This window comes from Musa acuminata, chromosome BXJ2-1 (genome assembly GCF_036884655.1).
Source record: "Musa acuminata AAA Group cultivar baxijiao chromosome BXJ2-1, Cavendish_Baxijiao_AAA, whole genome shotgun sequence".
NCBI lineage: Eukaryota > Viridiplantae > Streptophyta > Magnoliopsida > Zingiberales > Musaceae > Musa > Musa acuminata.
The window spans coordinates 17,589,209-17,660,044 of NC_088338.1; the positions used below are offsets into that span (position 1 = coordinate 17,589,209).

The following is a 70,836-nucleotide window of genomic DNA, read 5'->3' on the forward strand; positions in this document are numbered from 1 at the left end:
TAAAAAATCTCATTCAACACTTTAGAACTAAGCATATTAATATTAGGCATCATTTTATTAAAGATCATGTTAATAACCATGATATATCTTTAGAATTTATTGATACAAAATATCAATTAGTTGATATTTTCATAAAACCATTAAACGAGGAACAATTTGATTTTATAAGAAGAGAATTAGACATGTTAAATCTTCCTAATGCATGAATTACTATTGTTCATTTTTCAGATTTCTCGTTTTTATAACTTGAATTTTCCTTTTAAATCAAGATCGTTTCCTATCATTCATTCTTCTTACTATTTACAAAAGAAGAGATTTGATTCATGAATCCTTTCCTTTTCATGGACTTTCAAATTCATAACTTAATCTCTCTTTCATTCATGTGATGATTGTAATATTTGCACCATTGAATGTTTGTTCATCTAAAAGAAGAAGTAAGACTACTCGTTTACTAGCATCACAAGAGAGAAACAAAAATGCTAGAAAAAGAGAAAGTCTAGCATGCACAATTCATAAAACAAATTGTACTGGCTTAATGTTTAAATATAGGATAAAGTGAACGTTGGGTGATTGTTGCAATAAGGTGAAAATAGTGCACCAATAGTGGCATCGTTGAAGCGGTAGCACCACTAGAAAGCACTGTTTACAGGCGGTAGCGTCGCCTAGTTGACGATAGCACCGCCCAGTTGGCGATACCACCACCCAGTTTGTGGTACCACCGCCCATAACCCTCCACTGTAAAACCCTTAGTTAGGGCCGATAATAGAACCACCCCCAACCTTCTCTACTCCCCTCTAAACTACTCTTCACCCCTCATTCCTCTTGCTCTATCTCTAGAAACTCAAGAAAACTCCTCTCTTTTACAAAGCTAAGGATCAATCTCAATGGTGATCACAAGAAGATTAACTACAAGAGTAACCCTTAAACCTTTCTCTCATTCTCAATTTATTGTTTGATCTTACCTTTTATTATTGGTAATATATATAGTTCTCATGATACCTAGAAGATCTTAAAGGGATAAAGGAAAGAGGAGATTAGATGAAACCTTTGACTCCACATTGTTTGACTCATATGATCATGCCCTAAAATTCCTAACTTTTGAGTCAGAAATATGCATGAGGGAAAATACGTAGATCTAGAAGAGTTGAGTGGTTTAGAAATAATTCAATAGTTTGCTAACTTAGATGTTTTTCAAATTCTTCAAATTAGTGAACCTATCTATCCTAGACTTGTTCGATTGTTTTACAATAACTTACATGTATATAAGCATGATAATTTATCCATATATCTTTTGAGGCATCATATACCTATTATAGATAGCACAATTTATAATCTTATAGGAATTCCTGAAAAAAGAAGAGGTTGTTACTTTAGAGGACAATGGAACACTGAATCAGTTAGGGTTATATATTCTGGGGCCTTAGGAACTATCTTTGAAATTCCTAATCTGTATATTGTTCTGAAAAGTTATGAGCATATGCTACCATTCAACACAAAATTGCTTCATCATATCATGATTCTTATTCTACTTCCTAAACAATACCATCATGATGAAGTTTCTTATTCTACTTCCTAAACAATACCATCATGATGAAGTTAATCAAATGGAATTAGGTACAATGTATTGGATTATGAAAGGTCATGACAACTACTTTGGATATTTGATATGTCAAAACATGATTGAGTTGTTAATGAAAGACATGATGCTTCCATATGGTGGCTTAATTACTCAACTGATACATGCATATGATATAGTCATTTCACAAGATGAAAAAACTATGGAACCGGACATATTCAACATTATTAATAGAAACATATTAAGAAGATTAAGATGTATAGTAATAAACTTTGTTTGGCCCAAATTACTTAGGAGAACTAATCCTCGCCCACCTGAGCCAAAACTAGAAACACCTATATATAGGAGAAGTCAATCTCCTTCTACTAGTCCTTTGAGGCAACACCTCCAACAGCTCCAACACCTTCCTCGTTTGCTGATTTTATAGCAACTCAACTAGATCGAATTAAACTTTGTTAGGATCAAATTTTAACTGAGATACAACACATTCATGCTCAGTTTGATACTCTATTTATGCATTTTGGATTACCACCGCCTGAGTAGCTTGTATATTTCTCTTTTTTTCCTGATGACAAAGGGGGAGAAGTCAATAACTTTCTTGATGTGTTCCTTACACACTTTGGTATTACAATGTACTTTTTAATGTTTTGGTACTTTTTTTGTGCATATTATGAGGCACTTTCTGATGATATTATGTTGATGTAAATGAAGTATGAAACGATGAATACGTTAATATCATCTATGTTATGCCCAAAGTGATGTTGATTTATTTTTGGTATCATGCATGATGAATTGTAATGTTTTGAAATTGTGCATGTTACATTTTAATAATTTGAAACGATAATAATGCATAATGTATGAAATTTTGATATGATATATTACATTTAATCACTATGATCGAAATTATTTTACTTGAATTCAAAGGTTATGATTCCTTTTGAATTCAAGTTTGTCTTATCTCAATATGACATATAGATAGGGGGGGAGTTAAGGTTAACTCCGTCATCAATTGGTTATCATCATCAAAAGGGAGAGATTATTAAATCTTGAATTTTGATGATGAAATCAATTGGTAAATTAATGATCTAATACATATGTTGAGATAAGTGATACAGGACTAACTACTATCGTTAAAAAGGTAAAACAATTAAAGAAGAATCGAATGTTGGGTCGGAGTCAATGATCGAGCATCGAGCCGGATGAATTGGGAGATACGCTGAAGGTTCGGATGATGCATCATAAGCTCACCGAGAGTTCGCCAGAAGATCGCTGGGAGTGCCGGAAGTTTCGTTGGGAGTTCGGATGAACAATTAACGTGCCAGACAACTAGGATTACTTATATTATAATTGTTTATCCTTAACTATCGTAGTTAGAACTTTAGTTTGAGTTAGTTTTGGGAGAAATCCTACTAACTCAATTAGGGGTCAATTGAATCCAAAACGAGACTGAATTGGGTCGGTTACATGGTCCATTCAGCTACTTAGAGTCACGTCAAACGGTGGCACTACTTAGACTAGGCGATGGAATAGCTTGAGGCTCAACCTCCCAAGTGGTTTGGGTGGTGGTACCCCTAGAGCCCATTCTCCGAGGCTCTGTTAAACGATCCTACCACCTAGATTGGGCAGTGGTACCGCTAGTGTCAGTCTGCAGGCGGTGGTACCGCTAGTACCTAAAAAATAAATGATGAGACACTTTTTAACTTTATTTTTGAAAACATTGGGGCCTATAAATATCCTACTTTTTTCTACATAAAAGAGCATGAAAATGTGAACAAAAGTCTTGAGATTTTGGATTGTAAAAGTATTGAAAAAGTGATAAGTGTCCTCCTCCTTCTTTAGCTTTGTGATCATTTTAAGAGAGGTGTTAGGCTTATAAAAGTTATCTTCTAAACCTATGAAAAGAAGAAATAGTTGTAAGAGGATAGTTGGTCTTCGCTCATTGAAGGAAGACCATTAGTAGATATTGGTGATCTCAACGAAGAAGGAATCAAAAGTGGATGTAGGTTACAACGACCGAACCACTATAAATCTTGTTTGCACTTTTTTCTACATTTCATTGCTATTACATTCTGAGTTAATTACTTAGTTTACTTACTCTAAGTCAATCATACTTTCACTATCATTTTCATCAAACGAAAATTTTTTAAAATCAATATTTTTATCGAAAGCACCAATTCACCCCCTTTCTTGCTATCGATTTTGGTCCAAACAAAATATTCTTTCAGATAAGTTTGAGCCAACAATCACTATTAATGAAGATTAACTTTATATTTTTAATATTTTTATTATCATAAAAATATTTTACGTCACAAATAATCAAATAATAATCTGATAAATTTTAATTATAAGCACGTGTATACAAATAATATATGTACGCGAGATTAGGGGCTTTCTCATTCGTGTGGGTATGCAAATGCGGGTACATGAGGAAAATAAAAAGCCGAGGAACCAATATGCCACTCGTACGGGTTGCGTCCTCCGAAAGCGGTCGCTCTTTTGGAAGAACAAAAAGCCCTCTCCAGACAGTTTTAGGTGCCTTCTCTCGACTCCATCTCCTCCTCCATTCGTCGCCCCCGGTAGTTCTTCGTCTCCTCTTCCCTCTCCGCCTTCGTTCGATCGAGAATCGGCTGGGATGGCCAACAGCAATCTCCCTCGTAGGATCATCAAGGTAACCAATTCTTCCCTCTCAATCTTCTCCGATCTCTACCTGCTCTCCCATCCCTTATTTAGATCTCGAGGAGAGCGGGACTCTTTTGGTGGATCTATTACCAGATCTTTAGGGTTTCGATGCTTATGATCCCTCGAAATGTTCTTTTGCTGATCCTGGCTTGCTGATTCCGTCGTTCCAACAGGAGACGCAGCGGCTTCTTAGCGAACCAGGTCCGATCTGACCTTATGCTGGTCTCTGCTGATGATAGATTAGGGTGATGCCTTCTAGCGTGTAGGGTTTTGGTTTACGTATGTCATCGTGTGTTGCAGCTCCGGGGATAAGCGCGTCTCCCTCCGAAGACAACATGCGCTACTTCAACGTAATGATTCTTGGGCCGTCCCAATCTCCATATGAAGGTGAGGCTCGTGACTCTGTGATGATTAATAGTTCTTGCTACCAAACTCGTCTATAGCATATGCTTGGAGCTGCAAATAGGCTTCTTCCATTATGAATAGTTGGAACTTGGTTCGTAACAGTATGACCGACCATTTATGCATCATTTGGTGCTATGGATTTCACAAACATTTTTCAAGACGATTAAGATTTACATTTGTCTTAGCTCTTTGTGGTTTGATTTGTAATTGCTTTTATCAGCCTAGTTCAGGTATTGTTCCCTGGATACAAGAATCATCACCTCTGAGGCTAGTTTTTTCTGTAGTCTCCTTCCCTTAGTTGCATGGAAGCCATGACCTGTGCATAAGGTTTCTTCCAGTGTGGGGTTCGGGGAGGGCCAACATATGGAGGCTTAGTTTTTGACTGATTGTGTATCCATATTTCTACTTTTCAGTTGACTTTCTTATTTTTGCCATTTGAACTTGCTGAGTGACTAGCCACAACAACAACAAACCGTAAGATCTGAATTATTGGGATCAACCACATAAATATCTTCTGGCCAACGAGCATTGTGGAGTGCAATTATACACTCAAAGAAAGAATGGTTAAATATTATTGTTTCTAATGAAGTTCTTCTATGTGTTCCTGTACATTTTTTAGCAGTGGCAGTCATCATCGACTCACCTTGTATTACAAGTCAAATCGGTGCATTTATAGATCTCTCTTCATTATGTCCATACCACTTTAAGTTTTTTTTTCTCATTTAACTACCCTAACTGTACAAATGTGACTTTCTTTTTCTTCCCTAATGATTTTACATATTCATATCAACATTATCATTTTAATAAAATTAACTATTGTATATGTTTCATAATTTCCTACATTTTGATCTATAAATCATAATTGAAAATACAATTGTTCAATAAAATTTTGGACCAAGGGGCACATATTGATGACGTACATTATTGAGCCCCTTCTCTAGTGCTGTCTAATTTCAATCTTATAAATTTGTCTTCATCAATCTCACTTATTGCTGAAGACTAGATTGAATTTATTTGAGTTTTTTAGTTTTGGAATTTTCTTGTCCATTGTATGATTAAAGTTGCACTTCGTCTATTCAGTCTTATCCCACTTAGTTAAGAAATGTCATCTCCATAGATAAATTTTACAATTAGTCCCTCAGGATCCCATCATTCAAACTAATATCACAATATTATTAACAAACAATATGCACCATGAAAGTTTATCATATAACTGTCTGGTGAGCTTGTTTATTATTAATGTGAAAGGGCAAGAACTTGAATCTGATCCTTTGTGTACACTAGTAAGAAACTCCTTAATGGGTTCATGGGGAACTAGCAAGAGGCTCCTGATGGTCTTGATGCTAGTGAGCACTCCGCCATAGATATCTTTTAATAGGATGACATAAAACCTAAAAATTAATGTCTGGCTTTGTTGAAACATTGGTGATTATAAAGATATGGATTACCTCTATTATGTTCCATTTGTGTGTTGAGGCAAAGCATACTGAATCTTTTTCATTTACATAGTAATTTAGCTGGATAGGTTCATACTGGTCATCTAATTGTGATTTTAATGAGTGGACTAATATAGTTAACCAGTTTTAGCACATCCAAATGCCAATAAATTATGATTTACCATACCTGCTGAATCTAAATATACTAGAATGAAATAGAAATCATAGTTAGAACCAAAACTGCTCGACTAATTGAGCAAAAAACATGCATATTCTTGACCTATGTGGGTTCCCCAAATCTTATGGAAACCCTGTTCCCTTGTGTTGAAGCAATGCCAGTATCCGAAAAACACAATCATATAAGGATTAGAATTATCTAGTTGTTATCTTGATTTTTGAAAGAAGATCTCAAGCACTACTTATGATGGAGATGTCAATCTTTAAAGTTTCATGAAAATCTGAAGTCAATTTGAGCCATAGGTAACTAAAATCAGTGTAAGAAATGTGTTGTGATAAAACATGTAGCTCTAAATTTACCTTCAGGCATGATCAAATTATCTAATTGCAGTTCATATCTTGCATGTTTCCAGTCCAAATTTGTATCTGGTTATGTAGTTCTTGAGCGGATGATAGAATTCACTAGAAAAATTATTGTCACTTAAACAATATTTCTGACAAGGAATCTTGCAGAACTAGCTAAACAGAGAAGAGGAATCCATTGAAGTTCATGATCGTTTGACCATCCAATAAGAACTAAATGCAAATTTTTGATTCCTGCTTTTGCCTGCAAGAGATGAAGCCCAAACAGAAGAATCATGATCATCTTAATTTTACTGAGCCTTATCTAGAATGTTCCTGCATTTGGTAAGATGTATCTGTTTGTTGGCATATCGAAGTATTTGATGCATATAATTCAGCGTCTTCTCTAAGTTCTGTATCTCTTGGATTTTAGTTTCAGGTTCTATAAATGATTTTTATCATATGTTTTATTTATTGTCTTTAGTAGCACCTTTAAAGTAATCTTTATAGTATGTGTCTTTATTTGAAACTTGGATTGAATTATAACAAAAGGTTGGTATCTGAAGTATAATAGAATATTAGTTATGTCTCAAGATCTGTTGCAGGAGATTATTGTATGTATGATAATTCATTTTATTTTAAGGATGGTCTATGTTTTAGAAAGATATTTGTCGAAACAGTGTAAACAGTCAAAAGCTTCTGGAATGTTGTGGTCTTTCAAAATATACTTGAAGTATCCTTATCTGTTTCCCTCTTGTTGGACCTCTTATATTAGGAGGAGTATTCAAGCTTGAGCTGTTTCTACCTGAAGAATATCCAATGGCTGCTCCAAAGGTATGATGACTCCTAGTCATATGTTTTGTTTGCATCTACAGTAAGATGTTTTTAAGCAGACTGAAACAGCTGGCATTAGGTCATCACAGTGCAATAACAAGATTTCCTTTTTTCCTTTAAACTTTTTGTACATTGATAGTTATCTTCTCACATCATATCTGATCAGTTGGGAATTAATAATCATCTTTAAGATGAAATGCAGGTCAATTGTCTTCTCCTTAGGTTAGTTAATCCTCAAAAATTGAAAACATTACTAGGGATCTTCCAAGTTCTGCACATGTCATGTCTGTGATATCTTGTTGTCATAACACCTTGCAGGAGAAGGCTTAGGTTCCGAGTCTCAACTCTGTATTTTGATGTACTGATCTTAACTTCACTATATGTAATTCACCAGTCATGCTTTTTCTATTTTGACATACATAGCTTTTGGTAACCTCAGCATGCTTGTCATGCTTCTTCTTATTCATTGAGCTTTTATAACCTAATGATATTCAATTTATTATATCATCTGGGCCATAATTTATACTTGATGTCTCTGTACTGTTTTAGTTGTGATATTTTAAATCAAAGCCTACACATCATTCTCACAAGATGTTCGATTTTTTGTTTACTCTTGCTTGTACTGTGGAGATATAGGGCACTGATGTATAGTATTTCTTTTTTGGAGCTTGCACTTCTTTTTCTTTTTCTTTTTTTAATTTCTTTGTGGCTCTTCATCTTAAACTGCAAGCATATGTTACCTTTTGATATCTAAGCCTTCAGTTTCTCCCTCCCACTGCAAGTTAGAACAGGAATATCACTGATTGTATTTGTTTTTAATCTTCTGCTGCCCTTGGAGTTTGTCTTCTTTGAATCATGCCCAGTCTTACTGCATCTTGAGTTAGCTACCAATTCTGTTTTAATTGTCCCTGAAACAGGTCCGCTTTCTGACCAAAATCTATCATCCAAACATTGACAAGGTAAGCAAATTGTCTCTCGTTGTCTTTATGCAGGCAGTGTAATTTCATCAATAGTTTGATTTTTGCAGCTTGGAAGAATATGCCTAGACATTCTGAAAGACAAATGGAGTCCAGCTCTCCAAATTAGAACTGTGCTCCTCAGGTGACATGATCATTTTCTTGGCTATTCTGTTTGCATTGTGGAACAATGCACTCCTGTGCATGTGCTACTCAGTTCTACTCAGTTCAGGTTCTTGCATATGCATTCCTGTGAATAATGTGTTTGCTTTGATACTTCTAACTTGCTTTCTATCCGATGGTGTGCTCCTTTTTTTTTTTGATCTTTTTGCATTCTTGCTGCTCAGATAATTTATTTTAAATAAAAAATATCTTATTAAAGGCAAATAATTTAAATGGTTACTTTAGCCATTGTTTTCTTATTAAAGGACTAACTTTGGTTCACAAATTGTCAATGGCAAGAATTGCCTTTGCTGTTAATGACCCTAAGAAATAACAAAGCATGTCATTTTCCTTATTGTTCAAACTATTTATTAAACATGTACCACTCATTTAAGCATGACAATACAGTTGCATGATAATTACTTGTATATATATGTATACATAATATGCCTTTTTTTTAATGTTCATTTTAAGGATCATTATGATAATTACTTGTACCTTCATCCATAGTCACAAATGCAGTTACTTGAAATTTGGGAAGTAGTAATAAAATTTGAAATGAGTACTGGATAATGAATACTAAAAAAGAATAGATATTTGGTACATTAACATACCGAAATAATAATTTTTCTCATGACAAACATCAGATATCAATATAGTCTAGTTAATTCAAGAATGAATACTATGTGAACATGCTAGTAAATCTCAGATCTATTTAGCTGGGGGAAAAAAGCATGTTTGGTTATGCAAGTCTTTAACAGATTTGATGAATGTTACGACCATGCTTTCATTGACTGAACTTTTATGAGCTCATTCTAAATCAGCTGTTGGATAATAGCTTCTTGAGTTTGTAAGAGTTTCATTTCTTGAGCCTGACATTTGATCTTTGATCCTTCACATACTCTTCTATAGTATTCAAGCTCTTCTCAGTGCCCCAAACCCAGACGACCCACTATCGGACAACATTGCAAGGCACTGGAAGACAAATGAAGCAGAAGCTGTGGAAACAGGTAATAGGCCCAGTCATGCTTGTTTCAGCTCTGCCTTTGCTTTCTGCACGAATCAACAACTTTTGAAGATGGTACCAATTTTTTCTTGAGTTCATGATCGTTTTGTTGAAATTTCTGATTGTATTTCTTTCAATTTCAATTTCCTGCAGCCAAAGAATGGACCCGTCTATATGCTACTGGGGCATGAAAGCGAAGGTGGCGTTCTGCATGTAATAACATCTCTACTACTGAACTTCAATTGTTCCAAGCTTTAATTAGTTCAAGCTCCTGCTGTTATACTATATGGTGTACATTGGTTGAAACCCCCTCTTTTTTATACAATCTCATCCCTCTGAGCAAGTTTCATTGTCTGCAAGAGAATAAAGAAAAAAATTATGTAGCAAACATGCTTGGAGTGAATTTTCTTCTATGTCACAACACTTCTCCAATGAAAAAGCTTAGGAACATATTTGGAGGACAAAATAATCCTTTTATCAGTCTTTAGGGCCTATTGGTATTTAGATTAATTGTTCTGTATGTTATTTAAATTCATTAATTTTGTATTTATTATACAGGTTTTGGATGCATAAATAAAAAAAAATCATCAGTTTAACCGTAGGTTGACTTGCACCTTTTGCGATATTGACTTTGATTTCTGGTCCCTCCAAACATTGGATATATTCATCCATAGGGAGCATGATCTTATCGCATTACCTGAAACACGCTATAATCTTTTTATGTTTTTTTGTTCTTTATATGCATGTGCATTTGTGTGTGATGCATTATTAAAATAAGCCTTGGTTAAGTGACTCCAGAGCTCCCAACTGCCTGAGATAAGGTAGGGTGTTTACAAATATACACACGCGTTGCTTACATATTATACAATCATATTCAAGGGGTGAAAGTTAAATTTCTTCTATCTTAAACTGGCCTTAGGCTTTAATTTTTTATTCACTTTTATGTTTTCTGTACCATTCATCTATTGCATTGTCTTCATCTGCGCTTGGGTGTATTATGAAGATCCTTTACAATTTTTTGTTAATATATAACTATCTAAAATCCTCATGTTAATCACTTGTACGATAGCTAGTTTAAGTTACTACCCACCGTCGTTAGATTTGCTCAGAGATGGACGTCCACGGTGATCTCTTATTTGTGTTGGCAATGCAATGGATAATACGGCTGCAATAACCGCGCCGCTGCAATTGTACTTGTTCTTTTTACCTGAGACCACTGAGTTATCCCGGACAAAACATGGATCCATGGCAGTCCCTTGGTGATGTACTCCTGGACCATCAACTCTTGTCCATATCTGAACTGGATGTAAGCGAGAGAAGAAAAGATCAAGCCAGTGTTGGATGGATGGATGGATTTATGCGAGTCATATGACAACAACAATGCATGGGGACCTCCATTTGTTTTTCTGAACACATTAGAAAGTGTTAAGAAGAAGAAGAAGAAATCTAATGACAGTAGTTCATAAAATGCACAACCAGACACTGCATTCTGAGCAGATTCAACACCCAACACCACCTGCTGATGAGATCTTTTTGCAATGACAGTGATGGTGGTCTCCCACCAGTTGGTGATAGTTGTCGCTGCGTTATTGGTTTGGGTGGGAGGTTTGTGGGATTATAGAGACAGTGAGGTCACATGTAATGTTTGTCCACAACCAAAATGATCTCTCGGGCTTTCACATGCCATGGCTGCGCCTCATCCCCCTTCCTTTAATTAAGAGCATCATTGCGTGGCTGCTTGAACACCATTTGATTTTGTCAGTGGACATTTCTGTGAGGCAAGGAATCTTCTGTTGCAGAATGGTCTTGATTGATTACCTTCAGCTTCCAGGTAATTAACCCTGTCCATCTGCATTGATCTTGGCTTGTGTTGCTGTAGAATTTCATAACTTGAGCAGACTTGAACTGCTCAGAAATTGTTGCACGAGGACAGCATCTTCAAACATGGTTATCTTGTCTAGCTATGGAACTACAGCATGTGCAAATTCTGTGTGTTGCACAAGGGGCCACGCTGAAGTTTCATAGTGTTGTTTTTTTTTGTTCCAAGGCAAAACTTAATTGTATTCCTCTAAAAAAACGTCATTTTACCATCTCCTCTTCTACCAGAAGAGATCAAAGTTTCTAAAATTAAAACACATAGAAAAATAAAAGAATGTTAACAATGGTTCAAAGTCTTTAGTATTCGATAGATGGATCAAAGCAGCAACATCACTTCCAATATGAATATTTTATATGTCCATACTCCAAGCTTCAAAAAAGCCATTCCGTATAGTCATAGCTTCATTACGTATGCTAGATCTGTCCACACAACCTGCAAAAACAACAGCACCATGATTCTCATATCCATCTGACATTCGTATCAAATTCACTCGAATGATTAACATTTATAATAAGACTAACAGATTTAACAAATATTTTAAATTCATCTTTCCCTATAGCTACATCACCCTGAGTAAAGTCATGATGAGAAATTAACCACAGATTGCTGTTAGAAATTTTGACTTGCAATCTCTCTGTGTTTTTCTATTATTAAAAAATAAAATATTTTCAATTGTTACAGAATTGTTGTTGTTTTGAATAATACATGTGCATGAGCCTTTAAATTTGATTGTTTGATTAAATTGCTTCTAAAATTAATCTTTTTTCGAATATATATATATATATATATATATATATATATATATATATATATATATATATATATCTTTTTCTTATATCTTGAATGTCTAATAGTAAATTTTTCTTCTTCTAAAATGTTCTTGCAACAATCTTGGATTAATGAGAATTTTTACTATATTCAAAACTAAATCTTGGCTTATTTTTTACTCTCCAACATTAAAATACATAATATGTAAGTGGCAAGTAGTTGTGTCTCAAGATAGAGCTTAGAATTATGCTTTATCTAGCACCCAATCTTTTATTAGCACAAAATGACATAAAAGTTTGGCTTCCTAGTAATTTTATTTAAGTTAAAAAATATTTTCTTTGTCTATAAAATAAGACTGTATAATAATAATAATAATAATATTAATAATATTATTATTATTTATACAGGGGACAAACTCATAATAAAGGTGAATGGGTATTGGACCTGTGCATGCACCTCAGAAGAAACAGCTCACTTCACTTGTGCCAAGTACTTAACTACATATCTCAACCTTCTGTTCCATGGTTTGTTCTCCTCAGGACCACCATTTCCGTATCCGCGAGAGGAAGAAAGGCTGAGGCGAGCCATTTCGACTCCCTCGTGAACGAGACCGGCCGCCTCCATTTATTGGTCACACGGATTCTCCATCTCTTTCACCTCTTGACTTCATGCGCAGACACCACCAGGATCCGTCCTCCCTCTTTCTCCCCCATGGCGGCATTCATCGTCGTCACTCTGATAGCAACCACTGCGTCACGGGGACTCGTAATGTGCGCTCACAGGTGATGCTTGTTTCAATCCCATCCATCGGCTTGGATTTTGCTGGCAGCATAGCGTATCAATCATTTTCCCCTTCGGTTTAGGTTTGCCATTCGTTGTCCTCTATTTAGGGCAGAGTAATGGAATCTCTCTGCCGCAACGTATTCAAGAATCCCTGACACCGGCAAACGCGTAAGGTATGCTATGCTATTTATTACTTCTCTAGTCTTTTCTTAGCTTTTTTCCTCCATCGCTTCACCTCCCTACGTCAGTCTTTTGGTTATAGAGGTTCGTTCATAATACAGTGTGTGACGACAATCATAACCGATGCACAAACTAAGCATCGCATAGTTTGATTCGATCATTTAAAGTTGATACAACTAATTGTGTTTAGCTGGTAATTTCAATGGAAAGCTTTGGGAGCAAATCAAACAACCTAATATATCTAGTAGGATATGGATTCACAATAATACTATCAACTCCAAGTATAGTATTTAATCTCTTAATCATGCAAAACTAATCGGTCTTAGGTTGTAATAGATTATTTGATGATGTTATAAAGTATGTAGCTTTGTTCCAACATTGTTATAATTCTTTTAACCAACCAAGTATTTTTGTTTCATATTGTTCATAATCATGGTAAAAGTATTTATAATAATGTTACAGGCTTATAAGGGTTTGTAAAGGATAGTCGTCGACTTGGACTTAATTATTTTGTATCAATAATTCGCTCTAAGGACTTAGCATATCAAAAAAATTATGAATGAATGATTTAGGGAAGAACTATTTGTTGACATTCTAAAAAGCATATACACAATGACATCTCAAGGCTAATCTTCCATCACACTAAGGTAAAACTTCAATCAAAGAAAATGGCATCAGCAGCAATAAATAATAAAAGAAAAAACAGAATTAAACCTCCAGGGATTTTGAGAGGAGATTTGCAGATGTTATAGTATTTTTCAATTAAACAGGATAGATATGTCATCCTTAGGTCATAACAAGATATTGGGTTCAGTCATCCAAAGCTCATGCAACCACAAAAATCTATAAAGCCATCCACAAAACATGCATGTAAGAGGGAGTAATACAATGTAGAATATTAATATTACACACCTTCTTACACATGAGGAGGCCTGTGAGAGTCAGCCTTCCCAAGATGAAAAGGACAACTGTTGCAGTGGTAATGATAACAAGATAACACCACCCCCCAAAGCCTAAAGAAACATGGGAGAAGGTGCCAGTCTTTGCAGATGGATCCTTTTGTCCTCTTGCAATCCTTCCTAAGCTGTAGCTTCTTTTTACAAAGCACTAAATTAAACCACTTTATCTCACTGTATTTCAAATGCAGCTACCATCTTTATCCTAATGATGAGATATATATTGTCTTGGCAACAAGGAAGCATTTCCCTTAGCTTTTCGTTTGGAGCTTCCAACCCCATTCTAGAGTAATAACATGCATACCTTCCCTCCTATCCCTTCTTTCCCAATTTTCTACTCTATTTTATCCCTTCTCTCCCTCTGCGAAGGGGACTGAGGAGTTCCCAGAGCGTGGTGGCTGTGGAGGAACTCTCGGATAAACAAATAAGTTGAGGCCTATGAGCATAGATACTGTTACAGAGGTGAGATTCCACTCTTTTTATCTCCTCAGTTGGATCTCTGTGTTTCTTTGACAAATCCAGTCTCTGCTATCTTCTTCTTTGCATGTTAGGCAACAGTAAAAGCACATTGCTGTAGGGGGAGACTCCTGCTGACCTATTACTTAATATTATTTTTCATGTTGTTCACCCATTTAATAATCCCTAGCCATATGAAAGTAGCTTTTTTATGTTGATTCACAAAAATGTGGTCTCGTTTCTACTTTTATGAATGCATATTTGCAAATGTTTATCTTTCATGCAAAGTTTGTCAATTTTACAGATCCACATGTTCTAGTATTAAATGCTCCTACAGAGCATGTCCTCCTCCTTTTTCTCATGCCTAGAAAGCTTGGAAAAGTAGTATAATCCTATAGTTCCCTTTGCAAAATCCACAATTTTTTTGGCTGGTCACTCTTTATTTCTGCATGGATAGAGATTGTTGCTATGATTCATACACTTGTTTCCGTTTGGGAGAATTACAAGGGGATGTTCTGCTTACTGCTTTGGTAAAGATTGTTGCTAAAACACTGAGAATGCCAGTTGAAACTAGAGCACCATTAATTCTGTCCTTGTTTCTTATCATCCACTCATCTGCAAAGATGAAATAAAGATGGAAGTACTGCTGTTCCCAAAGCTGTCTCCTCCTCCAGCTTCTACATCATTTATTGACGACCTGAACCATTCCACCATCTCTCGCTCTCTCTCTCTCTCTATCTTTTTCCTGTGCACACAATATTTTTCACATTGCTATGGATCTACAGCTCATGTACATGCATTGCCATGGCAAAAGAATTGCACAGATGAAATAAAGTTGGAAGTATTGCTGTTCCCAAAGCTGTCTCTTCCTCCAGCTTCTACATCATTTATTGACCTGAACCATTCCACCATCTCTCTCTTTCTCCTTTGCACGCAATGTTTTTCACATTGCTATGGATCTACAGCTCATGTACATGTATTGCCATGGTAAAAAAATTGTAGAGAGAGCAGCCATGTGGGAGTACAGAACAGTTCTGTATGCACAAGCTCTACTATTCCTATTCCTCTCTCTCTCTCTCTCTTTCTCTACTCACGGTTTGCTCACTTTAGCTAATTCAGTATCTGCTGTTGTGCTTCTCACCACCACCTCTCCTTCCTTCCTCCATGGAGAGAGTTTGAAATTTGAAGTGGGGCTTGGAAATGTGTGCCTCCATCTGTGCGGTGTTGCTTCTATTTAATTGTACCGTTGTCCACCATCTCTTTGGTTCTGAAGCATAGTTTAGGCATCTGAGCAGGTGAAGCCAAGTGTTGGGGTGTGGGTTTGAGCTTTAAGATTCGATCCAATGCCGAGATCAAGGTAAGGACTTTCGTCGAACACTTTTGTTTCGTGAGCTCTCTCTTTGAGGCCACCAAGTTGGTGAGAGGTGTTCTGATGGGGAGCAGAGGGTCGTCAGATGCGCCGCAGAGGCAGTCGCCGCGGGCGCCGCTCCACCTGAGGGCCACCGCCTGCTCCGAGGCCAACAGCGTGCACCACCGCCCCGTGGCCGCCGACCGCAGCCCCAGGGTGTCCCCTCGTGGTGTCTTACAAGAGGTAAGCGAGGAGCGTCCTGCTCTTGTTGGCCACCAGTTCATGCACTGATTCAACTCCGTGGCTGATGGCTTCGATGCAGCAGAGGAAGCGGGGCACGAGGGTAACAGACCTGGAGACCAAGCTGAAGAAGGCGCAGGAGGAGCTCAAGCGGCTGAGAGACCAGGTGGCCTCGGCGGAAGCCGCGAAGACCGAGGCGGAGCAAGCTCTCGTGAAGGCCAAGAAGCGGATCACGGCCACAGCCCCGACGGCGAAAGGAGAAGACGTTAAGCGTCATGTTCCTCAGGAGTCTCGAAAGGAGGGCGGTCCACCGCAGGAGAACAAGTCCGAGGAGGAGAGCGTCACTTCTCCCGCGACGATGGATGTCTTCGAAGTAGTAGTGCCGACTGAGCCCATCCACAGAGAGAACGAAGACGTCAGCATGCAGAAGAAAGAAGAGAGTGCGGTGGAGAGGGAAAAGGAGGAGACAAAGACAATGATCAGCGATGCAGTAGTTGCTGAGACAGAGGAGAAAAAGAAGGAAGAAGAGGAAGACAAGAGAGAGCCGTTGGTGATACCTGATAGCCCACAGGTGGACGCTCTCAAGGCCAAGCTCTCGGAGAAGGAGAAGGAAGTGGAGATACTCCTCGAGGAGAACGTCATCTTCAAGACCAGAGCCGACGAGGAAGCGAGGCAGATCGCAGACGCTGCTCGGGCCAAGGAAGAAGAGCTGACGGCGAGGCTGAACTCCACGGAGGAAGAGCTCAAAGAAAGCAGAGCTAAAGCGGGTCGCCTGGCGGAGCAGCTGGAGGCAGCAGAAGGCGCGAAGGCGGCGTTAGAGGCGGAGATGAAGCGGCTGAGGGTGCAGACAGAGCAATGGCGGAAGGCGGCAGAGGCCGCTGCCGCAGTACTGGCAACGGGGGACGCAACGGCCGAGGACACGACGGGGAGAAGGGTGGCGGAGCGGTGTGGGTCGATGGACAAGCACCTCGGCTGGGGGTCGCCGCTGGTGGCCGGGGACACGGACGAAGACGGCAGCGGGAGGAGAAAGAGCGCCGGGATTCGAGTGCTCGGGGAGCTGTGGAAGAAGAAGGGTCAGCGGAAATGAGCTGATCGAAACAGAGGAAGGAGGTGAGTAGCTCAGCCTCATCCGTCCCTCGTTATGCTTACTCTGTTCGATTATTACTACTGTTGTAGTTGTCGGTAAGAGGCAATCTTTTGGTCTCTGCATCTCTCTGCTTTGGATTTGAATCATAAACGGAGGGAAGTTGTATGAGTTCTTCTTGGTAGACATGGGATTTTTTTTGGCACACTGTTTTAGCACACAAATCATTGGCTATGTAACTTTTAATCATGTTGGATTAGGTTTAAATATCAACATTCTTGGTTTAAGCACGAGTAATTATCCTTCCCCATTTTAATTACGTTGCTAAACTCACACTAATCTGTCATGAATTTTCTTTTAAATTGAATGGAGTTTTTTTTTTTTCCCTGCAACATAAGTTTTTTTTTTTATTATGAAAAGTAATTATTATGCGTTTGAATTTGTTGTTTATTCTTGATCTTTCTTGATCATCATCCACTATGCTTGAGATGTACAAATGTGAGGATATGAGATGGATCATCTCTACTAGTTTTTGCATACTAACCAGAGTTTAACATGAACTAAAGAAGTACTTTTTTTTTTCTTCTCTTACATGTGAGGCAAAGCTCTTTATAATGGTAAATCCATTACTTCAAAGACAAGCAGGAAATTTATGGAACAATGTTTTCATTTACTGTCAATCAAACTAAATGCCACATTTTACTTCAAAAGTTGTAAGTAGGGTGGGTCAAAATCTGAATGCTTGCAATATCTGGAAACCATATATGGACTTGGATTATATATATATATATATAAATTGTTGATTACCTTCTTAAATTATTGCTGCTAGAACTTGAACTCAATCTTAGAGACACAGTCAGGCACTTCAACAGTCCATGTCTGCTGTGCTTTCAGCCATACATTGTTGTCCTCAACAGCTTCGAAGCTTTGGAGTGTAAGAAAACCCTAATCATAGTGACTAAGCTTAGCAAAACCAAAGGATGGAGCTACTTCGCTGTTGTTCTCAGAAATGCTTCACCATGATAAATTACATATGGCCAAATAACATTTGAGACTTTAATCAATAAACCACTGGAAACATTCAACAGCTAACTAGGAAAAGCATGGAGGCAAAATTTTTGGCTGATGGAACCTCTTCACCTTTCTCTTATAATGTGTGGACTAACCTCACAAGATGACATTTTATTGAAGAAAGAAGGATGCCACCAACCTTTGCACACTTTGTAATCAAGTTTTGGTGTTGACCTTTTCCAAGGAATCTGTACAATGATGTGATGTCTCTTTCTGTGTCAAACATATGTTTGCATTCAGTCATCGTCAATGGCAGAATGCAAAGAGGCAATAAGACAAACCTTTCCATCATTGTGTTCGCCAAGAAGTCTACAGCTTCACGGTAAAACAAAACAAGAGAAGAAAGCACTCTTCTCGGATTGCAGAATCCACCTTTCATGACTGCAATGCAATAATGTGTCAGAAAGTTTCATTATTAAACAATGTATTGATGTTTAGTGCATGTCATTTCTCTATTGAGAAAATTATTAGGGTTTTTTTCTTTTAATGAATGAACTATATATATATATATATACACACACACACACTTGTCTTAAACCCAATAAAAGTATACGCACCATTTTGAACCGAGATGACCTCCCTGATGCTCTCCGTATGTTCGACCGGATCTCTGCCTCCTACAATTCCCTCGTCGCCGTCTACGCTCACCGGAACCACGCGCGCGAGGCGCTCGCGGTGCTCTCCCGGATGTTGGCTGCCGGCCTCAGACGCACTCGCTTCGCCTTTGCACCCCTTCTCTCCCTCCCTTCGCTCGATCTCGACCGTGGCATTCAACTGCACTCTCTGATACTCAAGTCCGGGTTTCTCCACGCCGACCCTTTCTCCGGCACCGCTTTGCTTGGCCTGTACGCGAGGAACGGGAGACTGGATGATGCGTTCGGTCTGTTCGAGGAAATGCCCACCAAGACTGTCGTCACTTGGAACTCCACCATCGCGGCGTTCTCCCGGCGCGGCTTCGTCGAGGAGTCCATGTTCTTGTTCCGACGGCTGTTGGGAACTGGAATGGGTCTGACGGAATGCTCTTTTCTGGGCATCTTGTGCTCTCTCCGCTCATCGGACAGCTTGCGGTGTGTGGAGCAAATTCATGGGCTCGCTGTGAAGACCGCGATGGATTCCTTCCTTGTCGTCGCAAATGCTTTGCTTAATGCACTCTCCACTTGCTCGGGAGTGCTCGCAGCTGAGCGGTTCTTCAACAGTTTGCAGACTCGGGACGTGGTTTCTTGGAACACGATGATGACAGGGTTCGCGAAGAGTAGTATCCCGGAGAGAGCCTTGGAGCTCTTCTTTGCGATGCATGTCGATGAAGTATCACCCAGCGGGGCTACGATCGCCACCGTGATCAATGCTTGCACCTGCTTCGACTCCGCAGAGTACGGCGAGCTCATCCATGCCAAAGCAATCAAGCGCAATCTTGACAACGACATGTTCGTCGCCAGTTCGCTGATCGTCTACTATGCAAATTGGAAGAGGCTGCAGGATGCGCACAAAGTGTTCGACGTGCTTCCCGTGAAGAATGTAGTTTGTTGGAATGCTCTCATCTCAGGATATTCAAAGGATGATCCACCTACCTGTCTACTTCTTCTCAAGTCGATGTTGCGATCGGAGAATAGACCAAACGAGCTGTCCTTCTCTTCTATGCTCACGCGACTGTCTCCGGCCCAACTCCAGCAGCTGCATTCATTGATCATAAGAATGGGATACGACAACAACGAGTATGTTTCCAGTGCCCTCATTGCCTCATATGATTCTCCTGGCATTTCATCTGATGCCTCCTCCTCTGTCAAGGATGCTGATCCAGTGGCTACCTCCACTGCTCGATCAAATGCTACAGCCAGTGTTCACAACAGAGCCGGTCGATACCAAGAGGCACAGGAGCTGCTTCTCCGGCTGCAAACTCCTGACACCATGTCATGGAACATCTTGCTGAATGCCTGTGCTCGAAATCGCGGCTACTCCGAAGCCTTGTTGTCGTTCAAACGCATGCAATCCTCTGGTCATTCGATCGATAACTACACCGCGGTGAGCTTGGTGAGCATCTGTTCAAGGATCAACAGCCTGGAGCTCGGGAGGTCAGTCCATGGGCTTATCGTCAAGACCATCTCTGGTTGCATGGACACCTTCGTCTGCAACGTGTTGCTGGATATGTACGCAAAATGCGGCAGCCTGGACGGTTGTCTGAAGGTGTTCGATGAAATGGGTGATAAGAAGAACCTCGTTTCATGGACGGCGCTGATCTCAGGATTAGGACTCCATGGCTGCCCTCATGAAGCGCTTGCGAGGTTTAAGCAGATGGAGTCCGAAGGGTTCGAGCCCGACAGTGTCGCTTTCCTCGCAGTGCTTTCAGCATGCAGGCATGGAGGTCTTGTGGAAGAGGGGATGCTGATGTTGGAAAGCATGAAGAGTGACTATGGCATTGAACCAGAGATGGATCACTATGTGTGTGTGGTTGATTTGCTATGCAAATGTGGGCATCTAAAGAAAGCAGAGCTTGTGATCAGTGGCATGCCCTTTCAGCCAAATGCTGTCTTATGGCGCACCTTCCTTCGAGGATGCAAGACATTTGGTGGTCTGTTGACATGATCATACTTAAGGATGGAAGTATGTCTAAAGTGCAACTGAAGTAGGACAATAGACAACTACGATTCATTCTTTTGGAAGCATGGTTTCAAATTTCATTCCATGTATCACCAGTATGCCCAGTATGCGGGTCAAGATCTTTCATCCGATTCAACCAATATATATATATATATATAAACCCCATATTTATATAATAATAGTAGTGGTGATTTTTATTAAAAAAAACTTTTCTTTTTAGATTTTTCTAGGAAGGTATCTTAGTTTTCAATTTTCATATTTGGTGTCCCTTTCTTCTCTGGTACCTAAATGCCCATCATCACTATCACCTTTTTCTTCGTATGAATATTATCGATTGTCATGATAGTTTTCATCCTAGTGTGGTTTTTTCTACATTATCATAGATGTCTTCACTCAATCATGATCATCTTTAATCTCAAATCCTAAACTTATATTTAATAAAAAATTTGAGAAGATAAAAGACATGCCTCGTACTTAGAGGATAAGATGATAGTGAAAGACAATCATGATAATCTCAACTCCTAAACTTATATTTAATAAAAATTTTGAGAAGATAAAAGACATGTCTCGTACTCAGAGGATAAGATGATAGTGAAAGACAATCATGATAGGATTAAGGTGACGATCGACAATACCCATCCGAAGGAGATGGTAACGATAAGAGGGTATTAAAGAAAAAAGAATCAAATAGAAAAATTAAAACTGAAAGAAAAAAAAATTTAAAAAAATCATCCGAATATTAGACTATATTTAATAAAAATTATTACGTACAAGGAAAATTCCAATCATAAGAACAAGCCAAGAGGCTTTTGGCACTACAATCCAACGTATCATATCTCGGCACATGCCTCACACCTTCAGTGCTGGTGTGGAACAGTTTTTTAAATCTGGAATTTGAAAATTATTATTATTTTTTACCTTTTGAATATTAATGTGCTAAGTACTAACAATTATCTACAACACGAGTGTCAGGTAAAGGATGACACCAACTGTTTCATCAATTTATCCCATAAATGTAACTCAATCATCCAACATGATGGACCACATATATAATATTCTCCCCAACGCATGAGAATATTTTACATGACATGGCTCCATCAGGCCCCTCGGCCCATGTGTCTCTCATAGGGGAAGAGATTTATACGTGGGGCGATTTGACGATACCCGAAAGACTGCGGTCTTTGGCCCCACATACGGGTTCACTGATTGCCACCCGCCACGTGCATGGCACGTGTGAGATAATTTTTCCGCGGCCCACCTCGAGAGTAGTGCTGCACTCACCTCGTCCGCTCGTCCATCAACGGTAGCCTCTCGCGGGTCGGATTCAGAAAAGCACAAGCAGCCGTAAGATACTGAAACGACGCCATTACCGAGTCCAAATTAACAACTCACCGTTTCCTACCCATTCGCGTGCCTGGTAGCCACGAGGAAGCCGTGGAATCCACTTACCAAGGTCGACTAGTAGCGCGGGTAGGCGAGACGCGTACCCTTCAATCGCCTGACGACAAAGCTCCTCGATTGCCAAACTCGAAAGCACCGCGAAAACCTTTCACACCGCTTCACACCGTTCGCTAGGATCACACGCATCGCCCCCCGCGGGACCCAATGACCTGCTGAGTCAGGATAACGTACGGGGGTCGGCGGGTACCGAATCACCTGGTAGAAGAGACCTCTTCTCATTGCGTCGTCGGAGAAAAGATACACAAAAGAGGGGCTCCGCCCATATCTCACGCCGAGGGTTTCCAACCTCAGCGAAGCCGTCCACGCAAGCTTCATTGCACCCCAAAGCCACCGCTGCCCTTCCTCTCCTCTCGTCACCACATTCCACTCGCCCGTTGCCCCATCGCCGTCACTGGATCGGCAGCAGATTGCCTCCTTCCTCTCGTCTCGCTCTGTTCGCAGGTACATGATCGCTTCCTTTCTACTGTTTGTGCTCTTAGCAAAGTTGTAGAGAAGAGAAAGAGAGAAGAGAACCGTCGAGAGGTACTTGCCTGCTCTTCCTCTTATTATCGTCCTTTCTTCGCCTCTTTTCCTCTTGCTTCCCGGCCAAGCAACAGTCGCCGTTTGTTCCGCGTCGTCCCGTCATTACCTCGTTCCAGAAACCGCCATAGGGGGAGAAGCCGTTGTAACCGCAGAGTAATTTTCTACGCGATAAGCTCCTCCATCGAACGTCGCCATGGTTGGTGATTTGGTGAAAATAATTGGGGCGTGAGATTGGCAGCAGAGCGAGTGAGACACACACAAGAGAAAATGTACCTCGTTACACGCGTCCCGCACTTGTTTCCCCAAAATTGTCTCCTTCTCATCCTGCGTCTGGGTCCCACAGAAGTATGTGGCTTGGGAGTTTTCGACTCACGAGCGCTAAAAAGGAGAATAAGAAAAAGAAAAGAAGAGGAGAGAAGAAGGAAACTTGCATTTTTCACTTAAATCTCTCTATTTTACATGTCAGCTTACACTTTTGTACGTATTTTATTCCCCCGCTCCGAAGCTACGAGTTTCTCCTCTCTCTACAGCTCAAAAAGATTCGAAAAGGAGAAGAAGACACAGCAGAGCGGGAGAGGGAAAGGTACAGACGTTCGCCCAGATCTGATGCGGCCATGAACCTTCGCCAGCGCCCCACCCGGACCGGCCCGGGCGCCGTCTATGGCCCCGGCCCGACGGCGCCGCCTCGCAACATGGTTGGACCGCCCGGTGCCGGCGGCCCGGGGGAGGATGTCTACAACATCATCCCCATCCACAACCTCCTCGCCGACCACCCCTGCCTCCGCTTCCCCGAGGTTCGCGCCGCCATGGATGCCCTCCGCGACATGGTCGGGATCCCGACGCCGCTCTTCGTCCCTTGGCATTCCGGTCTCGACCTCCTCGACTGGCTTGGTATCTCCTTCGGCTTCCAGCGAGACAACGTCCGCAACCAGCGGGAACACCTCGTCCTCCTCCTCGCCAACGCGCAGATGCGCCTCCAGCCCCCGCCGGAAAACGCGGACGTCCTCGTCCCCTCCGTCGTCCGCCACGTCCGCAAGAAGCTCCTCCACAACTACACCACCTGGTGCGCCTTTCTCGGCCGCAAGCCCCACGTATCTCTCCCCGACTCCGGCCTCCGCCGCGCCAGTCCGGACCCCCGCCGCGAGCTCCTCTACGTTTCCCTCTACCTCCTCGTCTGGGGCGAGGCCGCCAACCTCCGCTTCCTCCCCGAGTGCCTCTCCTACATCTTCCACAACATGGCCATGGACCTCAACCGCGTCCTCGAGGGCTACATTGACGACGCCACGGGGCAGCGCGCCCTACCAGTCACCTCCGGCGAGAACGGCTTTCTCACCCGCGTCGTCACCCCGATCTACCTGACCATCCAGGGCGAGGTCGAGGCCAGCCGCAATGGCACCGCCCCCAACTCCGCCTGGCGCAACTATGACGACATCAACGAGTACTTCTGGAGCAACCACTGCTTCGAGCGCCTCCGCTGGCCCCTTGACCGGTCCAAGGACTTCTTCCTGACTCCGCCCAACAAGAACCGCATTGGGAAGACGGGCTTCGTGGAGCAGCGCTCCTTTTGGAACCTCTTCCGCAGCTTCGACCGCTTGTGGGTCATGCTCATTCTCTTCCTACAGGCGGCCATCATCGTGGCATGGCGTGGGGAGACATACCCGTGGCAGAATCTCCAGACCCGCGATGACCAGGTCCGGGTCTTGACCATCTTCATCACCTGGGCTGGCCTCCGGTTGCTCCAGTCCATCCTTGACGCCGGCACCCAGTACAGCCTCGTGTCATCCGAGACCAAGCTGCTCGGGGTTCGCATGGTGCTCAAGAGCCTCGTCGCCATCACGTGGACGGTTGCATTCTCGGTTCTCTACTCCCAGATATGGGAGCAGAGGAACCGTGACAGGCGGTGGTCACAGGCCGCAAACCAGCAGCTGGTGAACTTTCTCGAGGCGGCTGCTGTATTCATCCTCCCAGAGCTGCTCGCCATCATCCTCTTCATCCTGCCCTGGCTCCGGAACTTCCTCGAGAAGACCAATTGGAGAATCTTCTACATGCTCACTTGGTGGTTCCAGAGCCGAATATTCATCGGTAGAGGGCTCAGGGAGGGCTTGTTGGACAACCTCAAGTATGCCATCTTCTGGATTGCACTCCTTTCTGCCAAGTTCTCCTTCAGTTACTTCCTCCAGATCAAGCCGATGGTTGCCCCTACCAAGGCTATGCTCGAACTTCGAAACATTGAGTATGAGTGGCATGAGTTCTTTTCTCGCACCAACAGGTTCGGCGTGGTTATCTTGTGGCTTCCTGTCATCCTGATCTATCTGATGGATATCCAGATTTGGTACTCAATCTTCTCTTCATTTGTTGGCGCACTAGTGGGCCTGTTCTCGCACCTGGGTGAGATTCGTGATGTCCAGCAGTTGAGACTGAGGTTCCAGTTCTTTGCTAGTGCAATGAAGTTCAATCTGATGCCAGAGGAGCAACCAACCGAGGAACATGACTCACTGAGGAGTAAATTCAGAGATGCTGTCAACCGGCTAAAGCTGAGGTATGGCTTGGGGCGCCCATACAAGAAGATTGAATCGAATGAGGTTGGTCCCAGCAGGTTTGCATTGATATGGAATGAGATAATTCAAACGTTCAGGGAGGAGGATATTTTAAGTGACCGTGAAGTAGAGCTTCTTGAGCTGCCACCCTATACATGGAAGATCCGGGTGATTAGGTGGCCATGCATTTTACTCTGCAATGAGCTGTTGCTTGCTCTCAGCCTGGTAAACGAATACAAGGCTAATGACAGAAAACACTGGAGAATGATTTGCAAGAATGAATACAGGCGATGTGCAATAATTGAGGTATATGACAGCATCAAGTCCTTGCTTCTGGATATCATCAATAAAGGAACCGAAGAGCATTCCATTGTTGCCCGGGTATATGAGGAGTTTGATAATTGGATTCGGGTGGAGAAGTTTTCGGTGGAATATAATATGTTCATTCTGCAGAGTATATATGATAAACTGGTTATCCTCCTGGGTACATTGGTCAAGCCAAACAAGGACAGGAACAAAGTGGTCCACACATTGCAGACCCTCTATGACATAGTTACCCGTGACTTCCCCAATAACAAGAAGAGCATCAAGCAACTTAAAGAAGCAGGGTTGGCACCGAGGGGATCAAGTGATCTGCTCTTTGAGAATGCCATTGAATTGCCCAATGCAGACAATGAGAACTTCTACAGGCAGGTAAGACGGCTACACACAATTCTTACATCGAAAGATTCAATGAACAGTGTACCGAAAAATCTGGAGGCCCGAAGGCGTATTGCTTTCTTCAGCAACTCATTGTTCATGAACATGCCCAGAGCTCCCAAGGTGGAAAAGATGAGGGCCTTTAGTGTCTTGACTCCATATTACAATGAGGAAGTTCTGTACAGCAAGGAGCAGCTTCACTCTGAGAATGAAGATGGCATCTCTATCATATTCTATCTGCAGAAGATTTATGAAGATGACTGGGCAAACTTTTTGGAACGTATGCATAGAGAAGGCATGGTTGATGAGGAAGAGCTATGGAACAAAAGGTCGAGAGATCTTCGCCTTTGGGCCTCATATAGGGGTCAGACACTGTCACGCACGGTGAGAGGAATGATGTACTATTACAGGGCTCTCAAAATGCTTACCTTTCTTGATAATGCTTCCGAGATTGACATCAGCGATGGTTCAAGGGAGCTAGCTTCTGTTGGTTTGTCAAGGAGACGAATAAATGATATAGATGGCTTGGAAGATGGGGGCAAGTCACTATCACGAGACCATAACAGAGCTAGCAGTGGTATCAGTTTGTTGTTTAAAGGCCATGAACATGGGACTGCCATGATGAAGTACACTTATGTGCTGGCCTGCCAGATTTATGGAAACCAGAAAGCCAAGAATGATGCACGTGCCAGTGATATTTTGTATCTAATGAAGAACAATGAAGCCCTTCGTGTGGCTTATGTTGATGAAAAGAAGTCCGGGAGGGATGAAGTGGAATATTACTCTGTTCTTGTGAGATATGATCAGCAACTGGAGAAAGAGGTAGAGATATACCGGGTCCGTTTGCCAGGGCCACTGAAGCTTGGAGAAGGCAAACCAGAGAACCAGAACCATGCCCTCATCTTCACAAGGGGTGATGCAGTGCAGACGATTGACATGAATCAAGACAATTATTTTGAAGAGGCCCTCAAAATGCGCAACCTGTTAGAGGAGTACTCCTATAATTATGGTGCTCGAAAACCAACAATCTTGGGAGTTCGTGAACATGTTTTTACTGGTTCAGTGTCCTCCCTCGCATGGTTCATGTCTGCACAGGAGACAAGCTTTGTCACACTTGGACAACGGGTTTTGGCGAATCCTTTGAAGGTCCGAATGCACTATGGCCATCCTGATGTCTTTGATCGCCTTTGGTTTCTGAGCCGAGGTGGCATTAGTAAGGCATCCAGAGTCATCAATATCAGTGAGGACATATTTGCAGGCTTTAATTGCACGCTTCGTGGTGGCAATGTCACCCACCATGAATACATCCAGGTGGGGAAAGGACGGGATGTAGGCCTGAATCAGATATCTATGTTTGAAGCCAAGGTTGCTAGTGGCAATGGTGAACAGACCTTAAGCAGAGATGTTTATAGGTTAGGTCATAGGTTGGATTTCTTCCGAATGCTCTCCTTCTTTTACACAACTGTGGGCTTCTACTTTAACACCATGATGGTGGTGCTGACTGTATATGCATATATTTGGGGACATGTTTATCTGGCACTTAGTGGTCTAGAAAGTTCCATCAAAAACATTGCTGACTCTACTGACAATGCAGCTCTGGGTACTGTTATCAACCAGCAGTTCATTATCCAGCTTGGCCTTTTCACTGCCTTGCCAATGGTTATTGAAAACTCTATTGAGCATGGCTTTCTTCCTGCGATTTGGGATTTCTTGACAATGCAGCTCCAGCTTGCATCGATGTTCTATACCTTCTCCTTGGGAACTAAGGCCCATTATTATGGGCGCACAATCCTCCATGGCGGTGCAAAATATAGGCCAACAGGACGTGGTTTTGTGGTTGAACACAAGAAATTTGCAGAGAATTATAGACTTTTTTCACGTAGCCACTTCATAAAAGCAATAGAGATTGGCGTGATATTGACTGTGTATGCTTCCTACAGTCCTCTTGCGAAGAATACTTTTGTTTACATAGTAATGACAATCTCTAGCTGGTTTCTGGTGGTATCATGGATCTTGGCTCCCTTTGCATTCAACCCATCTGGTTTTGATTGGTTAAAAACTGTCTATGACTTTGATGATTTCATGACCTGGATTTGGTATCCTAGTTATATTTCTGCTACATCTGACCTGTCCTGGGAGAAATGGTGGAATGAAGAAACTGATCATCTTCGGACAACTGGCCTCTGGGGAAAGCTATTGGAGATCATATTAGATCTCCGGTATTTCTTATTCCAATATGGGATTGTGTACCAGCTAAAAATTGCTGATGGGAGCCACAGTGTTGCTGTGTACCTACTTTCTTGGATATGTATTGTTGCAGCTGTAGGGATTTTTGTCTATGTGAATTATGCTCGAGACAAGTATGCTGCAAAGGAACACATAACATATCGAGCCATCCAGTCCTTCATAATAATCTTCGTGATATTTGTGACCGTTCTATTACTGGAGGTTACTTCCTTTGAGATTGTTGATATCTTTACAAGCCTGTTGGCATTTATTCCAACTGGTTGGGGTTTAATTTCGATTGCTCAAGTGATCAAACCATTCATTGAATCCACTGTGCTATGGGAAACTGTGGTTGCCGTGGCTCGGCTCTATGACATAATGTTTGGATTGGTTGTAATGGCTCCAGTGGCATTTTTGTCCTGGATGCCTGGGTTCCAGGAAATGCAGACAAGGATTCTCTTCAATGAAGCATTCAGTCGAGGTCTCCAGATATCGCGTATTCTCACTGGGAAAAAATCTGAAACCATTTAGAGGTATGTCTTTCATATAATTCATCATGTTATACATTACTTTGAGCTGTTGCATCTTACTTTTCTATGATGCATATGTCTGAATGTGTATAGATATGATTCTTTGATGGAATTCTATAATTGACATCGAGTCTTCCCCGAGTGCTTTCTGCAAATTGGTTGGTTGCCTTAATTTATGTATTTCTCTGATATAAGAACTTAGGCACATTTTATACCTAGAACAAGGCAAAAAACTTTCTGTCTTTTGGTCCAAGTTTTTATTTGACTTGATCAGATGTCTATGTCACTACTCAGTCCACTGAGACTGGGTCTTGACTCTTTCAAGACAAGATTTATATCACTCTGCTGAGTTCTTTAAAGTTTATTTTCAGCAATTCATTGAATTGCTGATTCACCAAGTTGAACCAGTTGGCAAAAATATCTTCTGTCGACTCTCTTTTCTTTACTTAAACTATCGAGTTCGCCTTGATTACTTTTGTTGCTTCATGATTGTGTACTGTACTGTCAAGGACAAACTTCTAAACAAGATGTTTGATGTAATACTTATGTATGTCCGTGTTTTTTGGCATGTTCATGCCTTGTACAACATGTAAAGGGGCGGCCGAAGGCTTAATAGTCCCATTTTAGTTAGTTTGGTGGCCTCTTTAGGCTTGTAAATAAAGGTTGTGTCATGTGGACACGTGTGAGAGATTTTCGGTCTATAATGGACCATTTTACCCTTTGTTGTGCAACTATTCAGAGCTTGTAAAGTCTGTTTATAATTTGCATTGTCTATGAAGTGTTTTCAGAGATGTTTGCTTGTGGATCCCGAATGAGGCGTTTTTTCTAATCCGTTCTCTCTTTTATGGGTCCTAAGGGACATGGGAGGCTTCGGGGAGGCTGACCTTTGCGGACGGACACGCAAGGGTGCCGCACGACTTAGGCAAAACTAGCTAAGTCCATGACAGATGGTATCAGAGCGGGACAAGCACTCATAGAAACACTTAGCATGCAAACGTGGGGGACCTAGCGGGGTTGCGTTGAGGGCAGTCAGCACATGCGCGACCGTTTGGGGGAAAACATGCATGAAGATGTAGGGAAAAGGAGTCGCTCGGAGGAGCGGGCATATGAGATTGACATTCAGAGGAATGGCTAACCCTTCGCGCAAGAGGCACCACGAGAACAGACAAGCTTGGAAGAATGCGGAGCGCACAAAGGTTGGGATGGTTGAGTTTGAGCTACGACTCAACGTTGACAACTATACTTGATGGTGTTCAAGGCAAGCGAGGCGCTTGGTAAAGGATGAGACCATGCAAGGTGGAATGAGTTGTTCAACGACCAAAAGAGTTATGCAAAGCTTACAGAGGTAAGGGGAATTGCTAGCTCGAAGAATTTGGTACTTATGCATGGGCTTGTATGTGGACGATGGAATGTTCGTGGCCATCCCAAGGCGATCGAAACTCGGCGCCATGGAGCATTGAAACTCTCTTCGGCATGTGAAGGATACGTCCGTAGGAGGCTGAAGTGTGCAACGAGTTCAGCGTGTTGCTAGGCCTTGAGTGGTGCAGCGGGGGTTGTATTGATGTGGAGTTGCAATCTAGCAAGTGCGTTTGCTGGAGGCAGAACAATGCACAGTTTGTTCAACAGATCGGAGTAGTCCTAGGGGATGGTGGTCTCCGAAACGAAGAGAGATGTTGCTCCAACGGGATAGTTATCCAAGAGGGATAAGTCCTGGCTCTCCAGAGGGAGAATCATGTGGGACGGACCTCACATGTTGAGGAGGAGTACCTCAACAAACAACTCCACGAAGCTCAATGGACTGAGCAAGCGGCGAGGAGTCGTTGAATGATCTCGCTCGAAAGAATGCATTGGTGGATGCATTGCGAGATCAAGTGGGGGAGCGACCTAAAGCAACCCAAATGAAGGCACACTTGGAGTCGATATGGAGATCGGACTCAAGGGAGGGCTGACCCGTGAAATGGTGGGCGCGAGGGCCACTATCGACTCAATGCAAAAACGAGGAGCGGAGCAACTTGGGTGTAACTTGGCGAAGTACCCAAGCCGCATGAAGGGAGCCAGCATAGAAGTTGGAACATGGAGCGGAGGCACAGTGCTTTCCTTAGATAGAGGTCAAGGACATGAACTCTTGCAGAGGCAAGAGTAGAATCATGTTGTTCCATGGGTCCTTCATTTTGATGGAGTGGACTCATCTTGCATGGTGCCAAAGACGAAAGGAGCTTCTGGGCACATGCACCTTATCTCGGAGAAGCATTTGATGGAGGAACTAAGACGACTCAATTTGCGGAGGCGAAATTGGCTTCAGAAGGCCTTAGCACGGGGCAAGAGGACTCAGAGGTGGGTACTCTTGAAGAATATGCCACAGTGTTGCCATTCAAGTTGCCATGAAGGAAGCGGTGCGCAGCGGAGATTGTGCTGGTAGGGGCAAAGGCCCAGGATCCATACAATGGTACACAAATTACAGTGAAGTCGGTGGACTTCGGGAGCTACTAGGCGACGGACTGTCCTAGAGCGGTACTTCATCTAGGTGTGACCTAAGAGTGGGTGGATGAAGGTCGATTGTCAAAGGAGCGAACAAAATCGAAGGTGGAAGAGACCCTGCGATGTATTGGCAGAGGCCACACATGGAGGGTTTATAATTCGAGTTCATCCCACAAGGATCAGAATGCAATAGAGATGTCACCAGGAGGCGACATGGTGCAGCGGATCGTGGTGGAACAATTCATGGCAAATGCGATACACACGATCTAGTCCCGTGAGGGACTATATCATATGGAGGTATGATCGGGAGCTACTGGAAGCTCCACTTCGGTGAACAACACGACGGCAAGAACCACTATGGATTCAAGGAGTGAAGGCCATGGTACCGCAGAGGCGGATCTTCCGTGCGTGCATCGAATTTTGCATCGGATGAAAACCTTGGTCATCAGCATATGGGGGCTGGGTTCCACAAAGGGAAAAGTTCGAATACAAGTACCAGTGAGTCCCATGGGAGGGACTTGATCATACAGAGGTACGATCAAAGCAGCTGGAGAGTTGGACTGCTCCAGAGCTCATATTCGCTTAAGGGAGCCCGACAAGTCAGAGGATAAGGTCGAGTAAGCGAACGTTGCTACCAAGGAAGCTAAGGAGAACAGAATCGGTGCAAACCCTACAACGTGATGATAGAGGCCATGCATGAGAGTTGTAGTCTGTCTTTCCATCGACCAGAGGGAGTTGCTTGGAGAACACAGAGGTGTTGAAGCAGGGGGTCGAAAGGGGCGAGGAAGCGACGACGAGTCCAGAGGGACTTAGCTACCCAAAATCAAGCATCAGTTAGAATGGAGGTGGACTCAGAGGAGTGCCACGGAGACATATCTACTGATCGTAAAGAAAAGGGATGCAGATGTGAGGCGACGGATAGTAGGGCCATGGGCATGGTAGCGCCATGGTACCGCAGAGGCGGGACTTCCGTGAAAGTCATTGATCCCTTGCTCTCATGGAGGGAGAGCGCTTGGTCGTGAAAGGGGCCGAGGAGGTGGAACATGTAGAGGCAATCTCCAAGTACCGTGACAAGGCTGAAGGGCAGAGGCCAAGAAACTTCGTAAGACCGGTGTCAACAAGTTTCTCATCAAGATAGCCGAAAGTGAAGGACTTCGGGTCATGCAAGAGTGCACGACTAAGGAACGAAGCAGGCAGTACGTGGTACTGTACCTTCGCTACTCAGGGGAGTAGGCGGCAAGGTTGATGGAGAAGACGGTACAATCCCAGAGGCGGCCTCATCTATTAGAGAATTACTCCAAGTTGGGGTGAAAGCTTCCCGCATTCCAGAAGTTCGATGGCATTGAGAAGGTGAATCACAGTAGCTAACTCAACGCAAGGAGTGCAAACACTTCAAGTGCCTCAGAAGTGTGAGCAAAGAGCAGGTGAAGGCCAGTAACCAGTTCGATGCATGAAGTATAACCTCGAGGAGGCGGGCGAAGTCAAGTAACCTTTGCCTTCTCAACTCTTAAGAGAATGGGCAAAACCAAGTACCCCAATTCTCTTATCTATCCAGCAGAGGAGCTCTGCACAAGTTCAAAGACTCTTCGAAGATAATGAAAGACAATAGTTGTCAAATCCTCACCAACGGTGATCAGTGCTACTTAGAATAGATTGTCCGTTTCATTTCCCAACGAAATGCCAATCGAAAGCGGAAGTGATGCGAACCTACTTGGATATGACAACTAAGTGAAGGAAGAGTCAATGAGCAAATTTTGTGGAGGAAGGACCCAAAACTTTAGAAGTTTGCGAGACGATGCTCGTTAAAGCTCCAACAAGCATCCACCCAGTTCAAGCAGCATGAGGAATTTGAGAGATTGGCGTAGTAAGGATGGTCTTTTCCTTCATCTGGGGGATCCGCAGGAATCAACAAGGATCAACACAACTCAGCCAACCCCACACCAGAATCAGAGTCATTGGTGAGTTGAAGCAGCATGGCGGATCAAAGGTTCGACTACTCAAAAACAGCAGCGAAGAGCAGCTGGGAGTCAAGAGGCGCATTGCAGCTGGAGCGGAAGATTGAAGACTCAGTAAAGGCGAGGAGTTGCAGTGTTCACAAAGGCTTCGACGAGGACGTCGAAGGAATAAGTGGGGGAGAATGTCACGGACAAACTTCTAAACAAGATGTTTGATGTAATGCTTATGTATGTCCGTGTCTTTTGGCATGTTTATGCCTTTTACAACATGTAAAGGGGCGGCCGAAAGCTTAATAGTCCCATTTTAGTTAGTTTGGTGGCTTCTTTAGGCTTGTAAATAAAGGTTGTGTCATGTGGACACGTGTGAGAGATTTTCGGTCTGTAATGGACCATTTTACCCTTTGTTGTGCAACTATTTAGAGCTTGTAAAGTCTGTTTGTAATTTGCATTGTCTATGAAGTGTTTTCGGAGATGTTTGCTTGTGGATCTCGAATGAGGCGTTTTCTCTAACCCGTTCTCTCTTTTGTGGGTCCTAAGGGACATGAGAGGTTTCGGGGAGGCTGACCTTTGCGAACGGACACGCAAGAGTGCCGCACGACTTAGGCAAAACCAGCTAAGTCCGTGACAGTACGGGGCTGTTTCTTGTTGGTAATTATCCAGCCCAACCTGGAAATTTTAAAAATAAATGATTTAACCAGCATGACACCAACTGACAGACACAGGTCCAATTTCTGATTGGTAAATGCTGTCTGGTGCCAACCATACTTGGGAAATTTAGAATCTTGTTCCCAACAATGCAGATCAAATATAGATGATCTCCTCAGGAGAAAAAAAAATCTCTTGGGAGAAACAGAAAACTACAATATTGCTTGCAGTTCAAGTTCATGCAATGGTGGAGCAATTGTCAACTTGGAGGATTCTAAAAGGGGAAACTTCAAAATTTGCTGTGGATCGATGTTCATCTCAAAAGATAAATTAAGCCATGCTGATGATGACAATTTGGTACTTTTTTATAATAATCATTAAGTTTAACATATTTACACCATATTCACTCTTCAGATTACTTATCAACCTAGATTGATGGATCTCCCTTGTGTCACTTTTAGAAAGCGATGTTTGATGTGGTTGCTCACAGGACAAGTATTGTTCTTCTCTGTCATAACTAGCTTAGAGAAGTCAACTGGTGTGCTCCCATGAGAACTTGATATGCACTTTATATTTGATCAATAATTTGAATTGCAAGTCTTATCTTCCACCTTCATACACAATTGAGAGCTGAAGGATCATCTTTTTTATGTTGATTGGTTAGGTTCACTCACAATAATTTATTCTAGACCATTTGATGATTACATGCAACGAAGGACATGCAATAAATGAAGTTGGTTGGATCAGATCGTTGGATTAGTCACTCAAGCTAAACTTAGATGCTGCATTTAGCTGATTATTGAAGTAGTTTCTATTAACTTAGTACTGTTGATGCATCTATCAAGTAATTATTTCTGCATTTGTCAACTTATGAGCTTCAAAAGAACACAACACTTTAGTTTGGCACACTTCCATTTATAGTTGTATTATATCTCTGTTTGCTTGTGTCATGCTCATATGGAACTATGTCTCTCCATATTAATGCCAATGATCAATATGCTGATGCTTGTAAAACATTCACATGGTTGGAGGATGTCACATTCCTCTTTGAAATTCTTCGCCTGACCAGTTCTGTATGAATTTTGTCACTGGATCACCTTAGATTATGGTGTACTGTCGTGCTTATTCGAGCTTGAAGGTGTCAAATTGTTATGAAACATGGTGACTCTTACACTAAATTACTTTCATCAACCATTGAAATCACATAAAGCTTCTGGATGATCTTGCAGTCTTGATACATCATTTGTTACTGATATGGAAAGGATTTTTTGCAGGTAAGACTAATAATCAACCTCGGTTATTGGAGGTATTCGCGTTCTGTATGACTAGCATTTTCTCTGCTACTTCCTGGCGGGAATACCTATGTCTTAGTAATTTTCTTTGCTTTTGTATCTTGTTGAGTTGGTATTCCTTTGCAAGTCAAATGGTATGTAAGTATCTCATTTTGGAACTTGATTCTCTCTGTTCTATTAGGGTTTTGGCATAGACTCAGGAAGGTTTGAGATTACTTATAATTTTGAAGTTATGAGTTGGGTATGTTGATATTTTTAGAACCTCTGACATCCTTAGTTTTAGTAAACCAAGATGCCTGTGTTCTCCAAAGGATCTCAACATCAGCATTCAAAAGAAAAAAACAACAACAAATGAGATGATCGAGATGATGGTTGTTCAATGTTCAAGAATGTTTGTGTAGTTCGTTTGGGCCTTCCGTGTGAAGCAAAGTGCTTCATGTATGTGAGGAGAGGTGCCTCGATAGATGACCTTAAGCGAAAAAAGCTTCAGCAAGGAGGTTTTGGTGATTAGTCTAGCTTGCAACTCTATTTTATATTGTGAGTTTGTAGATAATAGTAATTATGGATATGATATTTCTAATGCAATTGATTACTTACAAATGTTGAGTTTCTTGAAAGCTGTTGAAACAGGTTGTTGTTGTTGTTGTTTCTGTCTAGTTCAGACTGTTTCTTCATGGTGCCCTTCTTCTTCGACCGACAAAAGGGAGGTGTGGAAGGTATCACCTAAACTTGTCTTCACCAAATCTGTTTAACTTTGGCATAGAGAGAGAGAGAGAGAGAGAGAGCTTATCTAAAAGAAAAAGAGTTAAAATAATGTTTACATCCTTCTCTGTTGATGCAGGATTTGTAATCAAATTAGAGATCCTCGTATCTCTATGTATCTTGTTTTTGCATTTAGTCTTCCTTTTCTTCTCTCCGTTCTCAGAACAATATAATTGCATCATCATCAAGTCTAAGCAAACATGTTATATAAAAGGTCTGATGGATATCTCAAGTATGTCATTCTTCATTTTGCAGATCATGCTGTGGCGGCTCTAATCAAACAAGAGTAATCACATTGTTAACAGTCTAAAATAAGATTATTAGTTTTGGTCCTATATACGTTTTGATAATCTGAATACTATATAACTATATATATATACTGAAGAAATTATTAAAAATTTAAGTACCAATTGGTACCTACCAACCGATATTTGAAATCATGACCTAAAAAGGTTGGGAGTATAATATAATCGCGGTTTACTAAACTGGTCTTTTTGGCATGTTTCTATGGGTATTTATTGGTCCAACCGTTGATTTAGTATGCAAACCGTCCTAATTGGGTAGTATGCAAACACGTTGATCCGACCATAAGACTACTAACACGGGTCTCATAATAATTGAAATTGTAGTAAGGCTATTCTAATGTTTGTCGTTTAACATAATTCTCTTTAGAGATTCAGTTATGTTTGCAAATACAGTCCTCCATCCACTAATCATCAAACTCAGTGCATAAGAATAGCATGCACATATGATGTTTCTGAAATACGTATGCTGCATCATTACTACGTATAGCATTGTTAAAACTGATTAATACATATGATGCATCATATTCTGCAAAGTGGGCGGTTGCACTGTAAACATAATCTAAGGTAGTTTACATACGCCAAACTTAACCTTGCATCTAAAAGGCAGGAAGATGAAACCAAAATGGCCTCCATGTAGCATCAGCAACATGTCCCCCAGCTTTCTTAATCACCAAAAAGAGTGGAGACAAGTAGATCCTGCACAAAATCTGCTCTACCTGTGGCCTGTTTTTGCCTTTGTTCCTTTTGCTCGCATGCCAATGAAGAAGCGTTCAAACTGTTATGAAAGAAAGTTTCTCAGATGAGAAATAGGTGCCATTAAGCAATGATGATGAGATCATTTCTCAAAGGAGTTTTTTCATGCGACTACTGAGAACCGCAAAGGCAGATCAGACATGTCAGAGCATGAATATAATCAGAACATTAAGTCCAATATCCACCCAAGTAGTGGCACATGCAATTATTTTGAAGATCTACTGCAATTTGGCCTTGTTTCCCGTTGACGGTTGGATACATATGTGTATGCCTTCTAATATGTACAAAGAATCGATGCTCATATAATTGTAGCTCATAAACCTAACAGTCCGATGATACGTCTCACCAGTTAAGAAGAACAAGAAGAAACAGATGACAAGGTGTTTGCAGTAATAATACGAATGAGGACAAAGCATTTAGGCAATCAAAGCCACCAATAACAATCCTAAACATCCCTAGACCCTGCATTGGCGGGCGAGGGGGGCCTCATGCATTAACATCAACTGAGCCTCTCATTCGATAGGACTCCATTGTTCTTCCAACCAGGTTAACATGGAAGATAGGAATATTCTCACATTCAAATACCAATTATCGCTTACATTTAGCATTAAGCCACTAAGTTGATTATAATATCCAAAATCAAGTCCGAGTTTTACTTTTTGTGATCCTCTTGTTAAATGTCTTAAGCACCAAACATTACCAATTTACAACCTTTTATGCTAAGACCATATATCGGCAGAAATCAATGCTTATTTAAGGAAAAAAAAAACATAAATTACCTTAATTTTGAATAAGGTAAAATTGATTCCTTTTTCCTATAAGAATTCTCATCGGGGGAAGGTTTTGAAGCTTCTTCTGCCCCAGATGTTGGAAAGTTCATCAGAAGTGTCGAAAGAAATGGATCAGCTGCGATATTTGACTCATCGATGTGGTTTGATCCGTAACCAGCACTTCCCGAAAGCACCTGCAAATGAGACTCATACAAATCCCTCCCGAAAAGAGAGAGTGTGTGACCGCTAGGTATCCCAAATCTGCGTAATCTTCGATGTCTTTGCAGGTAATCCTTTGTCAAAGAAAACAAGTGATAAGATCTTTACGATCACATGACAGCATGATTTATAAGTTGTAACACAGTGTAAAGGATATCTTGAATATGTGCCCATGTTGGAAGATGATGTGGTTCAGCATATCTTTTGTAACCTTTATAGTGCAGATAGGGCAAACCTGTCAAAAGAAAACCGAGCAAATATAATTTTCTGGAATAGATGGTGTCATGATTTAGCTCGATGGGATAATTAACTCATTAACTTGATGACCACTAAAATATATGAATAATAGAAGACACATCTGATTCTACGAAAAACTCATTCTCCCTTTGTCTAATTTACACGTATTGCTAGATCTCTCATGTTTGATTATCAAAGAAAGTGGATATTTCATGGCAAGAGAAACTATAAGAGCTTCAAATCTACCACAAAAGAGACAATAATCCCTAGTTTGGAATCTAAAGGATCCGAGACATCTACATGAGAATATAAGCGGGGATTTGTGCAAATAAAGAGAAAGATAAGACTAGCATTCAATTCTACTTATCAAACTTCTTTGGCGATAGTTTATACTCTAGAAATTTCTTTTGAATAAGGTTAGGAAGTTTCCCTAATAGAGGAAGCTTACGATCTTTAGCATCCAAGCCAAGGAAATCCTAAAATCATATTTTCTAGATTATAATTTTTTATTTTAAAATTTAAAATTTATTTATTAATGCTATTACATCCAAGAGCTTAAACTATCAGATGAGATACAATCTTAATTTATATTTTTTTAATGCTTCCCATAGAGTGTGAGGGCAAACTGCTCAACTCAACACGGAAAATTAATCAAAAAATATTTTTTTTACAAGCGTGATCCCGATAAATTTTGAACAAAGGACCTTTCGTGTCGTGTCGATACAAAATTAAACTTATAATCAATATCATTGCATCTAAAAGGTTAAGTTGTTAGATGAGATATGATCTATATATATATATATATATAAAAGCAAAGAAAAATAAAAACTAATACTATTAATTTTGGGTGAAAACTCATTTATTTTGACATTTATCATCATATTCATTCCTTAATATCATTAGATAGATAGGGTTTGTATGCTCACAGCGGCTTTGGACTCGAAAGCATGCTCTTCTTCAAGGTGGGAGCACAGCGACGTGATGTCGTGATCCTCGTAGCAGTAGGGGCAGGGGAAATCCGGCCGGACATCCTCCTCCTCCTCCTCCTCCTCCTCCTCCATCTCGAACTCATCGATGCTCAACCGATCTATCAAAATCCAATTTATAACTCGGCAAACAGTACACAGGCAAAAGGATTCCAATCGAACTATGGAGTTCCACGGGAACAGCAAAGAGAAGGAAGGGCGGACGGAGGAGTGATCGGGGCATGACCTGATTGGAAGCTGTACTGATGCTGAATCGAGTAATGCCTCTTTGCGGCGGCGAGGCGAGAGATCCAGAGATCGGAATCCATCGACCGTGTCCGCCCCCGAGAAATCTCGATGGCGGCGACGTCGGACCTCGAAATCCGACAAAGAGGAGTCGGTTCCTTCTCGTCTCCTCCTGCTAGCTCAAATTTCTTCGATACTAAGACGACGGACTCGCGATCGAGAGAGAGAGAGAAGCGGGCGGGGTGGGGGGGTTTGGGGTTGGGAAGAGGGAAGACGGAAGAGGAAGATGTCGAGATCGACCGAGAGAGGGGATAAAAAATGGTGGCTCGTTCTCCTCCTTTTGTTTGACCCGACCTCGGTGCTCCACGTGTCCCTAATAGCGGGCAAGGGCGCGCCAGTTCTTGGGTGTCGTTTGCTTTCGGCACACGTGCACGGTAAAGATGGAATCTTCAAGCTTGATTTTATTTAGTACCTTTCACTCGTCCCCATCCGTATGTTTAAGGATCCACTTCAAGTTATGGTGACAAGAATAATTAAGCTACTGGACAAATGGTATATTGACACGTGCATGAGAGGACTAATAAGACTCATTAAGGGTGGATGCTGTGTATGGCTGTTAGGAAGACAACTTTATTGCGACGGCTTGGTTTACATCCACGTGTCCATCCTTTTTCGAGGAGAAGAAAGCAGTCGGAACCTTCCAAGTCAGCCGAGCTTGACTGGACTTTTTTTATCTCCATCACTTCAATCCACTTTCCCATAAATCATGAAAACATTCTTCAGAGATGTGATGACGCCGCTAATAACGTTAATGCATTTTTGTATGAATGATGCTTTAGAACGAGTGTATTCGAGAAAATAAATATGGATATAAGTACATGAATATACATGTAGCAAAAACAAATACTAAACTCAACTTTTGTATTAATAGTCTTTTCTAAAATAAAAAAAAAGTGTGTCAGCTATACAATCCTTGACAATTTATCGAAAATCCTGAACCCAAATTCCCACTTCTTCATTTTCTTTACGTAAAAAATAAATAAACAAATAAATTTTTACACCTAACTCACTTAAATTGAAGATTCAAAACACTTTAAAAATTAATTAAATTAAAGATTCAAACACTCATTGTACAAAACTATATTTAAAACATTAACAATTATAGTATATATAATTTATGAAGATTTAAAATCTCATTGCATATTATTTTCTAATATACTAACTACTTAGGTAGTAAATTGCTTTATAATATTATTGCAACATCTCTAAGATCAAAACCCACATTCACCACTTATCATTTGCACCCCCCACTTATCCGGTTTAGGTAACCATGAATGAGAGCTCGTATGACAACCAATAATACCCTAAGCACTCTAAACTGGCTGGCCATGTAGAGAATATAAAGAAAGCCTGTCACACGTACAGCCTAGCATACCACTTCAAATAATGGAAACTTGGACTTTTTAAGTGCTGATGATATCAATAGCAAATCTTTTAATCCTTGAATGGAATAAACCAGTCTTTTTAAGTATCATCTTGCCCCAAACCTAACATGCCTTGTACTACAATGCCTTTATGTCTAGGTCCAATCGTAAAAATGATTCAGACAAGGGAAAAAGGCAATGCAAGTAAATAAAAATTGAGAAAAATGGCTTCAGCAACAGCATGTAACAAAAGCAACAAGCAAAGAGCAGTTGGGCCTCTTACTACTTTTGCGACAACCATGAAACAGGTGTGCATTTCTCACTTTGCTCGAGACAGTACAGTAGTAGCCCATCATAAGCTTAACCCAGACAGCCAGCTAATCCATGCCGGTGATGTCTCAACTGTTTAAGAAAACAATCTACATTTCTGCTTCGAGAAATAAGAAAGAAATGGGCAACAGAAACCAATAGTCTCAACAAGCATGGTTTTATTTGTACCATCCACTGGTCTCCAGCAGCTATACCTACAGTAAATTGCTTCCAGAAAATTTTTCATTATCAAGAAATCTGTGGCTCCATGATCAGTGCAGTGTCCTCGAAAATCTACCACTCATCCATCTGCAACACAAGGGCCAAGTATCTCAGATACAACTTCAAATGGTGATCAATCATAATAGTCACAGTAAACAAAAAATACCAAAATTTCCTCTATGACAAAACTTCTAGTCAGAAAACATCAGATACAGCATTAATAAACCAAAATGTTAAAGAGGGATGACAGTTTCAATTCAAAGACCTTCCATTATAAGAAATCACAGAGTTTAACAAATGAGAAATCAACAAGTTTGCACATATCAGACACGTATTAACCAGAAAAAATCAAAATATGACACCTTTAAAAACATCAGTCTAAAATACAGCTAGCAAATACAAGATAATAGGTGACTAGCTTCAAATAACACAACTCGTAAGTCCCACGAACAACATAAGCAAAACATAAACATATGGGTTTAACTTAAAATTGATGTTAAACAAAAAAAGGAGGCATTTCTAATGCTTCCAGAATCGTTCAATTATTCTAACATTTCCAGAAACTAAGCTACTAATACTAATGAACTCATCACTAACAACATACCAGCATGACAAATTAGAAAGAAAGAATGACATTCGTTTTATTTTGTGGGTGGAAGCATGCCAACATAATTTTTTATCACACTTTTCACTTTTGAGCTCCACAAAGCTCTAAGAATACATGGAAAATGTGTTGAGACCATACAACATATAAGGGAACAAAGAAAAAATGTACTGGTTCATCTAGCTGAAGTTCACAACACCAATGTGAATCAATTTCTACCATGATTTAACAAGCCACCTCTGTCTCAACATATTAGGAGTTTCATGACCAAAATACTGCATGGATACACTCAATATCATAACACATCAACATTAGCAAGTACTGTAAACACAATATATCATATATCTGTTCATTTTGGTGACATTGTATAAAGAGTGCAAAAGTATAGTGCTTTCCTCACCTAAATGCAAAATGTTCTTGGTATTCTAGTTAATAAAATGAGTCATCTTGTTATCGAAAAGTCAGTAGAAAGTACATGGAGAAATCACATGACAAGCATACATAAACAGGCAGCACCAATGACATAAACTGAAAGCAGTATTTAAGGAAAACAAGGATGTTACTAGTCTGAAGCCCAAGTCACCTAGTCAAGGGAAACAAGAAATATTCAGTGCAAATGGCAATTCAAATAACTGAATAGCAATTTCATGTTTTCATGAAACCACACTACTTCGTTTGAAAATTGTGGTAAGTCACTAACATGGTTATTTAAAGCTGTTGTTCTGAACCGGAGCAATAGTTGCTTAATTCTCTCAAAAATTGCCTTGATAAACATATCAAGTCAATCAGAACATGAATGATACAACCAGATATTTAACCAAGAAAAAGATGAATTTTCATTATGCCAACCTGTATTTTTGAGAAGATCAGATAACTTATTTGCTAGATTGCACCTAGTATTTGTCACACGTCATCATTTCCAGCTGGTTGAATGCAAAAAAAAAAATCAGTATTACTTTCGGTTTTACACCAAAATGCAAAAAAGAAATCCAGATCATGACACCAGCAAAAAATTATAGTCTGAAGGACAAATATACCAGGGATGAACAAAAAGGGATCTGCTGATGTAAAATACTGTTAGAAGCCCCATACTCTTTTCTGCTGTAGCAGTCTTCACATGGACATTCATATATCTTAATTCTTTGTTAAGGTTATTTCTACACTGTTATCAGTTCACATGGATCCCCACATACCGAAGCCACATTAAGCCTACAGTCAGGCCATGCACCATGTAGATACCCATGGACATCTTAATTTTCAAGTATCTATTGTATCTTGGATGACTTCATTGCTATCACTTTATCTTCTACAAAATCTCTTCATTTTTAATCCTTTAAGTCTATACACAACCATAAATTCCATGGTATACACCATTCATGTGACTTTGTAAATCTCATCCTTATGAACAATAAGAAAGAAGCATCATTAAAAAAGTGAAAAACTAATCGTAAGGTGTAAGTAAAAGAAACCCCTTCTGGGAATCAAAGTGCAGCTCTTAGCACTGTGTTCAACTTAAAGTACAAGAGGCAAGCCTCAAAAGAAGCATTATTAGGTGAAAATCCCTCGAAACTGTGATCAGTCATTTTATTGCTTTCTCTCGAAGACTAAAGGTTTACGTATCTTTTTCAAGTATCTTAATTGCATGCTAAAATCCACGATAAACCTTGATAATATCATGGAAAGAAACGCAACAGCAAGAGCTAAAACACGCAATTTTACATAATTCATTACAAGAAGATCAGAATTAACAGGTCCAAAGAAACAAATTGCTGAAAGTAGTTATACGTAACCCATAGAGAAATGCAGTCAAATAAGGGTTTTGGAGTTCACCTTCAGAAAGCCACCCATAACCCCTGCGCGAAACGGCGAGCATTGATGTCATCAGTGCCGACGCCGTGGCACTGTGCATCGGCAGCAGGGACTCCACACAGAAGATCGTCTCAACTGGAGACCTAATAGGTTCTGAAGATGATAAGCGTCATCGACGAAAAAGACGAGGATCGAGAAGGGAACAGATCAAATCAAAGCCCTAAGAGGCACTTGGGACAACAAATACCTTAAGATACGGGAGGGAGTGGCGGCAGGCCTCAACATCGGAGGCGAGCGTAGAGAAGCGCGCGAGGCTCCGATTCTAGCTGCGGCGGCGCTCCGCAGGGAAGACGAGCGCATGAGCGACCTACGGGCGGCGGCGACGATCATGGCGGTCAAAGCGAGTGGACTACAGTTTAGATCTCGAAACGGGACGGGGAAGGCGGAGCGAGCGGCGAGGGTTTTGGGGGTTCCGCGTGAGAAGTTTGGAAATGTCGAATTGTCCTTCAAATTTATTACCCCTCGTTAATTTTGAATGACAAAATTTGTACTGCTTATATCTATGACAAGAAAAAAAACAAACAAACAAATATGTTTATGAAAGACACTTAATATATGTTTAATCAGTTAAGAAAGTCACTTAATATTTTCGTAATTGATTATAATCACTAAAACGACATTATATAACTTATACTTTTTAATTATGTCTTTATTCTGAATCAATCAAATTAAATTTAAATAATCAAACTCCATAAATGAAAAAAAAATCTGAGTATGACTCTATCTAATTAGATAATCTATATTAGATATTGTTGAATCTCGGATTTTGATGTTGAAGTCAATTGTCATTTGTTTGTCTAATCTGTGTATTGAGATAAGTGTGCAGGATTAACTACGATGAAAGTAAGATATGCGCAGGAGTTGCGCCGGAGTCATGACAATGATCACGTTGGGAGTTCGAGAGCTCGACGGAAGTTCGGACAGTCGTCGGAGGTTCTGCGGGAACAAATCCGAGAAGTCCAGAAGCTTGCCAAAGGAGCTCGTCGGAACTTGCCAAGTGGATCGTCGCAAGTCCAGGAGTTTGCCGGAAGTCCGCAGGAGGATCACCGAGGGTTCGTCGGATGATCGACGGAAGTTCGCCGGAAACTCGCCGGAAGAAGCGATTGACGCACCGGAGCAAGCTGCAGAATATGTCTTAGGAAATAATCGTAGTTAGCACATTGATTAAGTTAGAAATGGGAGGTAATCCCATTAGCTTAATCTTGGGGCAATTGGGCCCCCTGAAAGAATCAAATTGGGCCGAATGGATTAACCCATTCGGACCCTGATTGCTGTGGGAGGTGCAACCGCCCAAGCCAGGAGATAGCACCGCCCAGGCTATGTCTCCCAGCGAGACTGGGTGGTGCAACCGCCCCAGCCAAGAGGTGGCACCGCCCCGGGCTCAGTCTCCGAGCGAGACTGGGCGGTGCAACCTCTTCTGTCAAGAGGTAGCACCGCCAGAGCTCAAGTTTCGAGCTCTGCCAGGCGGTGCAACCGCCTGAGCTCGGTCTTCGAGCTCTGGCAGAGAGGTGCAACCACCCCTGACAGAGGTGGCACCACCCAGAGGCTCAGTCTTCGAGCTCTGCCAGGCGGTGCAACCGCCCCAGTCAGGAGGTGCAACCGCCTGATCCCGGAATTCCGGGAATTGACAGATTTGAGCTCCAAATTTGAACTGGGTTGGGGCCTATAAATACCCCACCCATTCAGCACTGAAAGCACAGAACACACACTCGAAATCTTGCTGTCTTTCTGTGGTTCTTAGAGCTCAAAACTGCTAGTTCTCCTCTTTCTGTTCTTCAAAGTTTGAGTTGTAAAGAGAGGAGAGAAAACTTCTGTAAGGGTTGTCTCCTAAGCCCGTCAAAAGGAGTGAATCTGTAAGAAGGTGGTTGGCCTTCGCCTATTGAAGGAAGGCCTCTAGTTGACGTCGGTGACCTCATCGGTGGAGGAAGCCAAAAGTGGAGTAGGTCAAGATTGACCGAACCACTCTAAATCTCAGTTTGCATTTCCTTTAAGCATTTTACCTTCACTGCAAACTTCTCAATAGTTACTGCCCTCTGCGATTTTACAAACAAGTTTCAACGTTTAGATGTAAATCTGCGTTTAGATGTAAATCTGCGTTTAGACGTAAATCTGCATTTAGACGTAAATCTGCTTTCTCGTATGATCATCATATTGCAGATTGCATTTACGTTTTGAGCTTTACCAATATTGCACACTGCCTTTATACTCCTGCTTAAACCGCGTCTTATCTAATCAAGTGATTTACGAATCAGCATTTAGACGTAAATCAGTTTCTTCGTACGAACTTCGGATTTCAATTTGCGCCGATATTCTGGTTTTCATCATAGCTGCAAACTGCCTGCTTAGTTTGACATTAACATTGATTAGTATCAACTTTCATACAGAAGTTATTTTTATCGGTCGAACGCAGCTTTCGATTTTAATCGCAGAAAGTTTTCCGCTGCACTAATTCACCCCCCCCCCACTTAGTGCTCTCAATCCTAACAATTGGTATCAGAGCCCGGTTAACTCTCAAACGGATTAAAACCCAAGAGAGATGGCTTACTCCGGAAACCAAGAGGGCCATTCTATTACACGTCCACCCATGTTTAATGGGACGGACTACACCTATTGGAAGACCCGAATGAGGATCTTTCTTATCTCTATGGATGTTGAACTTTGGAATCTTGTCGAAAATGGTTTTTCGAAGTCTTCTCTTCCAATGATCGATTGGAATGATTTTGAGAAGAAGGCTTTCGCTCTCAATGCAAAGGCTATGAATGCCTTATTTTGCGCACTTGATAAAAACGAGTTTAATCGTGTTTCTATTTGTGAAACTACATTCGATATTTGGCACACACTCGAAGTGACTCATGAAGGCACAAGTAGAGTGAAAGAGTCAAAAATCAATCTTTTGTTACACTTTTTCGAACTTTTCCGAATGAAACCGAGTGAGACTATTGGCGACATGTTTACCCGTTTCACGGATGTCGTCAACGGTCTAAAAGGACTCGGAAAAAGCTTTTCGGATTTTGAGCTCGTAAATAAGATTCTAAGATCCCTTCCTAAGAGTTGGGATCCTAAAGTCACTGCTATTCAAGAGACAAAAGATCTAAACAACTTCCTTCTTGAAGAACTAATTGGGTCATTAATGACCTATGAGATGACTTGCAAAGCTCATGAAGAGCAAGAAGACATCCTTCCAAAGAACAGGAAGGATATGACACTTAGAACTTTGGAAGACCACTTGAAAGAAAACTCAAGTGATGAGGACTATGACGATAACTTGGCACTTCTAACAAGAAAATTTAAAAAGTTCATTAAAAGAAACAAGTTTAAGAATGACACTAAAAATAAACTTGAACCCAAGAAGGACCAAGTTATTTGCTATGAGTGCAAAAAGCCGGGACACTACAAGAGTGATTGTCCCCAAGCCAAAAAGAGAACAACAAAGAAGAAGGCGCTCAAAGCAACATGGGATGATTCGAGCGCATCCGAAGAAGAGGAGTCCAACACAGAGCAAGTTGCTCATTACGCCTTAATGGCCATCGGAGATGAGGTAACGAATTTATTAGATGCTGATTTATCTTTCGATGAATTATTAAATGCCTTCCATGACTTATTTGATGAATGCAAGATTATCAATAGAAAATACAAATTGCTAAAAAAGGAGCATGATAGTCTTACTTGTGATTTTGATAAGTTAAAAACTGAATATCATGATAGTTTAAATTCATGTATCAAATGCCATGATCTAGAAACTCTCCAAAAAGAAAACCTGCTACTTAAGGACACCTTGAAGAAATTCGAGGTTGATAGCAAGTCATTGAACATGATCCTTGCAAACAAGGGTCACATTCCAAAAAGGAGTGGAATTGGATTTGTGAGAAGTCCTCACCGAAATCCAACCACCTTCATAAAAGGCCCCATCTTACATGTTCAACACCAAACCAAATGCAACTTTTGTTGCAAATTTGGACACAAGACGCATTATTGTCCATTCAAGAAAATAAGTCCAAACAAACTGACTTGGGTTCCTAAAGGAACCATGATAAAATCTATGCAACATGATAAACAATGTAGATCTATCTTTGAGGCACCCAAAAGCAAATAGGTACCTAAAAATCATCCTTTCTTGTAGAAACCCACACCATCGCAAGCTAAGAGCAAGAGATGGTACCTTGATAGTGGATGCTCAAGGCATATGACCGGAGATCCATCTCAATTCTCTAAGCTCACTAGCATAGACGAAGGCTATGTCACCTTCGGAGACAACAACAAGGGTAAAATCATTGGCAAAGGAACCATAGGTAACAAATCCAACTTCTTTATTGAAGATGTTTTGTTAGTTGATGGTTTAAAACATAACCTCTTGAGCATTAGTCATTTATGTGATAAAGGATACAGTGTCAAATTCGAATCTAATGCTTGCATCATTGAAAAATCACATAAAAACATGTCCATGATTGCATTAAAACAAAATAACGTATACACTGTTGACATAAATGATTTGTGTAATGAAATGTGTTTTTCGGTTTTGAATGAGGATGCTTGGCTATGGCATAGAAGATTAGGTCATGCTAGCATGAAACTAATCACTCAAATATCATCTAAAGAACTTGTAAGAGGAATTCCTCATATCAAGTTCATCATAGATAATGTATGTGATGCTTGCCAATTAGGTAAACAAATTAAGGGTAGTTTCAAGACTAAGAATCAAATAAGCACCTCTAGGCCCTTACAATTGATCCATATGGACTTGTTCGGACAAATCTCTACATCGAGTCTAGGAGGTAGCAAATACGCCTTTGTCATTGTTGATGACTATAGCAGATATACATGGACCTACTTCTTAAAACAGAAAAATGAATGCTTTAGATATTTTACCAAGTTTTGTAAACTTGTTCAAAATGAGAAGGGTTCTATGATTTCGTCAATTAGAAGTGATCATGGTGGAGAATTTCAAAACCATGATTTCCAAGAATTCTGTGAACTCAATGGATACAACCATAATTTCTCTACTCCAAGAAATCCTCAACAAAATGGGGTAGTAGAAAGAAAAAATCGAAATTTACAAGAAATGGCAAGAACCATGTTGAATGAACATAGCCTACCCAAATATTTTTGGGCCGAAGCCGTAAACACTGCATGCTATATTTTGAATAGAGTTCTAGTAAGACCCCTACTCACCAAAACTCCTTATGAGTTATGGAATAACAAAAAACCCAATGTTTCATATTTTAAAGTCTTTGGGTGTAAGTGTTTTATCTTGAATGAAAAGGATAACTTAGGAAAATTTGATGCTAAATCCGATGAAGGAATCTTTCTTGGTTATTCTTCGGTTTCTAAAGCTTTTCGTATCTTCAATAAAAGAACTTTAATTATTGAAGAATCCATTCATGTTGTTTTCAATGAGATTTTCGAAATTAGGAAAAATGATCTTGATGATGATGTTAATTTTGATTCCTTGAATTTAAATGAAACCCCGTCTCCAACTGGCAACATGGATGCATCCACTTCCCATATTTCCTTACCCAAGGATTGGAAGTATGTAGATGCTCATCCTAACGAGCTAATCTTAGGTGACACATCAAAGGGGGTTCAAACACAATCTTCTTTTAAAAATTTTTGTGCCAACGCCACCTTTCTCTCCCAAATTGAATCCAAATGTGTTGATGAAGCCATGAAAGATGATTCATGGATTATCGCAATGCAAGATGAATTGAATCGATTTGAGAGAAATGAGGTGTGGACGCTTGTTCCTAGGCCAAATGACCATTTAGTTATTGGTACTAAATGAGTTTTTAGAAACAAGCAAGATGAAAATGGTATCGTGGTTAGAAACAAGGCTAGATTAGTGGCCAAAGGTTTTAACCAAGAAGAAGGTATCGATTATGAAGAAACCTTTGCTCCTGTGGCTCGATTAGAAGCCATAAGGATGCTCTTTGCCTACGCTAGTAGTAATAATTTTAAATTGTTTCAAATGGATGTTAAAAGCGCTTTTCTTAATGGCTTTATTTCCGAAGAAGTCTATGTTGAACAACCTCCTGGATTTGAAAATAATAATCTCCGTAATCATGTGTTTAGATTAACTAAAGCTCTCTATGGTTTAAAACAAGCTCCAAGGGCTTGGTATGAGAGACTTAGTTCTTTTCTCATTGAAAATAATTTCATAAAAGGCAAGGTTGATACTACATTATTCATCAAGAATTTTGAAAATAATTTTCTCATTGTTCAAATTTATGTTGATGATATTATCTTTGGTTCTACGAATGAATCTCTTTGTGAATCTTTTGCTAAAACTATGAGTCTTGAATTCGAAATGAGTTTAATGGGAGAGTTAACATTCTTCTTAGGTTTACAAATCAAACACCTAAGCAATGGCATCTTTATTAGTCAAACTAAATATGCTATGAATTTACTAAAGAAGTTTAATATGAAGAACTCAAAAGCCATTAACACTCCTATGAGCACCTCCACTAAGTTAGAAATTGATGAAAGTGGAGAAAGCTTTGATCAAAAAACTTATAGGGGTATGATAGGAAGTTTACTTTACCTCACTGTAACAAGACCATACATCATGTTCAATGTAGGACTTTGTGCTAGATTTCAATCAAACCCTAAGATATCTCATCTCAAAGCAGTTAAAAGAATACTCAGATATCTTAATGGTACCACAAATCTAGGATTATGGTACCCAAAATCAGAGAATCTTGAGTTAATTGCTTATGCTGATGCGGACTTTGCTGGCTGTAGATTAGATAGAAAAAGCACATCAGGAACATGTCAATTCTTAGGACATGCCCTTGTTTCCTGGTCATCTAAGAAACAAAACTCGGTTGCACTATCAACAACCGAAGCTGAATATATTGTAGTAAGTGCATGCTGTGCACAAGTTGTATGGATGAAAAACACCTTAGAAGATTATAAAGTTCATCTTAAAAATATTCCAATTAAATGTGATAACACAAGTGCAATATGCTTAACAAAGAACCCTATACAACACTCAAGAACAAAACATATTGATATCAGACATCACTTTATACGAGATCATGTTACGAATCATGATGTAATCATAGAGTTCATTGATACTAAACATCAACTAGCTGATATTTTTACAAAACCTCTCAGTGAAGAATAATTTGATTTTATAAGAAGAGAATTAGGAATGTTGATGTGTCCGAATACTTAAACTAGCTAAAATTATTTTTCGGACTTTATTGAATGATCAAATCACTTGATTAGTATTACATGCTTTGGTATTACTTGATCAAATAACATGTTAGAAATTATATTTTGGAAAAGTTCATTTCATTTTCAGATTTGCTTAACTATTTGAATGCTAAAAATCGGATTTTCCTGTACACTCTTATTTTTGGAAAAAATGAGTTTCCTCTTTCATGCACAAAGAATTATAACATGCAAGGAGAAGAGGTTTTCAAAGCATTATACGTGTCATGCCTTCCTTTATGTGCTTGATAACCTGCTTATATTGTTCTCCTGGAATCACATCTACCATGCTTTTTTTTTATGACAAAGGGGGAGAAATATATGAATTGATATGTTTGCTATCACTGATGTTGATATGGTTGCTATCACTGATGCTATGATTAGGCCATACTTGCATCACCAAGAAATATATGATTGCTATCATTGCTATGATTAGGCCATACTTGCATCACTAAGAAATATATGATTGCTATCATTGCTATATGCCCTGTATCAAGATATCAAACAAAAATTTGCATCGTACGAGCTGATATCTTACCATGTGATGCAATGCTACACTTGCTAAAATATTCGAAATGTGTACATCATGTAATGATATCAAAATCTTGCTTCACAGCTTTACATGTCGATATCTTACAATATGATGAATTGCTACAATAACCATCATTCAAACTTGTTATATTTGAAAATGAATGTCAAGCCTTGACATCATCTTCAAAGAGATACATCATGATAGGAATCATGATGGGAATATGTCTCTTGAATTTATAAAGTTTTTAAATTCAAGAAGTATGGCATATAGACAGGGGGAGTTAAGGTTAACTCCATTATCAATTGATTGTCATCATAAAAAAGGGGGAGATTGTTGAATCTCGGATTTTGATGATGAAGTCAATTGTCATTTGTTTGTCTAATCTGTGTGTTGAGATAAGTGTGCAGGATTAACTACGATGAAAGTAAGACATGCGCAGGAGTTGCGTCGGAGTCATGACAATGATCACGTTGGGAGTTTGAGAGCTCGACGGAAGTTCGGACAGTCGTCGGAGGTTCTACGGGAACAAATCCGAGAAGTCCAGAAGCTTGCCAAAGGAGCTCGTCGGAACTTGCCAAATGGATCGTCGCAAGTCCAGGAGTTTGCCGGAAGTCCGCAGGAGGATCACCGAGGGTTCGTCGGATGATCGACGGAAGTTCGCCGGAAACTCGCCGGAAGAAGCGATTGACGCACCGGAGCAAGCTACAGAATATGTCTTAGGAAATAATCGTAGTTAGCACATTGATTAAATTAGAAATGGGAGGTGATCCCGTTAGCTTAATCTTGGGGCAATTGGGCCCCCTGAAAGAATCAAATTGGGCCGAATGGATTAACCCATTCGGACCCTGATTGCTGTGGGAGGTGCAACCGCCCAAGCCAGGAGGTAGCACCGCCCAGGCTATGTCTCCCAGCGAGACTGGGTGGTGCAACCGCCCCAGCCAATAGGTGGCACCGCCCCGGTCTTAGTCTCCGAGCGAGACTGGGCGGTGCAACCTCTTCTGTCAAGAGGTAGCACCGCCAGAGCTCAAGTTTCTGTTGAATCTCGTATTTTGATAATGAAACTACTTGATATATGTTTATGATTTAATCTGCGTTTTGAGTGACGCAGGATGCTTTGATCAGGATGAGACAATTAAAGCAGGAACATCATGTTGTGCCGGAGGAACATGTCAGAAGATTGGACGTCGGGCCGGTGGATCGGTCGACGTATCGACAGAAGGCTTCGGGCCGTGGACTCGGGCATCGGGCCAAGAAGAGCGGGTATTGTGCCAAGGATATCGGAGTTGCAGAGTCAACAGGCCGATTGGGCAATAGGCTGCAGGAAAGGACGATGCGCCGAAGAATCGGACGAAGCGTCGAGGGACCAATGACATGCCGGACAACTTGGTTAATTGCTTAGGATTAATTGTCTCGATCGAAGTTTTGCATTAATTGTGCAGGATTAACTATGATAACGATGAAGACATAAAGCGAAACAAAGTGTCGGAGTCAAGCGCGAAGGATTTGTTGCAAGTTCGAGAGTTCGACGGAAGTCCGAAGGTTCGTTGGGAGTTCGCGGAGCTCGCCGAGAAAGATCGGAGCTTGCCGAAGAAGCTCGTTGGAACTCGCTAAGAACAAATCGTGAAGTCTAGGAGCTTGCCGGGAGTCCGCAGAATGGTTTCCGAGAGTTCATCGGAAGACCGTCGGAAGTTTGCCGAAAGCTCGCCAGAAGAAGTCTTGACTTGCGGACTTTGTAATAGCTTATAAAATGTCTTTAAAATCATAGTTAGCACGTTAATTAGGGTTAGGATTAGGTGTTAATCCTATAACCCAAGTAGGGGTCAATTAGGCCCAAGTTCGGACTGGTTTGAGCCAAGTTTGGAGCCAAACCAAGTGAGCTGAAATAGTGAAAGAGGTGGCACCGCCCCAGCCAGGAGGTAGCACCGCCCAGGCTAAGTCTTCCAACGAGGCTGGGAGGTGCAACCGCCCCAGCCAGGAGGTGGCACCGCCTGAGCTCAGTCTTCGAGCAAGACTGGGCGGTGCAACCTCCCTGACAGAGAGGTGGCACCGCCTGAGCTCAGTCTTCGAGCTCTGGCAGAGAGGTGCAACCGCCTCTGTCAAGAGGTGGCACCGCCTGAGCTCAGTCTTCGAGCTCTGCCAGGCGGTGCAACCTCTCCAGTCAGGAGGTGCAACCGCCTGATCCCGGAATTCCGGGATTTGATCGTTTTGAGCTCCAAATTTGAATTGGGTTGGGGCCTATAAATACCCCACCCATTCAGCACTGAGACAGCAAGAACTCAAGCCGAAATCTTGATCTTTTCAGTGGTTCTTAGAGCTCAAAACTGCTAGTTTTCCTCCTCTTTCTGTTCTTCAAGTTTGAGTTGTAAAGAGAGGAGAGAAAACATTTGTAAGGGTTGTCTCCTGAGCCCGTCAAAAGGAGTGAATCTGTAAGAGGGTAGTTGGCCTTCGCCTATTGAAGGAAGGCCCCTAGTTGACGTCGGCGACCTCGTCGGTGGAGGAAGCCAAAAGTGGAGTAGGTCAAGGCTGACCGAACCACTCTAAATCTCTGGTTTGCGTTTATTTTTGAGCACTTTATCATTACTGCAAACCTCCTTCATTACTACTGCTCTCTGCGCTTTCACGAACAAGTTCTAAGTGCTGTTCTTCCGAATCTGCATTCAGACGTAAATTCATGTTTTCTTACATTACAGTTTACGTTTACGTTTGATTCTGCAGAACCGTCTTCCGTGCTTTTACGAACGAGTTTCTTTGCAGTTTACACTTACATTTTGATTCTATGGATAACTGCAAACTGTCCTCTGCAATTTTACGAACGAGTTTCAACATTTAGACGTAAAACTGCATTTAGGCGTAAAACTGCATTTAGACGTAAATCGGCTTTCCTCGCACAATCATCAGATCTCAGTTCACGTTTACGTCTTGATTTCAACTGCATACTACCTTCTGCGAGTATACAAACGAGTTTCAAAGTTTAGACGTAAAACTGCGTTTAGACGTAAATCTGCGTTTAGACGTAAATCTGCGTTTAGACGTAAAACTACGTTTAGACGTAAATCTGCGTTTAGACGTAAAACTGCGTTTAGACGTAAATCTGAGTTTAGACGTAAATCTGCGTTTAGACGTAAAACTGCGTTTAGACGTAAATCTACGTTTAGACGTAAAACTGCGTTTAGACGTAAATCTGAGTTTAGACGTAAATCTGCGTTTAGACGTAATCTGCGCTTAGACGCAAAACTGCGGTTAGACGCAAACTGTGTTTAGACGCAAACTGCGCTTAGACGCAAAACTGCGCTTAGACGCAAACTGTGTTTAGACGCAAACTGCGCTTAGACGCAATCTGCGCTTAGACGCAAACTGCACTTAGATACAAACTGTGAATCATCTTTTGCATCATAATAGTTTCTATCGAACGAACGCAGCTTTCGGTTTTAATCGCTGTAAAATTTCCGCTGCACTAATTCACCCCCCCCCCCTCTTAGTGCTCTCGATCCTAACAATTGGTATCAGAGCGGGGTATTTCTCATTTCGGATTTACACCCGAGAGAAATGGCTCTTCAAGAGGGCTTTTCGGTCTTTCGTCCACCGTTCTTTAACGGATTGGACTACACTTATTGGAAAACTCGAATGAGAGTTTTCTTGATTTCTCTAAATCTGGATGTATGGAATATCATTGAAAACAGTTTTCAACTTCCCTCTAAACCGATGAACGAATGGTCGGATTTAGAGAAGAAGTATTTTTCTTTAAACGCAAAGGCTATGAATGCCTTATTTTGCGCTTTGGACAAAAATGAGTTCAATCGGGTTTCTTTGTGCGAAACGGCTTTCGATATTTGGCGTGCTCTTGAAATCACGCACGAGGGAACTAGTAGAGTCAAAGACTCGAAAGTTAATATTTTACTGCATGATTTCGAGGTTTTTCATATGAAACCAAGCGAAACCGTTGTTGACATGTACACCCGTTTTACGGATGTCGTCAATGGTTTAAAATCACTTGGTAAAAGCTTTTCGGATTTTGAACTCGTTAACAAAGTTTTGCACTCACTTTCTAAAACTTGGGATTCAAAAGTAACTGCTATTCAAGAATCAAAAAACTTGAACCAATTTCCACTTGAAGAACTAATTGGTTCATTGATCACATATGAAATGACGTGCAATGCACGTGAAGAACTTGAGAACCACCTTCCAAAGAACAGGAAGGATTTGGAACTCTGGACAAATGAATGCCACTTGAGCGATGACTCAAGTGATGAGGACAATGATGAACAAAACAACCTTCCAAAGAACAGGAAGGATTTGGGACATAGAACATTTGAAGACCACTCGAGCATAAGCTCAAGTGATGGTGAACTTAAACTACAAATGAAACGAAAATTAAAAAGCAAAAAGAATCAAACTACTTGCTTTAAACGCAAGAAGAAGAACAAAAATTGGGATGAATCGAGCTCCTCCGAAGAAGAGAAAGTCAACAAAAGCAAGGCGGCAAACTACGCCTTAACAGCCCACAATGATGAGGTAATCGAAATCCCCCTAATTTATTTTGAAATTACTTGATGCTTTCATGATGTATTTTTCTCTTTTAGTTTAGAATTAATTTTCTTAAAAATTACATGTTAAAAAAAAAATTATTATGATCATACTAAGTAATTTCGAAAATGATAATATTGCATATTTTATGATAAACAAATAAAATGATCTTGATTGAAAATATGAAATCATGGTTAAGAAGTAATAATGTGCATTACGTTGATTTTCATTGTTATTTCTCGATTTTGATTAAAGATCATGTTTGATTTGAAGAAATGCATAATGATGAAATTAAATATTTCGATTGACAATTTCATGCATGAGATATACATGATGATTTTTGTGATTGATGGTCTTATGATGAAATTCATTTTACGATCCTAAACGTTGATGCATGTTTTCATTTGACATAAATGAAAAGGCATGCTAACATGAAATCGATCACTTAAGATGAAACACTTAAAAAAGGGGAGAAATATATGAATTGATGCTATAAACACTATGCTATGATTATCCCATGCTTGCATCACCAAGAAATATATGATTGCTATCATTGCTATATGCCCTGTATCAAGATATCAAACAAAAATTTGCATCATACGAGCTGATATCTTACCATGTGATGCAATGCTACACTTGCCAAAATATTCGAAATGTGTACATCATGCCCTGTATCAAGATATCAAACAAAATCTTGCTTCACAGTTTTACGCATTGATATCTTACTATATGATGAAATGCTACAATTGATGAACACTTGAAATGTAATCCTCTATCTTATTGATTTTTCAATAAATCTATGCTTGTCATACATGAATTTATTGAATATAATTTTGAGGATGATTTCAGATTTGACAAATGCTTGATTCGTATTTACGACATAAGATACACTTTAAATATGAATCATGCATCAATCATGTTAAATGCTTCAATCATTTTCTATCTCTAGAGTTCTCGATACAAGTGATAAATTCATTTATGATATCTTGTAAATCACTTGAATTATGAATGAGTTTTTTATGATGTGTTAAAAGAATCACTTAAAAAGAAAATGCTTTTCCCATCTTATCGAGATTAATGATTTCATAATATTGTGTGAATCTCGAAATTGATTTTGATAAAATAGTAATAACGTTATTCATGTTATGAATCTCAAAAATGATAATATGCTTCATGTGATAATATGAATACACGAAACACTTATGATATGATTTTTATACAATTCTGTGTATTCATAAAATATTTATCTCCTCATCCAATAACTTTTCTTGATATTCCTTATGAGATGAAATGAAATAATGCATGAAATACAAATGAGGAGTTATTAATCATGCATGGTAGGATATAATTTGACAAAATTGATACCATCATGATATGAAACATTTATGATTTGCAATTATGCATGCAATACTTGTACTTTCTAATTATGATGTGATGTATTGCAAATGATGTAAATCATGATGAGTGCTAAGTTACACATTTTGAAAAGAAATTGCTATATTGAAACATTAATGTAATTATGAATGATGATATGATATTATACTTCAACTTATGATAATGATGCATGCAATGATAAAATATTCATGATAAAAAATTGTCTTGACATTCATAACTTGATTATTCATCCTTTGTCATGATTTTGAAATCGTTGTAAAAGGAAAAAGAACTACAAAACTGTATTCTTCCTTTCTTTTTGACAATGACAAAGGGGGAGATAGCTAGCTTGCACAAGTCAAGAAGATACAAAAACTTGATTGCTAGCTTGCCTATCTTAAGTAGCAAAGATTGCTAACTTGCTTATTTCAAGAAGCAAAAGTTGTCTTCTTGAACATCACTATCTTGAATATCTCAAGAAGCAAGACTTGCAACCTGCACATTACAATAGGAAGCAATAATCATGAGCCTACACAAGAAAGTTATCTTGCATTTGCTTTCGAAGGTTTTGCTAACTTGTATATCGTAAAAAATTGCTAGCTTGTAGTCTAAAGAGAAGCGAAAAGTTGCTATCTCAAAAGAAGCAAAGGTGCTATCTTGCCTATCTCAAGAAGCAAAACATGCTAACTTGCGCATCTAGCAAAGTGGACAAAATTTTCATATTTCAAGAAGCAAGAGTTGCCTTCTTGAACATCTCTAATTTGCTAGCTTGCATGATGTAGAACTTGCTATCTTGAACATCTCTAATTTTCATACCAAGTGCTATCTTGTATGCTATAAAACTTGCATATCTAAAACTTGATAGCTTGAATATTCTAAGCATGATACAAAACTTGCTATATTTTCTAGCAAAATTGCATGATGATAAAACTTGATAATATGTTTTTCATGCAATGAGTTGAACCAATATCACAAACACTTGATTGTGATACTTCTCCTTTTTGTTGATGACAAAGGGGGAGAAGTATGTTGATAAAAGTATGTTGATGACATGACATGTGATGCATAAGTTTATGCATATGTTCATGTTGACGTGTTGCAAGTATTCATGATGAATATTGCAATGACTTGAATTCAGTTTGAATTCAAGGTTCTATCAATATGGCATATTGATAGGGGGAGTTTGTTTAAACTCTGGGAGTTAAGGTTAACTCCGATTATGATGACATGTTGCTTAGATTTTTGAATCTAAGAGTTTCTATCAATAAGGTATATTGATAGGGGGAGTTTGTTTAAACTCCGGGAGTTAAGTTTAACTCCGTCATCAAGTAGTTGTCATCATCAAAAAGGGGGAGATTGTTGAATCTCGTATTTTGATAATGAAACTACTTGATATATGTTTATGATTTAATCTGCGTTTTGAGTGACGCAGGATGCTTTGATCAGGATGAGACAATTAAAGCAGGAACATCATGTTGTGCCAGAGGAACATGTCAGAAGATTGGACGTCGGGCCGGTGGATCGGTCGACGTATCGACAGAAGGCTTCGGGCCGTGGACTCGGGCATCGGGCCAAGAAGAGCAGGTATTGTGCCAAGGATATCGGAGTTGCAGAGTCAACAGGCCGATTGGGCAATAGGCTGCAGGAAAGGACGATGCGCCGAAGAATCGGACGAAGCGTCGAGGGACCAATGACATGCCGGACAACTTGGTTAATTGCTTAGGATTAATTGTCTCGATCGAAGTTTTGCTTTAATTGTGCAGGATTAACTATGATAACGATGAAGACATAAAGCGAAACAAAGTGTCGGAGTCAAGCGCGAAGGATTTGTTGCAAGTTCGAGAGTTCGACGGAATTCCGAAGGTTCGTTGGGAGTTCGCGGAGCTCGCCGAGAAAGATCGGAGCTTGCCGAAGAAGCTCGTTGGAACTCGCTAAGAACAAATCGTGAAGTCTAGGAGCTTGCCGGGAGTCCGCAGAATGGTTTCCGAGAGTTCATCGGAAGACCGTCGGAAGTTTGCCGAAAGCTCGCCAGAAGAAGTCTTGACTTGCGGACTTTGTAATAGCTTATAAAATGTCTTTAAAATCATAGTTAGCACGTTAATTAGGGTTAGGATTAGGTGTTAATCCTATAACCCAAGTAGGGGTCAATTAGGCCCAAGTTCGGACTGGTTTGGGCCAAGTTTGGAGCCAAACCAAGTGAGCTGAAATAGTGAAAGAGGTGGCACCGCCCCAGCCAGGAGGTAGCACCGCCCAGGCTAAGTCTTCCAACGAGGCTGGGAGGTGCAACCGCCCCAGCCAGGAGGTGGCACCGCCTGAGCTCAGTCTTCGAGCAAGACTGGGCGGTGCAACCTCCCTGACAGAGAGGTGGCACCGCCTGAGCTCAGTCTTCGAGCTCTGGCAGAGAGGTGCAACCGCCTCTGTCAAGAGGTGGCACCGCCTGAGCTCAGTCTTCGAGCTCTGCCAGGCGGTGCAACCTCTCCAGTCAGGAGGTGCAACCGCCTGATCCCGGAATTCCGGGATTTGATCGTTTTGAGCTCCAAATTTGAATTGGGTTGGGGCCTATAAATACCCCACCCATTCAGCACTGAGACAGCAAGAACTCAAGCCGAAATCTTGATCTTTTCAGTGGTTCTTAGAGCTCAAAACTGCTAGTTTTCCTCCTCCTTCTGTTCTTCAAGTTTGAGTTGTAAAGAGAGGAGAGAAAACATTTGTAAGGGTTGTCTCCTGAGCCCGTCAAAAGGAGTGAATCTGTAAGAGGGTAGTTGGCCTTCGCCTATTGAAGGAAGGCCCCTAGTTGACGTCGGCGACCTCGTCGGTGGAGGAAGCCAAAAGTGGAGTAGGTCAAGGCTGACCGAACCACTCTAAATCTCTGGTTTGCGTTTATTTTTGAGCACTTTATCATTACTGCAAACCTCCTTCATTACTACTGCTCTCTGCGCTTTCACGAACAAGTTCTAAGTGCTGTTCTTCCGAATCTGCATTCAGACGTAAATTCGTGTTTTCGTACATTACAGTTTACGTTTACGTTTGATTCTGCAGAACCGTCTTCCGTGCTTTTACGAACGAGTTTCTTTGCAGTTTATACTTACATTTTGATTCTATGGATAACTGCAAACTGTCCTCTGCAATTTTACGAACGAGTTTCAACATTTAGACGTAAAACTGCATTTAGGCGTAAAACTGCATTTAGACGTAAATCGGCTTTCCTCGCACAATCATCAGATCTCAGTTCACGTTTACGTCTTGATTTCAACTGCATACTACCTTCTGCGAGTATACAAACGAGTTTCAAAGTTTAGACGTAAAACTGCGTTTAGACGTAAATCTGCGTTTAGACGTAAATCTGCGTTTAGACGTAAAACTACGTTTAGACGTAAATCTGCGTTTAGACGTAAAACTGCGTTTAGACGTAAATCTGAGTTTAGACGTAAATCTGCGTTTAGACGTAAAACTGCGTTTAGACGTAAATCTACGTTTAGACGTAAAACTGCGTTTAGACGTAAATCTGAGTTTAGACGTAAATCTGCGTTTAGACGTAATCTGCGATTAGACGCAAAACTGCGCTTAGACGCAAACTGTGTTTAGACGCAAACTGCGCTTAGACGCAAAACTGCGCTTAGACGCAAACTGTGTTTAGACGCAAACTGCGCTTAGACGCAATCTGCGCTTAGACACAAACTGCACTTAGATACAAACTGTGAATCATCTTTTGCATCATAATAGTTTCTATCGAACGAACGCAGCTTTCGGTTTTAATCGCTGTAAAATTTCCGCTGCACTAATTCACCCCCCCCTCTTAGTGCTCTCGATCCTAACAGTTTCGAGCTCTGCCAGGCGGTGCAACCGCCTGAGTTCGGTCTTCGAGCTCTGGCAGAGAGGTGCAACCGCCCCTAACAGAGGTGGCACCGCCCAGAGGCTTAGTCTTCGAGCTCTGCCAGGTGGTGCAACCGCCCCAGTCAGGAGGTGCAACCGCCTGATCCCGGAATTCCGGGAATTGACAGATTTGTGCTCCAAATTTGAACTGGGTTGGGGCTTATAAATACCCCACCCATTCAGCACTGAAAGCACAGAACACACACTCGAAATCTTGCTTTCTTTCTGTGGTTCTTAGAGCTCAAAACTGCTAGTTCTCCTCTTTCTGTTCTTCAAAGTTTGAGATGTAAAGAGAGGAGAGAAAACTTATGTAAGGGTTGTCTCCTAAGCCCGTCAAAAGGAGTGAATCTGTAAGAAGGTAGTTGGCCTTCGCCTATTAAAGGAAGGCCTCTAGTTGACGTCGGTGACCTCATCGGTGGAGGAAGCCAAAAGTGGAGTAGGTCAAGATTGACCGAACCACTCTAAATCTCGGTTTGCATTTCCTTTAAGCATTTTACCTTCACTGCAAACTTCTCAATAGTTATTTCCCTCTGCGATTTTACAAACAAGTTTCAACGTTTAGACGTAAATATACGTTTAGACGTAAATCTGCATTTAGACGTAAATCTGCGTTTAGATGTAAATCTGCTTTTTCGTATGATCATCATATTGCAGATTGCATTTACGTTTTGAGCTTTACCAATATTGCACACTGCCTTTATACTCCTACTTAAACTGCGTCTTATCTAATCAAGTGATTTACGAATCAGCATTTAAACGTAAATCAGTTTCTTTGTACGAACTTCGGATTTCAGTTTGCGCCGATATTCTGGTTTTCATCATAGCTGCAAACTGCCTACTTAGTTTGACATTAACATTGATTAGTATCAACTTTCATACAGAAGTTGTTTTTATCGGTCGAACGCAGCTTTCGATTTTAATCGCAGAAAGTTTTCCGCTGCACTAATTCACCCCCCCCCCCTCTTAGTGCTCTCGATCCTAACAAATATTTGATTAAATTCTAATTATGATTATCGATAAAAAAATTTAATTATATTAAAATTTCTTAGGAGATAATTTTTACGTGAGAGACTCTCCTAATTATTATCCTGAAACATCTGCTCACGCCTATAAAAAGATAGGACTTCATAATAGTGACAAACTAACTAGTGATTAAGATTACATATCTATTCTCAATCTTTCTTGGTCCTTATTCATCGTTTATAGCGGTCATATGAAGAATAGAAAGAGAGTAAAAAACAAGTCAAGTTCTCCTTGTAGATCGGAATCATTGTAGCTTTTGGATTTGACGATAGTATATTTGTAGATCAAATAAAACTTTCCAAATAACAGTGATGGGTATGTATTGTATATTTGATATAGTGTTATTTGATTTTAATTTACATTCAACTTTTTCACATGTAGCGGCATGAATCATGAATTTTTATGTTTACCGTTTACTTGTAAAAATATATTATTTAATTTTGATTTATGATGGTTAAACGATCCAACTATGTTGTTTATTTGCTTTTTCTATCTAGTTCATCCTATTGCCTACTTGCAAGCAATGCGAGGCTCCTCATGTTTGACCGATGGATCACTATCGATAATTTACTATTAGGTGGTAGCCTTCGGTGGTCGCCAACCTAATCGCAAGTAGTAGAAGCGCCATGGGGTGCAACAATCGATGATGATTGCATGCACGACTACCTGTGTATAGTAAGCCTTATGATTGTTGCAGCGATTGCAATAGTGTCGCTATGTGCAATGGCTACCTTTGACCGATGGCTATAGCAACACTACTGTGGCATTTGCCAGTTGCTAACGATATCGATTATCATTGAAGGCCACGATACCCAATGGTTGCGCAGCGAACTTGAGAGCACAACTGTGTGTTGTAGCAATTGTGGTGGTTGCTAGTTGACATACAACTGTCCGTGGGCACGATAGTATAACGCAACAATGATGTGATTACTAATCGATGCACAATCGTGTGTGGGCGAGATGGCTGCTAGTCATAAGTGCCCTACAAGCTAGTCACGTGAGTGATGACACGAGTGACACACTGCATAGTCTTTTGCTCATTATTATTATTGACATTTTCTCACTTTATGATTGTATGTTGCATATATTGTGATATCATGGATCTGTACAATGAGAATCAGATCGTGATAAGATCATGATAATGAGATCAACTTGCCTTTAAACACAAACCTTAAATAATCTCGATCATAAGTTACTCGAGAGGGATATCAAGATAACTGGATAGATTGGTGCACTATATATATGTCCATATGATAAAGACAACTTGTCTCATAACTGCTTATGTGGGAACACTACTAGTCATAAGTGTCATACAAGCCAATTATGTGAGTGATGACACATGTGATACGATACACATTCTTTTTATTTATTATTATTTATTATTATTTTCTTACTTTATCTTACATGTTGCATATATTGTGATATTCATGGATTTATGCACTGAGAATCGGATCGTGATGAGATCACGATAATGAGATCGATTCGCTTTTAAACATAAACTTTAAATAATCACATTCATAGGTTACTTAAGAAAGACATCGACATAACCGAATAGACTGGTGTATACCCATCCATATGATAGAGGCTATTGGTCTCATGGTTGCTCATATGGGGACACCAGGGATACAGTGCAGGTGCTCATTGGAGAATGAGTTCACTGATTAATCTGCTCACAAAATGTTGGATGGTTGTGTTAGGATCAAGTCGACATTAAGAGGGGGGGGGGGGGGGGGGGGTGAATTAGTGCAGCGGTAAAAATGTCGGTTTTGAAAACTCATTCGATGAAATTCGATATCCGACAAAACCCATGTAGGAAATAATTTAACTTGAAAGCGTACGGAAGTGTAGTGAAAGTAAAGCAATATGCAGTAAAGGTAAATTGCACAAAAGAAATGTAAACCAGATTTTTATAGTGGTTCGATCGTTATAACCTACATCCACTCCTGATTCCTCTTCACTCGAGGCCACCAGCTTCCACTATCGATCTTCCTTCAATGGGCGAAGGACAACTATCCTTTTATACTCTTTCTCCTTTTCACGAGTTTAAGAGACAACCCTTACAAGCCTCTCTTTCTTAGACCTCACTTCTCCCTTTAGATGAACTTCTAAATACTAGGAAGAAGTGATCCTAAATCCTAAGAGAGTTTTCCATTTTTTTTTAAGTTTTCTTTCCCCCTTTTTCAACTTACTTTCGTGCTCAATACTTGCTATTCTATGCAGGAATAACTGAGGTATCTATAGACCCCAAATTGTTGAATCTCAGATTTTGATGATGAAATCAATTGATGAGTTTGTGATCTAATCTATGTTTTGAGTGACGCAGGACTAGCTTCGATCAAGGAGAGGCAAATTGATTAAAGCAGGAGGAATCGGACAATGGGCCAGAGTGAACATGTTAGAAGATTAAACGTCGGGCTGGAGGATCGGTCGACATATCGGCAGAAGGCTTCGTGCCATGAGTTCAAGCATCGAGCCAAGAAGATCGAATATTATGCCAAGGAGATCGGATATTGCAGGAAGACAATATGCCGATTGGGCATTATGCCAAAGGAGAGGACGATGCGCAGAAGGATCGAACGAAGTGCCAAATGAACTAATAACATGCCGAACAACATAAGATTCATGCTTGTAATAATTTGTCTAGATCGAGTTAGTTTAGGTCTAATTGAGTTGGTATTGGAGTGAAACAATGCAAACTCAATTAAGAGCCAATTAGGCCTGAATCAGGGCTGAATTGGGCTTATTGTTAGGGTTATTTAGTGTTCTGTAGCAAGGTTTGGCGGTGGTACCTCCCAGACACAATCTTCAAGATTGTGTCAAGCGGTGGTAACGCCAAATTGGGCGATGGTACCGCCCAGACATAATTTTTAAGATTGTGTCAAGTAGTGGTAATGCTATACTGGGCGGTGGTACTACCTAGACAGTCTCCCAGACTATGTCAGGTGGTAGTATCGCTAGACTAAGCGGGGGTACCACCCAGTGTCAATATTGTAGGCGGTGGTACCGACCAACATAGGCGGTGTTACTGCCAGGACTCGGGAAACCCATGATAAGACTTTTTTTGCTCTATTTTTGAAGACATTTGGGGTCTATAAATACCCCAACTATTCTTGCATGGAGCAATAAGAATGGGTAGAAAGGGGGAAAGAAACATTGATGAAAAAGAGTTGAAAAAGCTTGAAATGTGTTGAGTGTTCCCCTCCACCTCTTAGAGTTTAGAGTTCATTCTAAGAGAGGTGTGAAACTTATAAAGGTTCTCTCCTGAGCTTGTCAAAAGGAGAATAGAGTTGTAAGGATAGTTGGTCTTCGTCTATTGAAAGAAGACCATTAGTGGATGCTGGTGGCTTCGATAGAAGAGGAATCAGGAGTGGATATAGGTCACGATGACCAAACCACTATAAAACTTGGTTTACATTCCCTTACTGCAAACTGCCTTACTTGCTTATTACTTTCATTACACTTCCATACGCTTTCAAAGTTAAACACTTTTCCGATATGTTTTCATCAAACAAGATTTTTGAACCAACGTGGTTTTTATCACATCACTAATCCAACCCCACCGCCCGCCCCGCTGCGCCCCCGCCCCCTCCCCCTATTATTGTTCTTGATCTCATTTTTAATCCTAACACAAATGACTTCAAAATTGGAGCAAAAAAGGTCTCATCCCAAGTTTTCTGAGTCCTAGCGGTACCACCGCTTGTGCTGGGCAGTACCACCGCCTATAGCATTGACACTAGATGGTACCATCGCCTAGTCTGGCGGTATCATCGCATGGGAGACTATGTCTAGGAGGTACCATCGCCTGACATAGTCTCAGAGACTGTGCCACCAACGGTTTCACCTGTTGGGTCACTGTTTGAGCCTTTCACTTAGCCCAACACAGCCCAAACTTAGGATCAATTGGCCCCTAATTGAGTTGGCCAAATTCCAACCCAATTACACTTAAAACCTACTTCGATATAGATAATTATTACAAAGCTAAATCAAATGTTGTCTAGCATGTCATTGGTTTATCAGTGCTTCATTCGAATCTTCGGCGCATCGTCCTCTCTTGTGGCCTATTGCCTAATCGGCCAGTTGACCTCCGTAACTCCAATTTTCTTAGTGCAATTTCCGCTCTTCTTGGCTCGATGCTTGATCCCATGGCACGAAGCCTTCTGCCGATACGTCGATCGATCCTCTGGCTTGACGTCCAATCTTCCGACATATTCTACTCCGGCCCAACATGATTCTTCCTACTTTAATTGTCTTTCCTAATCGAAGCTAGTCTTGCATCACTCAAAACACAGATTAGATCACAAATACATCAATTGATTTCATCATCAAAATCTGAGATTCAATAATCTCCCCCTTTTTGATGATGGCAACCAATTGATGATAGAGTTAACCTTTGTTGAATCTCGGATTTTGATGATATAATCAATTGGTGGGTTAATTGATCTAATCCATATTATTGAGTTAAGTGTGCAGGATTAACTACGATAACCAGAAAACATAAAGCAAGGATACCGGAGTCGAGCTCGATGGACGTTTAAGAGACCGAAGAATCATCGGAGATGCTGCCGGAACCAACCGAGAAGAAATCGGGAACGTGTCACAAGTTCGCCGAAGAAATCATCGGAGGCTCGCGGAGATCACCGAGAAGGCTCGGCTACTCATTAAAGTCATCACAAAGATTGGGAGCTTGCAGGGAGTCCGTCGGAAGAAGTTCGTCGGAAAGCTCGCCGGAACAAGACTCGACGTTCGCGGTTAAAAAACTTGCTTAGGATGTTTTTTTTGTGTTATGTAGTTCACCTGTAATTAGGATTAGGATTAAGAGATAATCCTATATCCTGGTTAGGGGCCAATTGGGCCCAAAGTCAAATTTGGTTTGGGCTAAAATTAAGCCAAACCAATGAATCGGAAAGCCAGGCGGTGGCACCGCCTGGCTGGGCGGTGACACCTCCTTGGCTGGGCGGTTGCACCGTCCAGCACCCGAGCGCTGGGCGGTGGCACCGCCTGGCTGGGCAGTGGAACCTCCAGCACAGGGAACCCTAAGAGAATTCAAATTTTGGAGCCCAAAATTTGAATCCTCTTGAGGCCTATAAATACCCCTCAAATCTCAGCTGAGGTTACAACTTTTGAAAAGCATTTTTGATTGAGAGAAAAGTCTTAGAAAGTCTTAGCAAGTCTTGTTTTCAATTTGCTAGAGAGTTCTCCTCCTCCTTTCTTATTGAAAATTTGTAAGAGGTTGAGCTGCTTGTAAAAGGTTGTAAGAGGGGTGTTTACCCTTCCATTTCAAGAGACTTGCTAGTGGAAGGTGGGAGCCTCATCGAAGAGGGGCCTCGCAAGTGGAGTAGGTCATTTGACCGAACCACTCTAAAAATCGGCGTAATCTTTGGTTTGCTTTTTATTATTGTCATTTACATTACTGCAAATCTTCTTACTGCTTTAGTTCCTTATTACTCTTGCTGCGCAACTTCAAGAATACGCCTTCAAGTTAAATTTCTCAAGTTTTGTTCTTAACGTACGAAAGATTTTGTTAAAATCGAAGTTTTAATCCGCTGCACTAATTCACCCCCCCCCTCTTAGTGCCGCTCCGATCCTAACAACCTTAACTCCCCCTATCAATATGCCATATTGGTATAATCTTGAATTCAAATTGAATTAAAATCAAAACAAATTTAATTTTGAAATCATTATGAGTCCAAGCAATATGTCATCATAAAATCATACATAATCAAAATATCCAATGCATCATTCCATGCATGATTATCATTATAATTTATAATTATCATTTTAGGCATAATATGCATAATTATCATCATACCTTCTTCCCCTTTGTCATCAACAAAAAGGAGATGTGCAACTAACAAATTTTTAGATATGCAAGCTAGTAAGATAGTAAGTTAGAACATACAAGCTTGCAAGTTTTAGAGATATGCAAGTTTAGCAATTCTTTACTTCTTGAGATGGGCAAATTTAAAGATAGGCAAGATAGCACTTTTGCTTTTTTTAAGATTGCAAGCTAGCAATTATTGATGATGTTCAAGATAGCAAGTTCTTTCTTCTCTTTTGAAAAGTGCAAGCTAGCAATTTAGCTTCATAGCAAGTTTTTCTCCTTGCAATTTGTAAGCTAGCAGATTTAGCAAGTGTTACATCATATTAGAATATGTAAGATAGCAAATTTTATATCATGTTAGAACATGCAAGCTAGCAAATTTTACACATATGAAAGTTAGTAAAATTTTACATCTTTTGAGATATGCAAGATAGCCTATTTTAGCATCTTCTTGAAATGTATAACTTAGCAAACATTGCTTCTCTTGAGATTTGCAAAATAGTACTTCTTGCTTCTCTTTTGAGATGAGCAAGCTAGCAAGATTTACTCCCCCTTTGTCATTGTCAAATAGAATGGAAGAATACAATATTGTAATTCTTTTCCTGTTACATCAATTTTCACATCATGACAAAGATAAATAATAAGGATAAATTTATATCATTATTTCAATGAAAAATAAAGTCATGAATGTCAAAAAGGCCATATATCATTTTTGACAAATTTTCTTCTTTTGTAAATAGAAAGAATGATAGAAAATGATCTTAACTTAAAAAGAATACTCAAGTCATAACAATCAAGAAATCAATATCAGTATCCGAAAAATGTATAAGAAGAGTTTATGCATTTGGGAGATTTAGCAAGTTTTTCTCCTTGCAATTTGTAAGCTAGCAGATTTAGCAAGTGTTACATCATATTAGAATATGTAAGATAGCAAATTTTATATCATGTTAGAACATGCAAGCTAGCAAATTTTACACATATGAAAGTTAGTAAAATTTTACATCTTTTGAGATATGCAAGATAGCCTATTTTAGCATCTTCTTGAAATGTATAACTTAGCAAACATTGCTTCTCTTGAGATTTGCAAAATAGTACTTCTTGCTTCTCTTTTGAGATGAGCAAGCTAGCAAGATTTACTCCCCCTTTGTCATTGTCAAATAGAATGGAAGAATACAATATTGTAATTCTTTTCCTGTTACATCAATTTTCACATCATGACAAAGATAAATAATAAGGATAAATTTATATCATTATTTCAATGAAAAATAAAGTCATGAATGTCAAAAAGGCCATATATCATTTTTGACAAATTTTCTTCTTTTGTAAATAGAAAGAATGATAGAAAATGATCTTAACTTAAAAAGAATACTCAAGTCATAACAATCAAGAAATCAATATCAGTATCCGAAAAATGTATAAGAAGAGTTTATGCATTTGGGAGATTTAGCAAGTTTTTCTCCTTGCAATTTGTAAGCTAGCAGATTTAGCAAGTGTTACATCATATTAGAATATGTAAGATAGCAAATTTTATATCATGTTAGAACATGCAAGCTAGCAAATTTTACACATATGAAAGTTAGTAAAATTTTACATCTTTTGAGATATGCAAGATAGCCTATTTTAGCATCTTCTTGAAATGTATAACTTAGCAAACATTGCTTCTCTTGAGATTTGCAAAATAGTACTTCTTGCTTCTCTTTTGAGATGAGCAAGCTAGCAAGATTTACTCCCCCTTTGTCATTGTCAAATAGAATGGAAGAATACAATATTGTAATTCTTTTCCTGTTACATCAATTTTCACATCATGACAAAGATAAATAATAAGGATAAATTTATATCATTATTTCAATGAAAAATAAAGTCATGAATGTCAAAAAGGCCATATATCATTTTTGACAAATTTTCTTCTTTTGTAAATAGAAAGAATGATAGAAAATGATCTTAACTTAAAAAGAATACTCAAGTCATAACAATCAAGAAATCAATATCAGTATCCGAAAAATGTATAAGAAGAGTTTATGCATTTGGGAGATTTAAGTTTATTATTCAAGCTAGCACTTTTTGTTTGTTCTCTTTTTGTGATGCACAAGCTAGCAAGACAATCTCCCTTAGATGTGTAAGCTTGCAAGTTTTGCCTTTCTTTGCAAGCTAACAATATGCTTTTCTTGAGAGATGTGCATGCACACTAGCAATTCTTTCTCCCCTTTTGTCATAGGCAAAAAGAGGGGAATAACACAAACGTGTAAATATTCAAGTCATCACATGAAAGATATCAAGAACAATTTGGTGATGAGATATATTTCACGAATACAAAGAATTATAAAAAAAATAATATCATGAAGGATAAAATCATGCGAATATCAAAAAGCATGATTCATTTTGATAAATAATCTCTTGAATAAAATATAATAAGTCATTCAAAAATAAAAAGTAAGGGATCTTGATTTACATAAAGAAAATATCAAGTTTTGATTCCAAGAATTTAAGATCATAATTTCAATAATGCTTCTCTTTAAT

At 40.2% G+C, this 70,836-nt stretch overlaps 6 protein-coding genes and 1 non-coding gene across 13 annotated transcripts; 5 read left to right on the forward strand and 2 right to left on the reverse strand.

Annotated features, from left to right (window-relative positions):
• The first annotated feature begins 4,023 nt into the window (after window positions 1-4,023).
• On the forward strand, window positions 4,024-9,916 carry LOC135599030 (ubiquitin-conjugating enzyme E2 36-like). 2 transcript variants are annotated; one of them, XM_065093675.1, is made up of 8 exons: window positions 4,024-4,244; window positions 4,429-4,456; window positions 4,556-4,642; window positions 7,391-7,449; window positions 8,367-8,408; window positions 8,477-8,550; window positions 9,480-9,577; window positions 9,727-9,916. In XM_065093675.1, the coding sequence occupies exons 1-8, from the start codon at window positions 4,209-4,211 to the stop codon at window positions 9,762-9,764; spliced, it is 462 nt and encodes a 153-aa protein (XP_064949747.1). In that variant the 5' UTR covers window positions 4,024-4,208; the 3' UTR covers window positions 9,765-9,916. The 2 variants fall into 2 exon arrangements, with proteins under 2 accessions (XP_064949747.1, XP_064949746.1); XM_065093674.1 differs by lacking the exon at window positions 4,429-4,456 and having other exon boundaries at window positions 4,105-4,244.
• A 2,798-nt stretch (window positions 9,917-12,714) lies between these two features.
• Window positions 12,715-17,554, forward strand: LOC135581007 (interactor of constitutive active ROPs 4-like). 6 transcript variants are annotated; one of them, XM_065093677.1, is made up of 5 exons: window positions 12,715-13,002; window positions 13,084-13,176; window positions 15,879-15,952; window positions 16,039-16,186; window positions 16,266-17,554. In XM_065093677.1, the coding sequence occupies exons 3-5, from the start codon at window positions 15,939-15,941 to the stop codon at window positions 17,268-17,270; spliced, it is 1,167 nt and encodes a 388-aa protein (XP_064949749.1). In that variant the 5' UTR covers window positions 12,715-13,002; window positions 13,084-13,176; window positions 15,879-15,938; the 3' UTR covers window positions 17,271-17,554. The 6 variants fall into 6 exon arrangements, with proteins under 6 accessions (XP_064949749.1, XP_064949752.1, XP_064949750.1 ...); XM_065093680.1 differs by having other exon boundaries at window positions 15,891-15,952; XM_065093678.1 differs by lacking the exons at window positions 12,715-13,002; window positions 13,084-13,176 and adding an exon at window positions 14,463-14,601.
• A 1,343-nt stretch (window positions 17,555-18,897) lies between these two features.
• Window positions 18,898-21,240, forward strand: LOC135598134 (pentatricopeptide repeat-containing protein At3g58590-like). Its single transcript, XM_065091675.1, has one exon. It carries the CDS (start codon window positions 18,933-18,935, stop codon window positions 20,916-20,918), a length of 1,986 nt encoding a protein of 661 aa, XP_064947747.1. The 5' UTR covers window positions 18,898-18,932; the 3' UTR covers window positions 20,919-21,240.
• A 666-nt stretch (window positions 21,241-21,906) lies between these two features.
• Window positions 21,907-35,539, forward strand: LOC135599031 (callose synthase 12-like). Its single transcript, XM_065093682.1, has 3 exons — window positions 21,907-22,835; window positions 23,447-28,911; window positions 35,261-35,539. The coding sequence occupies exon 2, from the start codon at window positions 23,531-23,533 to the stop codon at window positions 28,907-28,909; it is 5,379 nt and encodes a 1,792-aa protein (XP_064949754.1). The 5' UTR covers window positions 21,907-22,835; window positions 23,447-23,530; the 3' UTR covers window positions 28,910-28,911; window positions 35,261-35,539.
• On the forward strand, window positions 26,535-26,615 carry LOC135599593 (small nucleolar RNA J33). Its single transcript, XR_010481942.1, has one exon. It is a non-coding gene; the product is annotated as a small nucleolar RNA J33 (small nucleolar RNA).
• Window positions 35,540-36,794: 1,255 nt separating the features above from the next.
• LOC103999835 (protein DEHYDRATION-INDUCED 19) lies at window positions 36,795-39,830 on the reverse strand. Its single transcript, XM_009421708.3, has 5 exons — window positions 39,537-39,830; window positions 39,251-39,411; window positions 38,245-38,322; window positions 37,878-38,155; window positions 36,795-37,120 (listed from the first exon to the last, which is right to left on the reverse strand). The coding sequence occupies exons 1-5, from the start codon at window positions 39,616-39,618 to the stop codon at window positions 37,009-37,011; spliced, it is 711 nt and encodes a 236-aa protein (XP_009419983.2). The 5' UTR covers window positions 39,619-39,830; the 3' UTR covers window positions 36,795-37,008.
• Window positions 39,831-41,203: 1,373 nt separating this feature from the next.
• On the reverse strand, window positions 41,204-44,407 carry LOC103999823 (protein NUCLEAR FUSION DEFECTIVE 6, mitochondrial). Its single transcript, XM_009421696.3, has 3 exons — window positions 44,151-44,407; window positions 43,925-44,046; window positions 41,204-41,577 (listed from the first exon to the last, which is right to left on the reverse strand). The coding sequence occupies exons 1-3, from the start codon at window positions 44,291-44,293 to the stop codon at window positions 41,570-41,572; spliced, it is 273 nt and encodes a 90-aa protein (XP_009419971.1). The 5' UTR covers window positions 44,294-44,407; the 3' UTR covers window positions 41,204-41,569.
• Between the last annotated feature and the right edge of the window lie 26,429 nt (window positions 44,408-70,836).

What these genes read in the sequence shown, in the direction of transcription:
- LOC135581007 (XM_065093677.1), top strand. An exon ending in CTCGTGGTGTCTTACAAGAG is followed by an intron (nt 16,187 to 16,265) that starts GTAAGCGAGGAG and finishes GCTTCGATGCAG; the next exon opens with CAGAGGAAGCGGGGCACGAG.
- LOC103999823 (XM_009421696.3), bottom strand. Translation starts at nt 44,293, where the DNA reads ATGATCGTCGCCGCCGCCCGTAGGTCGCTCATGCGCTCGTCTTCCCTG. An exon ending in ACTCCCTCCCGTATCTTAAG is followed by an intron (nt 44,047 to 44,150) that starts GTATTTGTTGTC and finishes AGAACCTATTAG; the next exon opens with GTCTCCAGTTGAGACGATCT.
- LOC103999835 (XM_009421708.3), bottom strand. Translation starts at nt 39,618, where the DNA reads ATGGATTCCGATCTCTGGATCTCTCGCCTCGCCGCCGCAAAGAGGCAT. An exon ending in TCAGTACAGCTTCCAATCAG is followed by an intron (nt 39,412 to 39,536) that starts GTCATGCCCCGA and finishes GGATTTTGATAG; the next exon opens with ATCGGTTGAGCATCGATGAG. An exon ending in AACATGGGCACATATTCAAG is followed by an intron (nt 38,156 to 38,244) that starts ATATCCTTTACA and finishes ACAAAGGATTAC; the next exon opens with CTGCAAAGACATCGAAGATT.
- LOC135599031 (XM_065093682.1), top strand. Translation starts at nt 23,531, where the DNA reads ATGAACCTTCGCCAGCGCCCCACCCGGACCGGCCCGGGCGCCGTCTAT.
- LOC135599030 (XM_065093675.1), top strand. Translation starts at nt 4,209, where the DNA reads ATGGCCAACAGCAATCTCCCTCGTAGGATCATCAAG. An exon ending in ATCATCCAAACATTGACAAG is followed by an intron (nt 8,409 to 8,476) that starts GTAAGCAAATTG and finishes TGATTTTTGCAG; the next exon opens with CTTGGAAGAATATGCCTAGA. An exon ending in ATTAGAACTGTGCTCCTCAG is followed by an intron (nt 8,551 to 9,479) that starts GTGACATGATCA and finishes ACTCTTCTATAG; the next exon opens with TATTCAAGCTCTTCTCAGTG.
- LOC135598134 (XM_065091675.1), top strand. Translation starts at nt 18,933, where the DNA reads ATGTTCGACCGGATCTCTGCCTCCTACAATTCCCTCGTCGCCGTCTAC.